Source organism: Octopus bimaculoides, chromosome 13, assembly GCF_046866305.1.
Source record: "Octopus bimaculoides isolate indiv1 chromosome 13, ASM4686630v1, whole genome shotgun sequence".
NCBI classification, from domain to species: Eukaryota; Metazoa; Mollusca; class Cephalopoda; order Octopoda; family Octopodidae; genus Octopus; species Octopus bimaculoides.
In genome coordinates, this window is record NC_142940.1 from 61,917,959 (window position 1) to 61,990,047 (window position 72,089).

General features: G+C 38.1%; 1 protein-coding gene across 5 annotated transcripts; it reads right to left on the bottom strand.

The window, feature by feature from the left end:
* Positions 1–20,506: 20,506 nt before the first annotated feature.
* On the bottom strand, positions 20,507–36,984 carry LOC106884298 (small ubiquitin-related modifier 3). Of its 5 annotated transcripts, none has more exons than XM_089361917.1 (5): positions 36,944–36,984; positions 33,298–33,339; positions 29,828–29,959; positions 24,718–24,789; positions 20,507–23,818 (listed from the first exon to the last, which is right to left on the bottom strand). In XM_089361917.1, the coding sequence occupies exons 3-5, from the start codon at positions 29,942–29,944 to the stop codon at positions 23,750–23,752; spliced, it is 258 nt and encodes an 85-aa protein (XP_089218043.1). In that variant the 5' UTR covers positions 29,945–29,959; positions 33,298–33,339; positions 36,944–36,984; the 3' UTR covers positions 20,507–23,749. The 5 variants fall into 5 exon arrangements, with proteins under 5 accessions (XP_089218043.1, XP_089218041.1, XP_014791090.1 ...); XM_089361915.1 differs by having other exon boundaries at positions 33,234–33,339; XM_014935604.3 differs by having other exon boundaries at positions 36,839–36,964.
* Positions 36,985–72,089: the final 35,105 nt, after the last annotated feature.

Consider the following 72,089-nt stretch of genomic DNA (forward strand, 5'->3'; position numbering starts at 1 on the left):
CCTCCGGCCGACCAACACCTTGTGACTGGATTTGGTGGACGGAAACTGAAAGAAGCCCGTCATATATGTGTCGGGGAGGTGTCATTGTGTCTGTGTTTGTCCCCCACCACAGCTTGATAACCGGTGTTGGAGTGTTGGCGTCCTCATAACTTAGCGGACCGATAGAATAAGTACCAAGGTTTTAAAAAAAGACTACTACTGGGGTCGATTCGTCCGACGAAAATTCTTCAAGGCGGTGCCCCAGCATGGCCGTAGTTTAATGACGAAACAAGTAAGAGAAGGATCTTTCGCTTATAGCCATGTTATTCTAGCATCATATTGTTGTTGTTTTTGTTATTGTTTAACCCTAGGAAAGCCTTAGCCGAGCAGACCTTTGATCGAATGTGTTCCAATCATGCCTATCCTTACCTCTCTTCTTACATTCCTCCGTTTTGGGTGACTTCGTCTTTTATTTCTGGCCAGTTATTGAGGCATCATTACATTTTCCCTTTTTTATTTAACCCCAAGTCGTCTGCCACTGAACAGATCAATGATCAAAAGCCTTCTAACGATGACCATCCTACCTCTATCTAACATTACATCATCCAATGCCATCATGGCTCAGGTATCGTCTGTTTTTAACGTCGAAAAAGGAATGATTTAAGAGAAATATGGCAGTTATTTTGAAATGATCGAGAAAATACGTTGAATTTTCTTGTTTTATCACCTTGGAAAAGCAGGCTGATGATCAAAGACTTTCCAACCGCGATTATCCCGCCTCCTTTTTCTAGCTTTCATTATCAAATGCACCATTCTATTTTTAAAACGATTTAATAAAATATGGATGAGATTTAACTTGCATATCTAGCAAATCGAGTGACCACGTACCATTTTGGTTTCCGTTAATAGTGTTCAGGTAACACGGGAAGGAGTAACTACAGAATGACATCGTACAAGGAGAAAACTCTTACGAAGTCGTTAATATAAGGAATGTCGGCCATTATTTAGATTTTAAAAAAACCTTACTCTCTCAACCCTTTTAACGCGGAAATCAGATATAGCCACTTGAAATTTCATTACTCTTAACTGCAAATAGCAGTTTTATATACCGTTCTGTTTTGTTGAGGAATGTCAAGTTTATTGGGGCAACGTGACTTGCAGAAAATACCAATTCTTTTTTTTTTTATTCGGTAGATATTTAATATCAATTCTGGAATAATCATGGAATTTAATTTTGTAGTGAAAAGGTTAACAAAAGAAATTACGGAAAAGATTCATTGAATAATTTAGATATAGAAACACTAAGCCTGAAAAAACATACGGAGTGGTCGCGACAAGAACGCCTTTGATCATAGGTCTGTTCGATCAAGGCTGACTGGAGGCTGAATAACAACAACAACAGTAACAGCAACAACAATGACTGCTATTGTAGTTTAGACTAAAATTGTATTGCAACGAATATGAATTTTTCTGTTTTGTTCAGCTGACTTTACCTTCAACATATATAATCCCTTAGAATGTGTTTTAAATCCTTTGAAGTTTTATTTGGTCTGAGAACACATGAAGCTTTTGAAAGATTAAGCAGTTTTCAAGAAGGCAGGAAAATCTCTGCGTTTCTTTTCGCGGAAACACAAAGCGAAAGAAATCGAATCATATGACAGGGTATTACAATTGATGCAAATGCGCACAAACAAATGCACACAAACGCACACACATGCACGCAAACCTGTACATTATATATATATATTTGTAATGTTCTTGTCTTTCTCACAGCTTGCAGCCATTATACTCTACAACAACAAACCACATTGCAATATAATATAATATGATATAATATAATATAATATAATATAATATAATATAATATAATATAATGCATTACACGACGTCTCACACACACTGTAACAATACACCAGACTACACTGAATAAAGCCACACTCGACAACAGTAAATGAAACTACTCCACTCTATACGCACAGCTCTTGAGTGAAGCACAGGGAATCAAGTGCAGCAGTAATAAAGCTTCGTTATAATGTGAGTGAAATATTTTCTACTATAACCTCGGGCCAACAAAATCCTAGAGGGGTGAATCTGCTAGACATAAACTGAAAGAAACCCGTCATATATATATGTGTGTGTGTGTGTCTAATGACTGAAATAGGTAAATATTCTTCTTTTTTTTTACCTTCGCTTTCTCGCTCCAATTCTGTCTCCATTTCTGTTACATTAATATTTAAAGTAGTCTCTGCGTTTTCATATTTATTCCAGACTTCAGTCGACTTTCTGCATTGCTTTTTCGCGCTTTTCCCTCCCCCACTCTCTCTCTCTCTTTCACACACACACACGCACGCACTTATATTCCCCACCACCACCTCTATCCGACACCATAACACGCTTTCTCTCTTCATTTATTCCTCAATTCTTGTTACATATCACCAGTTTATCTGATGAACTCAGCCAGTTATGTTCTGATAGAAATTAGCTCAATCATTTGTCTTCTCAAAAATGTTCGCTTGTCGAGTCACCATTACTGTCAGCGATAATTGTCTTTTCTTGAATCGACGAGAAGATCACACGAATTCAGGGCAATTAGTGCCCAAACCCACCCTACTGATCCCCCCGCCTCCTTTTCTCACTTCATTTCCTTTGCCTCTCTTTTTCTCCTTGCTCTTTCTCTCACACAGTTCTTCTCTCTCTCTCTTCCTTTGTCTTTCTCATGCACCAATGTCCTACGATTTCTTTCTTCACAAAATAGTTCCCATTTGTCTTCTTGTCGCCCATCATCAAACGCACCATCAGCTACCAACAAAAATTTGAGATTTTTTCTGGAGTTTTTTTATATAGTTTTATATTTATTTTCTTTTTTTCTTCGGCAGCGAGGGCGTTATTTCAAAACCAACAACTAAAACATACACCATTAACCATCACCACCACCATCACCACAATAAACGCAAGAAGTGATAAGACAATTCTTTACAAATGGAAGCACGTTTTCAAATACATCTTTCTATTAGTGTTTATGAAAGCGAAAGAGAATAGAGAAGAGGGGGGGCGGGCTGGACGTATTACTTGTTGCAACAGTAATTGTCTGTTCTCTCAATAATGAAATGAAATGACAACAACGATCGCGTTCATTGTTGAAGTGTCATTACGTACCGAAGATAAGATCTACCCGAATACTTTACAACGACGAGATTTATAAGTGTATATCGGTGGGGGTTGTTGGCATCTTTATCTATTCTCTTTTCTATGGAGTGGAATAATTAGCGATTTGTCAACAGAGTCAGCATGGAAATATAAAACTGTTCATGTTACAAAAAGATATTGATTTCAAATTTTGTTATAGGGCCAGCAATTTCGGTGCGGAAGGGATGTAAAATGATTACATCGATCCCAGTGCTCAAAATGGTACTTATTTTATCGATCCCGACAAGATGAGAGGCAAAGTCGAACTTTTGAACTCAGAACGTGAGGACGGAATTTGAACTCAGAACGAAAAGGACGAAATGCCGCTAAGCATTTAATCCGGCATGCTAACCATTCTGCCAGCTCGCCAAAAAGGATGTATTCCATCTCAATCACAGATTTTTTAATTAATTTTTTAACTAAACAGTTTGAAATTTCGAATACTGGTAGAATTTCTCACATAGAACACGGTTTACTCTGAACGTTTTTGACCAAATTTCAGATTTTAGAAGATTTTTCATGTTAAAGTTGTCGTATTTGGGTAATTTCAACAAATCAATGACGTGTATTCGGTTGAAGAAAGCTACTGCTGTTTGCGATGGCGGTGGCGGTGGTGGGGGTAGCGGTGGTGGGGGGTGGGTGTGGTGGGGGTGGGGGTGGATTGTCGTCGTCGTCGTCGTGTTTTTTGTTTTGTTTTCGCCTATAAAAGACTGCAACAAATTTCCTCTCTATGATCGCCACTACCACCCTCTTCAATATGACTGGCACAGGTGTCTCAGCTGTTGCTGTTGATGATGGTTGGTGGCGTTTACATATTATTTCCCCTTTCTTCCCATTCGTTTTCTCTCTCTCTCTCTCTCACACACACACACTCTCTCTCTCTCTCTCCCTCTCTCTCCTTCATTCTCGTGTATAAACACAAACGCCGCCATGTTAAATTAAATATTTTTTTAAAAGAAAAGAGTGTTTTTGAAAATTGGAAAACGAAAACGACGCCCCAAAAATGGAAACTAGAAAGATTCCATACGGGGGCGGGGGGCGTCGTTTATGGAAAAATAAATGCCTTGAATGGCAACAAATATACCAAATCCCACTGAGTGATAAAAGTTCGTGACACCCACTACAGCAAATAATAATAATAATAATAATAATAATAATAATAATAATAATAATAATAATAATAATAATAATAATAATTTCATTTATCTAGCCATGGAGAGCAATTACATACCGTTTTATTCATGCATACAAAATACGAAACGTTAAAACTAGAGGGGGCTTACCAAAAGGTTTTGAAAAGAAATAATTTGGATAAAGAAAGGTAGGAGGTGAGAAAATTTGTTTTAAACAGAGTGAAAATAATTATAATTATATGGAATAATTACAAAGATTAGAGAAACTGACGATTATTAAAATAATATATAAAAGAGGGAAAAACACGTCACCTTACTCCACACTCTTTCCCTGTTGAATTCGTTGGACGCTGGCCCTTATAACTCGCCGTGCCCACTCCTTTGTTCCATCGATGGAATATGATGTTGCTTTGTCTTCAATTTGTTTTGTTTTTCTTTTTATATTTAAGTCATTGGTTCTAACACTTCCTTTTCGCGTGTCTTCTATTGTACAAGTTCTAAATTAGAAGATCCGTCGGTATGTTTAATTAATGTTCGGTGGGGTGGGGGTGCTTGTTTATTAACTTCAGTGCAACCACTACTCTAGCAAGCTACTCTTTCTACCATTTTCTGAGACGAACACATTACAGTACGTAGACTATTACAAATGGTTATTTATCAAAATATGTGAACTTTTTCAGAAATGTCTAAAGCCACACTTGTCATCAATTCAAGTATTTCGGAACTAATTGATGATAAAAAGAATCAAACAAAATCTTTCTTACATCGTAATCTTGGATTGAGGAAAATCTTCTACTCCGAGCTCTGTGAAGACATGACCAACCACAGCGAACCACCATCACCACCTTATGGCACTTGCGGCGACAACAAGATCATTCCACCTTCCAACACTGAAAGCGTCCTTGACAGTTTGTTCCATTGGTAACCCTTCTGCTTTTAAGATCTTTTGTTATTGTTCCCCGCCACGTTTCCTTTGGTCAGCCAAGTCTTCTTTTACCTTGTGGAACCCATTGCAAAGCGATCCTGACAATTGGGTTCGCTTTATAGCGACAAACTCGACCCAGGAGGGGGGAGAACGACGATGATGATGATGATTTCTTTTATTTGCCTCAGGGGTGTCGAATGAAGGACACATTACAAAGACAGGTAAGATGGATTAAGGGCGAGGGTAGGTTATACAAAAATTGAGTGAAAAAAAAATCCTGCTGGACCAAAATTTCCGTTTCACAAAGAATTCGGTTGGTTAACAGAAGCAGGAGGCGCTCCGAGATGCCCACCCCACAGAGAAAAGGTGGGATGATTAGGGGCTGGATTACCTTTGATCAAAGGTAAACCGTAGCGTTGATCGGGATCCCGGGGAAGCACAATGGATCTGACACTTGCATATGTCATAGCAATCCAAACCACATTGGTTTCAAATGTTGGCACAAGGCCAGCAATTTCGAGGAAGGGATGAGTCGACTACATCGATCCCAGTGTTCAACAGGTGTTTATTTTATCGATCCCCAAAGGATGAAAGGTAAAGTCGACCTCGGCGGAATTTGACCTCAGAACGTGAAAACGAAATACCGTTAAGCATTTTGTCCGGCGTGCTAACAATTCTGCCAATCCAAACCATATTGACTGCAGGAATTTGACGTTGGACTTCAAACAACCAGGCTTCGTCCCTCTCCAAGACACCTCAGAAAGCTGCCCATACACCATACATACGTCTTCAATTCTGACCAGTTTCCTAATAATTTTCTTCTCGCCAGAGTAAACCAAGGCTTAGCTCAACATTCTAAGTCTTCATAATATATTTTTTATGTTTAATTTCCTTCCTTTTGCTGCCTCTTTTTATTCCTAATATTTTTCGATCCTATTTTATAATCTCATAATGATTAAAGTTACTCACATAAACGTTTTTAACATGGTAAAAATAATATATTTCATACGCATTTTATATAAAACCGTTGTCTTTTTTTTTATGCTTCTTCTGATAGCATACTATTAATATTTATCTCGACTTTCCTGGCTTCGTCTGCAAAACTGCAAAGAAGTGTAAGAATATTATGATGAATATTAACGTGCTCACGTGCTTATTTTCCGTTCCATTCCCCGAATGCTTTGCAATAGCTGTCAATCAAATAAACTCATCCATTGACCTTGTCCATTAGATTTGAAATTTCAGAATATATGTTTCATAATAACCCGATAAACGGTCTCTTTAAATACTCCTTCCCGTATGTCTAACTTCCAATATATATATATATATATATATATATATATATATATATATATATATATATATATATATATATATATATATATATATATATATATATATATATATATAAACATATATACATATATAACATATATATATACATATACATGTATATATATATGTGTTTGTATAGGTGTATATATATACATACATAGATACACACACACATACACATATACATACATGTATCTATATATACATATATGTATGTATATATATATATATATATATATATATATATATATATATATATATATATATATATATATATATATATATATATATATATATGTATGTATGTATATATATGTGTGCATATATGCGTATATATATATATCGTTCTGTATACTTAACGTGGATATACAGTAGAAAACCCAAAAACTGCAGTATTCACGTCGAGGAAGCATCTTGTATAGATGTATAGTGCTAAAAAGCACGGAACTGTATCAGTAGCAGACGAAAAGCCTCTAGCATCGGCAGTGGAATTGGTAAATTTAGATTTCTGTGTCTTTGCATGTCAAATGTAGCAAGTATCCATTATCAACTACATACTGATGACGCACAAAAATGCAGAAATCTAAAGTTAGCATTTCCACTATCGCTGCTGGACGCCTTCCGTCCGCTACTGATACACTTCCGAGCTTTATTTAGCACTATACGTCTACAGTGAAGGCTTTCTTAAGGCAAACACTTCAGTTTCAAGGCTTTCTACAGTATGCTCGCGTTGAGGAAGATATACAGAATGCTATTCTGAACTAATACTGTTTCCGTCGCTAGTAATGGCTGTAACACACACACACACACACACACACACATACACATATATAGACATAGATTTCATATATCATTCAATTACGGTAGCAGTTGAATAATATTCTTAACGTAGCTTTTTTGTCGCAGTCGGCGTCTTCCATACATACACACACACATATATATATATATATATATATATATATATATATATATATATATATATATATATAAATGTATATATTCACACATTTGTTTCCGTATAATTGTTTTATAAATGCTTTCATGTCATTAACCATCGCCTGTCTGTCTTGTATGCTATTGTACTTCTATTAGCTCGACTCGTATATAGCCTATAGCAGACTTTTGTATACACACACACACACACACATATATATATATATATATATATATATATATATAAACATGCATGCCTACATACATACATACACACGTGCACACACTCACATGATTGGTGAAAGTAAAGGTAACACCTATTTTTTGTAAATACTGTTATTGTTAATACGTAGCTGGTCCTGTTTTCGCGGTAAGAAGTCCTTCAATTCGTTGATCAATCGATTCTTCTAACCTTTGAACTGTATCTAGGGGAATCTTAGGCTATTCTTCCGTCAACATACTCTCCAACTCCTTGAATGACGATGGCGGTGGAGACCCGCTGCTGATTCGTCGTTGCAGCAAAGATGACTCATTCTTATTGAAACCTGGCAACAAAATGTTTGATGTTTGCATTATCTTTAGAAAATCAGTTTTTAACCATTTTAGCTGTGTATTGACGCAGCATCATTCTTGGGAAGTACTTCACCTTTGGGGAATATTGTTTATATAACAGGATGCACTTGGTCTGGCAAGATTGACAAATATTCATTGGAAGTGATTCTCTCATGCAGTGTAACTACAGAGAAAAGTGCCAAGACACTGCTGACCAAATCATCGCATCTCCACCGCCATGCTTCACCGTCGGAATCAAATACTCAGAATCAAAGATTTCTTACGATGTTCCCAATACATAAACCAAACCGGAAAATGGAAATTCTGTGAATAGGAATTCTCTAAAATACATAACCTTTATATGAAATATTGATTTCAAATTTTGGAACAAGGCCAGCAATTTCTGTGGAGCGGGCTAAGTCAATTACATCGACCTCAGTGCTTAACAACAAATCCGGTAACTACACAGAATTGGGGCTACTAATTTGCATATTATTTAGCACCTTATTTAATACGAGGGACCGGTCAACGAGGATCTTAGTCCACACGGTATCGAGGTATGGTATTATAAGAGTATGTAACCTACGCTGTAAACTTATAAACAGGGCAAATTTAAGCATTTCTGTGTTGATTGGAAACAATAATGAACAACTTTGATCAATTTTCGAACGTTATTCGATTCTCATCGGAGAGTTGCTACATCACTTGATCAATACTAGAGAAATAAACAGCCAATTCGTTTATATATACAGTAAATCCAGTCGCTGCAGGACACAGGGGCAACCAATTTGTATGCTATAAATGTTTAAGATCTCAACGGATATCTCAGTCGATACAGCAACCTGCCAACGGAGATCTGAGTCCACACAACATCAAAATACGATATTATAATATATGTAACCAAGGCGGCTGTGGAGGCGCAATGGCCCAGTGGTTACGGAAGTGGACTCGCGGTCGTAGGATCGCAGTTTCGATTCCCAGACCGGGCGTTGTGAGTGTTTATTGAGCGAAAACACCTAAAGTTCCAGGAGGCTCTGGCAGGTGATGGTGGCGGACCCTGTTGTACTCTTTCATCACAACTTTCTCTCACTCTTACTTCCTGTTTCTGTTGTGCCTGTAATTCAAAGGGGCCAGCCTTGTCACACTGTGTCATGCTGAATATCCCCGAGAACTACGTTAAGGGTACACGTGTCTGTGGAGTGCTCAGCCACTTGCACGTTAATTTCACGAGCAGGTTTTTCCGTTGATCGGATCAGCTGGGACCCTCGTCGTCGTAACCGACGGAGTGCCAACCAACCAAGGCGGCGAGCCAGCAGAATCGTTAGCGCGCCGGACAAAATGCTTAGCGGTATTTAACCCGTCGCTACATTCTGAGTTCAAATTCCGCCAAGGTCAATTTTACCTTTCATCCTTTCGGGATCGACAAATTAAGCACCAGTCAAGTACAGGGGTCGATGTAATCGACTATCCCCCTCTCCACAAATTCCAGGCCTTTGGCTAATAGTAGAAAGGATTATAATATATATAACCAGACCCATAAAACTTTTGGCACTATTCCTCGCAGAAAATCGAGCAACTTAGCAGTTTTAGGCTCTGAGACTTTTGCTAATATTTTCTTGAAAACGTAACCTCTTCGAAAATGCGACAGGGGATTCCTTATCGTAATTTAAAACTGACTTGGTCTAAATTATTGATAACAGCAATTAATCATATTAAACGTAGTAAATGAGAAACAAAAATGCATAAGTTTTATCAATTATCGAATGTTCATTTTAGGTTAATCAAGCCTTGAACTTCGCTATGAATGTGTGTGTGGGGGGGGGGGGAGGGAGGGAGTTAATGTGTATGTGGATGAATGTATGAGTGTGTATGTGGATGAATGTATGAGTGTGTGTGTGTATGAGCGTATGTAAGTGTGTGTATGTGTGCGTGTATGCGAGGTAGATAAAATAGTGAGGCATATCAACAATGATAGACAGACAGACCGACAGGTAGAGAATGATAGGTAGGTAGATAGAGAGAGAGAGAGAGAGAGAGAAAGAGAGAAAGAGAAGAAAAGAAGGAAAATGAAAAAATGTCTTCTATGCATGCTTATGGGAGGATGTGAAACAGAGGGAAGGTGGGGACATACATTTATGTGTGTGTGTGTATGCATGTATGCGAGTGTATATATATATATATATATATATATATATATATATATATATATATGTATATATACACACACACACACACACCTTTGAACACCTGTATGCAATGTGGTGCGCGTTTGCACATCGGCAGATGAGAGTGCAGTATAAATGAGTAATAGCCTGACCGTGTTTCGTCTTGTGACTGCATTTTGTGTGTGTGTGTGTGTGTGTGCGGCGTGTGTTCGCGCGCGCGCGCACGTGCAGGACTTGTGTGTGTGTGTGTGCGTGAGCGTGTGCCTGTGTGTGTGTGTGTGCGTGTGTGTGTGTGTGTGCGTTAGTATTTATTGAAAGGGTAGAAGTGAACAAGGTGATGACTCCGGTGAAGATGACGACGACGACGAAGAAGAAGAAGAAGAAGAAGAACAACAACAACAACAACAACAACAACAGCGACGACAACGACGGCGTCAACACTACCAACAGAGTAATATACTACTACTACTACTACTACTACTACCACTACTACAGCATCAGCATCATCAGCAGAAACAAGAGGAAGAAGAAGAAATCTATGTTATAAACTGTAATATTTAATGTATAATATTTAACATGGGGGGAGGGGGTAAATGGGTTTGTTTATTTGTTTATTGTTTCTTTTAAAATCTTTCGGCGTTTTATGTGAAACAACGTCGAATAAATATGGAGGGAGGGGGGGCAGGAGGAGGAGGAGGAGGAGGAAGGGGGGAGGTGTGTAGTAAATTAATTTTACGACACACGGAGATACAACACAGAGACGGAACTAATACGCAAGTGACTGCAAAAACACGCACACACTGATATACATGCACAGACACACACACACACACTCACACACTCACACACATACATACATGAGCAGTCACAGTGCATCACACACACAAACGTGCGCACGCGTGAACATACACACACACACACACACACACCGTTAAGATCAATCAGGATGCATACAAAACATACGTACAAACTCCTATTCGCGCACATTATATGTATATATGTGCGTATATATATATATATATATACACATATATATATATACATAATTATGAAAATATATATATTCATAATGATATATATATATGTATATATATATATATATATATATATATATATATATATATACATATATATATATATATACATGCATACATATATACATATATATATATATATATATATATATATATATATATATATATACATGCATACATATATACATATATATATATATATATATATACATGCATACATATATATATATATATATATATATATATATATATATATACATGCATACATATATATATATATATATATATATATAATATAATATACCTGTATATACCTGTATACACCTGTACTAGTGTGTATCCATATGTATTTATATATGTGCGTGTACAGGGGCACGTATGTAAATATGCATAAGCATGTATGTGTGTGTGTGTGTGGGCGTGTGCAAGTATACATGTAGGTATAATGCATGCATATATCTATGTATTCGTTTATATATCTGTGTAAGTATATATGTTTGTATGTATGCATGTATGTATGAATGTATGTATGTGTGTGTTTGTATATGCGTATGTGTGTGTGTGCTTGTGTGTGTATATAAATATATATACGTATGTGTATATATATAGATACATAGATATATAGATGTATGTCTATCTATCTATCTATCTATATATATATATATATATATATATATATATATATATATATATTATATATATATATATATTATATATATATATATATATATATATATATATATATATATATATATATATCAGCAAAAATACAACTCACAACCTTTTATCACAAATTGCTTTGTTCTTGTTGATGTTCTTGTTGTTACTCTTGGTTCATAGTGGTGTTGTTGTTGTTGTTGTTGTTGCTGTTGTTTTCGATATTATTTACCAAGTTGATTCATTCGTAAAGTAACATGAGATTGATGTAAAGAAATGTATATACACTAAATGGAAGATCGCTGTTGGAGAAACTGTTGCTGTTATTATTTCTATTATCATTATTATTATTATTATTATTATTATTAATATTATTATTATTATTATTATTATTATTATTATTATTGTTATTGTTATTATCTTTCGGGGAGAAAAAGGGAAGATTTGGTGTCATAGTGGAAAGAAATTCCTGAGAGTAAATTGTATGATGAGAGGGTGGGAGGGAGGGAGAGAGAGAGAGAGAGAGAGAGAGAGAGAGAGAGTGAGAGGGAGTGAGTGAGTGAGTGAGTGAGTGAGTGAGTGCGTGAAGTGAGTGAGTGAGTGAGTGAGTGATGAGTGAGTGAGTGAGTGATGAGTGAGCGAGCGGGCGGGCGAGTGAGCGATTGAGTGAATGATGAGTGAGTGAGTGATGAGTGAGTGAGTCCGTCAGAAATTATTTGTGTAATTGCTGAAATCGCTTGACAGATTTATGGCATTCAGAGTTACCTCCCTTACAATGTCGTAACTACGTTAAATACAATTGCGTAATTTATGTGTTTGCATGTGGGTATGTGTGCGTATGCGTGTGTGTGTATGTGTATGCGTGTATATGCGCATTTGTCACGAGTGTTCGTTTTATTAGATATGTTTTCACAGGTATATATGCGTTATATGTGTGTGTGCGTGTGTGTGTGTGTATACATATATATGTGTGTGTATTTATGTATAATACATACATATGTGTGTGTGTGTGTGTGTGTGTGTGTGTGTGTATATGTTTACACTTGCATGCGGCTGTATATGTATATGTCAGAACTTCTGTGTACATGTGTTTATGCGTGCGCGCGTTTGTGTATGCGTGTGTGTGTGTGTGTGTGGTTGTGTGTAAGGAGAAGGCGTGTGGCCTAGTGATTAAAGTATTGCACTCATGATTACTAGATCGTGGGTTCGATTCCCTGACTGAGCGGCGCATTATGTTCTTGAGCAAAACATTACATTATACGTTGCTCCAGTTTCCTTTTCCATGAGGTGCGCAAAGTTGGCTCACTTAACCAGCGAGGTGGCGTCATTCATAGGCTAAAACGATGCAATCCGTATAACAACACAGTCACGGATGATTTAATACGTCGAGGGATTGATCTGTGCAGTTTTTGAACTGTTATTAGAGTTTTGGGAGAATTTTGAGTCATTCTTTGAACAAACCCTGCTTCAGCTCCTTCAGTGCCGGCGGTGGAGGGAAGCAGTTCGTTACTTGTTTCTCCAAAATACACCACAAATGCTCGATTATTTTGAGATCCAGTGATTGTGGAGGCCAATCCAAGTAATCTACTTCGTTTTTGTGCTCTTCGTTTTAATTCTGAATAACATCTGCCATGTAAATTGGCGCATCATCGTCCTGGATGATTGCACTACCATCAGGTAACAATGGTCAACAAGAATTCCTGATATGGCTGCCCAAATGATCAAAGAGCCACGTCCATACCTCACGCAGAGAAGATGACATTATTCCGTTGAACCATTGACCATTTCTGATAGTCTTAGATACCATTACTTTCAGATTATCAATGATGGTGAGGGAAAGGTTTAGCAGTTGCAGCTCTCTCCCATGCAATCCATGGAATAAACGACGAACTGTTTTGGTTCACGAACGGTTGGCAAGATGGCGGTTTGCCTCTGCTGTCACCTTTGTTGCCGTAGTTCGATGATTTTAAGACGTTTCTGCGGTTCCTCTCAAAGAGATGAATTATGCATGGCACAGCTAGTTTTACCTTGCTTTTGGAATACCACCATAATTTTAGAGACTTGCACTTCTTGAAACATTAAACAATTCTGGAGTTTTAGAGACTGAATCTCCAGTCATTCTCGCTTCAACAATTTGTCTTCTTTAGAAGTCAGACAGGTCACGCATTTTCACTTTTAAAAAATATGAATATCTGCTTTAAAAAAGACAGAAAAATAGAGGGTTATCTCATGAAGTACAAGCTCTAACATAAAGCATATGAACACACACACGTCCATACACACAAACAAACATACATACATACATACATACATATATATATATATAGTCTGTAGAAATCACATATATATACATACATTTATACGTACGCATGTATGTATGTATGTATGCATGCATGCATGTGTATATGTATGTATACGTGTAAGCATATACGAGGATCCTGTCGAAAATAATGCGAGTGGGCATAACTTTTATAAATTGACAGATGGTTCGAGTAAATGTTGTTGTTGCGTAGCCTCGAGTCTATCCAAACCTCTATATAAGACCCAATGTCTTTTCGTTTTCATGACAATACAGTGTGATTTGAGGATATGATTTGCCTGCTATTTCTAGCAGCAAGAGCGACCACTTGGTGGATCTTTAATTTGGTTACTGTATGAGTTGTGTCCCTTGAAACGATGAACGGACTTGAAGCTTTGCTACAGAAGAGAATCGGTTTTTTTTTTTTGGTGTCGATTATCACATTCCAAACAAAGGCTCGGTGCTATTTACAGTGTAAGCATGGCCGCTCCACCAGCAATGTGTATCAAAGAAGAACAAAGATCAGTGATCCGATTTCTCTGGTCGGAAGGTGTTAGGGTTAAGGTGCTGAAATCCATCGGAGGCTTTTAGCACAATACGTGGACAGTGCACTATCGCGTAGAAATATGCACGAGTGGATCGAGAAGTTTAAAAGTGGTCGGACAAACGTGACGCACGAAGAGGGAGCAGGGCGCCCGTCAACCTCCAACCACTGACGAGAAGATTCAGCAAACTCGAGAGATGGTAATGGTGAACCGGTGAGTTATCATCGATGAGGTAGCTCTCTATAGATTAGTCATGGCTTCCATAAGAGCTTACTGCAGAGCACAAACGTGGGTCCTTCATTATGAGGTAGAATCCAAAAGACAGAGTACGGAGTGCTAACATCCCGGCTCGCCAGCGACGAAGAAATTCAAGACTCAGTCTTCCGCGTGAAAGGTGATGCGAACCCTTTTTAGGGACTCGGAAGGGTCTATACTGAAAGACTACCTGGAAAAGGGGTGTACGATCAACAGTGCAAGATACAGTGCTTTGCTGGCCAACAAACTGAAACCAGCAATTCGGACCAAATGCTGAAACCTACTGTCGAAGAAAGTTTTGTTGTTGTATGACAATGCACGCCCACACACGGCCGCCCAGAGCGTTACAACCATTAACCAATTAGCTGTTCGGGAGTGACGGCGGTCCTGATGGTGGGCGAGCCCTCGAGGACTTTCTTGCCGGTCTGCCATGTCTCTCGGGGTCAGATGCGGAGTCTTGCGAAGGGCCAATCACGCCTGGGGAGGTGATGGAGGCTTTGGCCGACTGTAAAGCGGGTAGGTCGCCTGGATTTGATGGTCTTCCGTATGAGCAGTATAAATGTATGCCAGACTTATTCGGGCATCTACTAGCTGACGTTTACGCGAACTGGCAACAGAATGGGTTTATCCCCAGAAAGGACCCGGACAAGGGGGACGTTATAGAGAATTTCAGGCCCATCACTCTGTTAAACGCAAAAGTGAAGATTTTGGCCGAAATTGTGTGTGTAATTAGCTTTTGGAAAACGGTGTCTGATTTTATGCCCCGTACGTTAGGTGTGCGATGAATAGAGTTGCCATATTACACAACAGACTTTAAAATGAAGGAGTGAAGGTTGTGATGTGATGGACAATGATTAACCGTTCGCATTCAAGCCTGGTCACCACCAAGAAGGCCGCCGTCCAGTAATCCAGTAGCTGAAAGAGAATGAAAGAGCAAATGAGTAGACAGACAGACAGACAGACAGATAGACAGACAGACGGACGGACGGATGCATTCATACATATACGCATACATAGATAACAACATAACATAACATAATATCACATAACATAAAAAGAAAATATTTACATTCAAACACAAAATTCTCCTTAAGTTGCAGCCATTTAACCTGTCGTGTCAAAAGACCATCTAGAGACTTCCCCGTTAGCTCGCCAATGACATGCTTCCCGCTTAAGGAGCAATTTTGTTAGCTTTGCGGATTAGAGAATAGTAAGTTGTGAGTGATATTCTAAATTGTAATGGGACACTTTAAACGGGAAAATGCACTTCTCTTCGTATTAGCAGGGAGAAGTTATCTCCCTTCGACAATTTTCGGTTTTTCTCTTGAAATCTGTTTTATTCTTCGTAAAGTTGATATTTATTCTGGATGGTTGTTTCTAAAAAACCGAAGAGGCTTCAAAGTGATCATTTAAGGGAGATTTTGGCTGACAAACCCAGTGGCTGGCCACCACGAAGAGGAGTCTTCATTGGAAAAAAAAAAGTCATTTTGAAACCTGAATGTAACCCTTGTAGCATCATTTCTGTGAGAAAGAGAATGAGAACGTCTTCAAAACAAGAAGACAAACAGGTTTTCAATAAAGACAAATAATAATTTCTAGCATTGGCACGAGGTCAGATATTTTGGCGAGAGGGATACAATCGAACAAATCTACCCCAGTAGTTGACTGGTACTTTATTTTATCGTCCCTGGGAGGAATGAAAAGTAAAGTTTGAACTTTGATCATTAAAAGTTCAGAATAAATATCACGAAGCAGTTTTGCCCAACATCCTGACAATATTTTACCAATTCCCTGTCAGTATTGAACAGGTAAAATAAAGAAAACCTCAACATGTCTTGATAGACATAGCGTCTCCCTTTTAAAGCAGAAACTATCACTTCTAGTTTGGACATTGAAGCATTTCAGAAAATGTTATGTCTGTACGTGTTAATACTTTATGGAGCATGCCTTAATAGATTATAGGATATGTCATGTAGAAATTATTGTTTCGTATCTATCCATTCAACCATCTTCTCTGCCTGCTATTCCTTAGAGGGTTTGAGGCGTGGGGTAAAGTCCTCAGGCATCTCGTCCTTAAGGTCCTATCAGAAGCAGTGGTCACTAAACTTTCTGGCTGGATTCTCAAGCGTGATTAATTGAGGCTATGAATATTATCCAACCATCTTGTTCTTGATCAACTCTTGGTTCTGCTGTCGGTCGGCGTAGCTTGAAGAATCTGTCTTGCGATACTTTCCTGTATGACAATAAAACCTGGCTATGAACCGCAGCAGATATGGATCTCGGCTCTCTCGTCCTATCCTCGGCATTTATCACCATTTATCATTGGTGATCTACATGCCAAAACAATGCTTTGAACAAATAACGATATTGATGCCATTGCTATTTGGCTGCAGCATGTCTCGCTGGACTTGATAGGATGGACAGCGTTTTCACAATGGAAAGCAATTTGTTCCTGCATCAACAAATTGTACTCCTCACTTGTCTGACAGAAAAAGTCTATCTAGCTACCATTTATCTGTCTTTCTATCCTCTATCTAGCTAGCTAGCTATAATCTATCGATCGAACTATCTGTCTATCATTTATCTATCTATCTTTCTATTTATCGTTTATCTATATATTTATCATTTAGGCGCTGGAGTGGCTGTGTGGTAAGTAGCTTGCTTACCAACCACATGGTTCCGGGTTCATTCCCATTGCATGGCACCTTGGGCAAGTGTCTTCTTCTGTAGCCTCGGGCCGACCAAAGCCTTGTGAGTGGATTTGGTAGACGGAAAGTGAAAGAAGCCCGTTGTATATATATATATGCACATATATATATGTGTGTGTACTTGTTTGTGTGTGTGTGTTTGTCTCAGCACGAGTAAGACATGAAATGGGATTTGTCACAAAAGTGTATCAGCAGTTTTGCTTTGCCACATGCTAAGGGGCCTTTCAGACAGTCCATTCTTCTTGGTTAATTTCCAATCCTCATCAACCAATGAGTGATAGTTTGGCATGCAGCTGTCTTTGAGAATTTTCTCTTACTCATTTTCGCCATCTCTTTGTTGCATAGTAAATGTTATTTTGGATTTTGCTAATTTTCTAAAAGCTAATATTTGTAACAGATCCCCAGTCAGAATTACAACCTATTACCTGCATGTGTAACATTAACTTGCAAAGATTGAGGCCATGCAAGCCAGGTAAAAAAAAAAAAAATTAAAAAAAGTTAACCAATCCATGTGTAATGTTTTATCTGGTCTTTTATTTTAATTTTTTTATTATTGTTTTTTTTTTGTCATTGCACGGCAACCATACTGCAAGATCATCGTGAAGGGTTTAGTTGAACAAATCAACCCCGCACTTATTTTATCAGCCATTTTTGCCTACTGAATTACACAAAGACAAACAAACCAATGCCAGTCATGAAGCAATGATGGCGGACAAATATATATGATGAGCTTCTTTCAGTTTCTGTCTACAAAATCTACTCACAAAGCCTTGGTCAGCCTAGGGCTACAGAAGAAGACACTTTGCCATGGTGCCATGCAGTGGGACTGAACCTGAAACCACATTGTTCTTACTTACACAGCCAAGCCTAGATGGGAGGTGTGGTACAGAGAAAGATAGGAGGCCAAGCATGAAGTTAAGGTTTCATAGCATGAAACCTAAGTGTGGCAGATTCAGGTGTGGAAATATCATTCCCATCAGATACAAAATATACTGAACCCGTTGCAAGGGAAAATAATCCAATTTACTGCAGCAAAAATAGTTTTCAGCAACACTGACCAATGGATAAAACATTCGTTCCTTTGAAAGTTCTTGAGTTTTTTGTTACCAATTCTAAAGATTATCAACTTTAATTTTGCTTATACAGCACACACCTTTATATATGCTGTAGCTACTTGTACACTTAAGGACCGCAATTACACCTTACAGTTTTGATAGCCTAAAAACTAAACCCATTCCTGGCTATATTTGAAGCCCCGATTCCAAGTAAATCCGCTTTACAGTATCCATTCCATTTATCCATTTCAAAAGTAAAACAACTTTATTAAAACGATGACATTGTTAATAAGTTTGATTTCAGTATAAATTACAATGCACTGCATAAGAGCCTACAGTTCATTAGAAGACAATGTAAAATCTATTTCACACACTACTCTTCCACAGCTTTCTTGTGATATTAAACAAGTCTTACAGCAGATCTTAAATCAGCCAGCACACCTCTCTCTCCGCTTCCCTGACAGTTTTCTATCCTGTTGGTAACTTCTGTCTTGGCCTGCCTCAAACTTTTCGGGAAAGTAATCGCCATAACTGCACAGCAGCAATGGACCTTCAATCTTTAGCATTCACATTATTCTGCCAAATATAATACTTTTTTCATTCAAATCGTTTTAAAATCATTAATGCATTATTTTGTAGCTTCAAAATTTATACGTGATTGTATATCTTATAATGGCATTGAAGGATAGATAGGTGTGATGGGCAGCATCTGGCAGATTAGAACATAAAACAGGAAGCATATTTGGGTGTGATATACCCAGTTTAAATGCTAGAGAGCTAATATTCAAAGCAAGCCTAATTGACTCAGTGCTGTCTCATGTATCACGAAAATGGGGATCTTTTAGCTCTGATATAATGGAACCATACAAGATAAGAACATGTTTTTGATCCTTGCTTCACATTTTTCCATTCTCAAGCCAGAGTTTTTGCTGCATACTTAGCCTGTATCAGGTGTGGCTACATCAGCTGACTTCAGCTTACATAACAGATTAATAATTACTTTCCATGAAAATAAATCAATTAATTTACAGATAATAGAACGAATTAGATGAGCACTCCAGAATAGAACTAGGGTTCTATAATGTAAGGTGTAACCAGTAATTCATAATTTCAATAGGTAAATAGATCAGCCTATAAATGGAAAGACAAGACCTCCAAAGGTGAAGCTGCCTATAGGACAAAAGTTAACTGCAGGAGTGGCTGTGTGGTAAGTAGCTTGCTTACCAACCACATGGTTCCGGGTTCAGTCCCACTGCATGGCACCTTGGGCAAGTGTCTTCTACTATAGCCTCAAGCCGACCAAAGCCTTCTGAGTGGATTTGGTAGACGGAAACTGAAAGAAGCCCGTCGTGTATATGTATATATATATATATATATATGTGTGTTTGTTTGTTTGTCTGTTTGTCCCCCCAACATCGCTCAACAATTAATGGTGGTGTGTTTACATCCCCGTAACTTAGCGGTTCGGCAAAATAGACCAATAGAATAAGTACTAGGCTTACAAAGAATAAGTCCTGGGGTCGATTTGCTTGACTAAAAGGCGGTGCTCCAGCATGGCCGCAGTTAAATGACCGAAACAAGTAAAAGAGTATGATTAGAATCAATGCCCCGAAATCAAAATGCATTTGGCCAGTGTAATCCAAATTCTGAAGTTTAAAATCAAAATAAGAAAAAAAAGGTTTGGTTCCACTGATTTTCACAAAAATAAAGCAATCAGTATTTCAAACATTTAAAATAATCAAGAATTTGAAAAGTTTAGCAAAATATTTTTATTATTTTTTTTTTTTATTGGTAATTATTAAGCTGGTGTTTGGAATACAACTTAATAAAAAAAAAGGTTCTTACATAAAAGCTTTTATCTACTAAAATCTTGGTGATGTTTTGAATTCTTGACCAATATCTTATATTACATGAAAGATAGCAATTTAAAATGAGCAATCTGGGGGGTTGGATAGTAAAACATGAGAGGGGGGGCTGGGGGCTGGTATCAAAAAGGTTAAGAAAAGCAAAATACATGTCACGGACAGAATTGCAGGGTGGTATGATGAATAGAGTTGTGGCTTCATTTTAAAAAGATCCCTGCTAAGCAATGAAAAGTTGAATCAGCCAATTTACAGATAAGGTACTGGAAGCAGTAGGAACTCGGTGAGATCCACCTTCGATATAAATTAATCAAATACCCGCATTAGCTAAGATGATAAACAGGAAACGCATTGGAGTCGTTTTTCTATCACCTTAAAACCATTTATGAAGTAATTAAGGCCTTCCATTGGGCTCCCAGTAAGTTACCGTATATTACTTTACCCTACATGTTTTCTGGACATCCGTTGCTAAAAATCAAAAGTGGATCAAATATCTGCTTTTATAATTTATTCTAAATTCCCTAAGTGAAGCAAAGCCTCTTAATATCATAAATCCCTTCAACACAACCAGTCAGTAAAATTACGTCCCTGAATCTCAAAACAGATTATTTTTAGAATTACATGGTTTCCATTTTAAGGGGAACGTGGCTTTCTTTTGTTTCAATTAGGCATATGGTATTACATCTTGCTATGTTGAGCAAGCGCAGCGTCAAATGTTATTGGCTCCAACCAAGATGTTACCACTGGATTTACAAGAATTAAATGCAACAAACATTTAATTAAACCAGCACATTAAAGAAATGGCTACTAAAATTTCTGAGTGTCTGGACCCGCTCTCACATTTACTGCCAAATATGTAAGAAAAAGACAAAATATACAACTAACCTCTTCATTTGAACTAACTCAAATGCAAGCCAACGATGGAAGCTCCACATATCACTTGGCTTGCTAGAAATAGTCACACCATCTTAAAGGGCATTGAACAATTGTAATCTGATATGAAAAAAAGACAAGATGATCATGGCTGGAATGCCTTTCGTTCATGTCAGCTGCGTCAGGGTTAACAGATCTAAAACAACTTGGAAATGAATTAAGAGTAGCACAAAGACAAGTGTCATCAGAAGAATATTTCGGAGCTGATATTGAGAACAGCCCAAAGTCTACTTGAAGGGCAAAAACTAAGAACACAAGAGTTGGGCAGCTGATCCAGAGCTTCAAACTGAAGGATATATTTTGGCAGGTTTACTTTGAGGTCGGTGTAAAGTAGGGACAGTGAAGAGTAATCCACTGAACAAGGACACTTATAAAACTGACGAAGAGAGAGAGGAAGGAGATGGGAAGAGAAAGGGGGAGAGGAGAAGCAGGGAGAGAAGGGGAGCCAGGGAGCCAGGAGAGGGGGAGTGGGGAGAGAGAGATGGAGAGAGCACATGCATTAAGTGGCAGAAGTAGACTAAAAGAGAGCAAAGTTTGCAATAATTGCAAAAGTAGCAGAAAATGCAACTCTGAAAACAGGATGTTTTCAATGTTAGTTTCAAACTTTGGCACAAGGCCAGCAATTATTTTAGAGTGGGGGCAAGGAGTCGATTACATCGGCCCCAGTATTCAACTAGTACTTATTTTATCAACCCCAAAAGGGATGAAAGGCAAAATCAACCTTATGTTCTTAATATTGTTAGCAATGATTTTACAGATAAACAGTTATTGCCCCTCTAACACACTGACATAAAAAACCATCATGGCACCAAGGTAGCTTCAATTTCAATTCAACTCCCCCCCACACACACACACACACACGCACACGCAAATACCAGTAAACTACTAAGGTCAATTACAACTATCCATCCCCACTCTTTATAGAAGTCACTTTACACGCCAAACAAACCAGAATGACATTACCAGCAGTGGTTCGGTACTAAATTCTCAATAAATCAAATCAGTAAACATGAATCACTCTACACATCTATGCTAATGTCTGAAAAGGTGATGCAACACCTGTGTTGCTTTGCAATCACATCAACCACCCCAAGATTGAACCCACTGTACTGCACCTTAGTTGGGCATTGCCTGCAGCCTCAGATCAACCAAGATAGTCCAGCTGAAAGTTGATAAACGGAAACCTGGTAGCTGTGGTAGACACAGGTTTGGACTGACAATAAATTGGAGGGAGGGGGGGGGGCACCGACCAGAAAACGTCCGATTGAGGTTTTGATCTGCCCCAGATACTTTGCTGCCCATCTAGGTGGCCTTGTTACATTAACACCACCAGAAGACAGAAAGCAGAGTTGATAGTGCCCCAACAGGGTCACATTCTTAAAATCAAAAAGACAAAGTGCAACATACACACAGAGTAAACGAACAGGTTCTGTCACGTATCTACCTGGTCATCTTAGAGACGACAGAGAGCCAGCAACTTACATACCACCCAGATCTCTGAACCTTTTGATACCAAATAGAAAATCAATGATGAATGACAAATGTGCCAATTGATGACAAAACTAAATGTAGAGTAGTATATAAACAAGACAATATCTAAAATGTTAAAGACCTGAAGACAAAAGCAAGGGAACATTAATCAGATTTTATTTTGTGGAAAAATGATTAGAAAGTACATATATGAGAGTAGCTTAAAATGATTCTAAAATGACTAAATGAAAGTGGTGCTGTGGTGGTTTGGTTGGTTTTCTTTTTTGTTTTTCATTCTTTCCCATTTCAGTCCTTAATGTATGTTGTGTATGCATGTGTATGTGTGTGGGGGGGGGGGGTGTTTGTGGGTGTGCATGCGACTGTGTGTTCAATTTTTAAATTTTTTTTTTGTCTTTTTTTACTTTTACACCAAGTGGTGCCGTATATTAACCGGCAGTTCATGGATGCTAATCACTGTGTCGCCAGCAGACAAAGACAGACAAAAAAACAAAGTGACAAGAGAACGAGGTAGGGAGAGAGAGAGAGAGAGAGAGAGAAAGAGAGAGACAAAACAATGACTAGCAACAACAATAGCGGCTTCCCATTAGAAAAAAAAAAGAAAAAAAAAAGGAACACAGATGGGCTGCCGGCACAGTGGAGGAGGTGGAGGAGGAGCCAAGAGAGAACTCAACAAGTACAGAATGATGAAACATGACCACTAGTTCAGCAATCTGTCCCACCACCGGTCTGTTGCTGGAACACATCTATTGTGTCATTATCTTCCATTTCCAACTGAAAACAAGACAAAAAAATACATTTATTTTTCTTTCTATACAGACATGTGCAGAGAGAGAGAAGAAAAGAAAATTAAAAACTGTCACAGGTCTTTTTTTTTTTTTGTTTTTTACATTGTTTGCATGTAATAATTCCATAAAATTATCTTCATGTTACATTAACAGGTAATTTGCCTCCAGCCACGACCAACAACTCAGAACATTGTAAACTAGTCAACCTGACAGTCACTCTGTGGAATAAATATTAAATACACCAATAACTAGCGGAAAAGGAAAATTATAAACAGGCTTGAGAATCTCAACTAAGGCACTTCATAACAAAAATGTTTGCATGTCTGTCTATCTTACAGACATACAACACCAGAATTTTTTTTTTCTTTTAAATCTGCAGTAAACAACCATAACTTTTGAGAAAATTCCTACAAATTTGAAGAAAGCCACTGTTTGATCATCTTCTGTAAAAGCACACTACCATAAGTTTACATTACTTATGAGGCTGACTCAGACTTGAAGAAATATCATCCAGACTTGTGGCTTAGCAAGCTATAAAATTACGAGTCCTGTGCAGGTGGCACGTAAAAAACACCATTTGAGCGTGGCTGTTGCCAGTAGCGCTGGACTGGCCCTCATGCCAGTTGCATGTAAAAGTACCCCCTACACTCTCGGAGTGGTTGGCGTTAGGAAGGGCATCCAGTTGTAGAAACTCTGCCAGATCAGATTGGATTCTGGTGTAGCCATCTGGTTCGCCAGTCCCCAGTCAAATCGTCCAACCCATGCTAGCATGGAAAGCGGACGTTAAATGATGATGATGATGATCAATACAGAAACATATAGTTTTACAAAGATGACTAAATCAAACGATAAGTCGTCTTCAAAGCAATTTACTAATTCATTTACCTGTGAAGGTGTGTCTTTCTCTCCAATTGCCTGCCCATCAAACATGAACCGCACCGAGCCTGGCCGAACACCCTGGAAACGGTAGAAAAAATATCAATAAAACATTCCAAGCAACCCACTTCTTCCCAGCTAATATGCTTAATACACCAAAGCCAAAGAAACAGACACTCAACACCCTCTCAACACTTAGGCATCAAATTTGCAGACTCTCAGCCATTTCTACCGTCTTCGAAGTAAAGGTTGTAGCTACCCGAGTGATTATAATCATTGTAGATGACTATCTCCAGATCAGCCCTAATCAAGGGACACGTACACAGTGAGGACATGAAATAATGTGATGGTAACTGAAGAAGCAAACATTTCATTGACAAACAGGCCTGCAATCTGCAGAACGGTACTTCTTATACTGACAACGCAGATTAATTAATCCATAGCATTATTAGAACTAATCACAATCAGCAGTGGTACTTCTTATACTGACAACGCAGATTAATTAATCCATAGCATTATTAGAACTAATCACAATCAGCAGTGGTACTTCTTATACTGACAACGCAGATTAATTAATCCATAGCATTATTAGAACTAATCACAATCAGCAGTGGTACTTCTTATACTGACAACGCAGATTAATTAATCCATAGCATTATTAGAACTAATCACAATCAGCAGTGGTACTTCTTATACTGACAACGCAGATTAATTAATCCATAGCATTATTAGAACTAATCACAATCAGCAGTGGTACTTATACTGACAACGCAGATTAATTAATCCATAGCATTATTAGAACTAATCACAATCAGCAGTGGTACTTCTTATACTGACAACGCAGATTAATTAATCCATAGCATTATTAGAACTAATCACAATCAGCAGATCAACATGTATGAATCATGAGAAAATAAAATTTATAGATTAATTTGAAAAGATTAAAAGAGTACTATGTGTTAACATATCTATACATCAGGTGGACCAAGCAATAAACTGCAGGAAAGGGTTGGGGTTACAAACAAACTATTTTTAAGAATAGAAAGAAATTACTGATATTCTATTATTCAACATGAACTAAGCTCTGCAATCAAATTCCAAACTAAACCGTATCTTTTAGAGATGCTGGTGATAAATACTGCCAATTACAATTATTATTGTAAGTTGGATTGTCTCAAGTGGGCAAGTTATCAGGTTTTATTAATTACTGAAATGACAGCTATTACAAGTGAAGACTAGGGACTGGGAGTTATGAACTTATGTTTAACCTTTTAGCATCCAGATCATTCTGTCAAATGTAATGCTTATTTATCCACATTGTCTTGTAGCTTTGAGATTTCAATGATGACATCTGAACATACAACAGGAAGAATATTTTGGCCAGACACGGTTGCTTTTTAAATGCTAAAGGGTTAAACTGGTTTTTTTCAGCATTTTCTTGAAGTAATGTCCACTTGTTCTTAAAATTACTAATTTCAGTTCAATTAGAAAGATAATTATAGCAAAACATCCAGATTCTCAAATAATACCATAAGGACATAACTGTATAAGTAGCCACAACTGTTGCTGTGTCCTTAAACCACATCGTATCACAAGTATTGGTCGAGAGTATAAAAAAAAAAATTTTTTTTATTCTGTACAAGAAATAAAGTTTAGCATCATTTCAGAAAGGACTCTCAAAAGCCTTCCTGTTTAACCAAGTGTGTTTCATTTTATTCTTTTTTTTTTTTTCAAAACAACATGGCAATTAATACCTTAAGTTTAGAATCAAGAGTCGGTAATATTATTAATGAAATTAAGGTGACAAACTGGTAGAATCATTAATGCAGACAAAATGCTTAGCGACATTTCATACATCTTCAAATCCCACCAAGGTCAACTTTGCTTTTTCATGCTTTCATGGTTGATACAAGAAGTACAATTCATGTACTGGGGCCAAAGTACATGACTTGTACTTTGACCCCAGTCCCCTGAACTTGCTGGTCTGGTGCCAAGATTTTGAAACCATTATTAATGAAAATAATGGTAGCAAGCTGGCAGAATCAAAGTGCAGCAGACAAAATGCTTGGCGACATTCCGTCCATCTTTACATTCTGTGTTCAAATCCCACCAAGGTTGACTTTGCCTTTCAAAGTCAAAACAAAGTACCGGTTGAACATGGAGGGGGGGGGGGGGTCAATGTAATCAAATTACCTCTCCCCACAAAAACTGCTGGCCCTCCACCAAAATTTTAAATCATTTATTAAATGAAAATAATTAGTGATATTTCAGTGCCATCTGTACACACCAGTTGTATGATGCTCGGATTTATCAAGTTTTAGCAGAAAGGGAAGATATGCAGTTGATAATAGCGTTGATGTTATTGAAGAAATTAGATTTTCATTAATTTTTAAGATTTATACACTAGTCTAACAGTATTTTATGAAAATGTCAATAGAGAAAGCACTATAGAAATTCTCAAAGTTAAGGATTCACCAAGTCTGATGTTCAACAGTCCAGTTTATTACAAAGATAAATGACTCGAAAACAAATATTCAACAAAGTTTGAGTTACCTAAATAGTAAAATAGGTAAGGCTAGATTTACAGGTGTAAATCTAGCATATATTTCCACACTTGTCTTAATCAATATCTAAAATATCATGAAACAAAAACCAAAATCTTTCTTTTATATGAAAATTAGTCTACAAGGTAGCTAATAGTTTTCTCCAGTTCAATTTTGTTTCAGCTGAAGTCCCCACACGTTAGATTTACACATATAAATCTAGCATATATTTCCATACTTGACTTAATTGATTCCCTAAAATTTTCAGATTTGATATTCTTATAGCAAAAAAAAAAAAAAGTATTTTGAAAATGAAATTATTCAAGAATTAAACAATTTCAAGCCATTAATTTACACATTAAAACAGTTACTATATAATTGATATTTTCTAAATAGTTGCACAAAATAATGAGGGAATATATCAGCTTGAATATGTTCAGGACGTCTTTGAGTCTGCAAAAGCTTTTTCACATCAGTTTAGTGTGGAGAGGGGAAAAAAAAAACTCTTGCTTTAGTTAAAAAGATGTCAACCTAAAGCAAGAATTTTTCTCTGGCAAACAGCAGTGAAAAAGTCTTTACACGTTTATGCCACAAACATACCTGAACCTAGCTAAAGACATAGTGCTTATTACAAACTTATTCAATAAACATTGATTTCTTTGACCTAAATCTCCACTTTTTCTGGCACTGATTAAAAAAAACAGGAGTGACAAAATCTCAAACCAACTCTTTTAGTTATGCTATAAACGTAAAAAAAAACATTTATTTTACTTCTAGAAATTGGAACTAATCTGCACACAAAACACTTTTTCTTGCTTAGTACTCCTTTATCCATGCTAGAGTTATTTTACTTCTTACAAGGATTATTGCATAAATAGTTAAAAAAAAAAAAAAAAGAAAACAGGCAGTTTAGAATCCCATGCCAACTCAACTAGAAAGTGAGAGACATTTTAACATTTCATTTTCGTTCAGCACTGGATGGCAAGTCATATTCAAAATCATGTGCACTTCACTTTGAGAACACATGTTTAACATTTCAAGATTTGAACTCACCATTAATCAAAGACCAAAAAAAAAAAAAAAATTCAAAACAATACTGCAGAATTTTAGACAATGTTACCACTCTGCCAGTAAAAGAGTGTAAAATATTACTGGTATAAAACAGTGACTCTCAACCAGAGTTCATAAGATTTAGTCTTTAAAAATTATTTGCAATAAATAAGTTATATTTCTACAATACAAAGTTTGAATTTTTTTATGCAAATCCTAATATGTTTTTAATTATAAAAATATAATGGGACTTTTTTAAACTTCAAATGGCTCTGGGGATCCATTAGAGTGAAATAGGAACCAAAGGGGTCCTGAGGCAAGAAAAAAAATGGCTAAGACCCACAGGTCGATGCTACTTTAGTACCCAATATTCTATGAGCTATGAAATTACCCAATCTGGGTTAGGGTCACACTGCACAGGAAGTGACCAGGAAGACCACACAGTTAGTGACCCTTAATAGGAAGATGGATGAACAAAGTTGATCTTAACAGAATGAAAAGCATGGCTAATTAATAGCAGCCTTCTTTTAGGGATTTCAGTCATTGAACAGCCATGTTGGGACACTGCTTTCAATGGGTTTAGTCATTTCAATTGATCCCAATACTTATTTTACCCCAGCTCAACACTGCATGGTCGGTCCCCTGTAGCCTCAAGTTGACCTGTACCATGAATAAAATTTGGTCGGAAACTATGCAGAAGTTGTGTGTCCATCCATTTACACCAATCTAAAAAGGAAAAAGAAACAATGCTTATGCTGTGCCCCTTTATGTCCGATAACTTTGCAGTTCAACAAAGTGATGAACAAAATAAGGGCTACATAGAAATAAGGTCTATGGCCAACACAACTAAATTCATGAAGCTGGTATTCCAGAACCTCTGCAGTCTAATGACAACCAGTTTGGGACTAGACACCATTATAATTTGATCCTGAAAGGAGTTAAATATTTTATTAATCGTGAAAGGGTTAATAAAATCCAAAATGTTCCACAAACAAGACTTAAAAGAAAAAAAAAAAATTATCCCGACATTTTCTGATACTCCAATGTCTGCAAATTATATGCAAACCCAGTGTGGGACATTAGCCATCAAATCAAAATGTTCTGGGTACTGACTAGCAATAAGGAAGGTGTCTGGGAAAAAGATCTACGAGTCAGTGCTATGGTTTATACAAGTAGCCAGTCAGTTGTGATAATACTGATTATTCCATCTTTGCTACTATCTCTAGTAAATTGAGAATCATGTGGAGCAGGTATGGGGAACCTTTCAAAAGGAGCAGGTTGGCAGGGGACATGGTTCATCACCAGGTAGTGAGCCACACTACTAAAAGAGCCAAGGTAAAAATCTTCATTAGGCATACCGTTCAGAAAGTTCCGTGGGTCGTGTTTGACGTGAACGGACAGGCAGGCTCCGTCAGAGATATCCATTTACATAACAAGATCTTCTTGTGAAGATCTATTTCAGCATGGCATTTAAAACAGCTTTAAATCAAGAGAGAAAATAAAAAGAGAAAACTAAAAATGCTTACAGCTCTTTCAACATAGGCGCTCATTAACTTCTTTAACGCTGTGTGCTTTCTGATTTTAAAATGAACTACACTACCATCCTGGCCAACCACTTTCAAATTGACATGTTCACTGTCCATTTTTACCTCATCAACCTGGAAAGACAAAGAGAAAAACAAAAAAAAAAAACTGAGACTAAACTTTAACCAATAAAAGTCAATTTCATTATTTACTTATTACTAAACTAACAAAAGATTTGCACCAATCTGCATTGCCAGCAATCAGATTGCCTACCGTTTTTTTGTTTAACACAAAGCCATTGGAATATGCCAAATGTGAAGACAGCTCAAAACATTCCAACTACTTAAGAGATGGGCTAAAACATGAAAAAACTCTTTTAATTCATCACCATCTAGAAATAAAAAAAAAATTGTAATATCAAAACTAAACAGTTTGGATGGAGAGAATGCAATGCACTGTCACAAAACCAGGAAATATTGAAGATTCTGGACAATTTTAGGACAAATAAAAACAGAGAGAAAAAAGCGTCAAGAGAATCTCTCTTTATGGCCAAAATATTTAGAGATCAGATTCAAAGAGGTTAAAGGTTTTATAATAGAAATGTATAAACTAGTTTAACTAGCATGCAAGTTATTGTATGGGGTGACAGCACTAAGCAGTGACGTGTATAAATATAAACTGTTACCAGTTCAAATGTGCTGAAGGCATATTCGAACCTGTAAAGAAAGCCATTCATTGTACTCTGTCTTGGAGAAAATTTCCTGCTGTTGACAAACAGGAGCATATACACTGAGTCAGCATCTGCCTTTCTCATCTCTGTAGCTGAAGAGGAGGTGACCACTTTGAAATGCAAGCATCCCAGCCAGGTGAGAGAACACTGTGAGCTGACTTGGTATATGGTTACACCTATTTTGTCAGCAGGGAGAAATTTCCATCATGTCAAAACACAGTGAATGGCTTTTCTTGTAGGTTCGAATATGCCTTAAGCATATTTTGAACTGGTAACAGGTTTGTAAAAGTTATTGTAGGCTGTCCCAGTCTTGGAGATGGTCTCTAAAATATTCCATAGTAACCTTTTTATTATTAGACATGCCATGTTCTATTCTGCTGGAACCGAAACAGATTTATATTACTTTATTACACTGGGGGAGGGGAGGTGAGGGCAAAAATGTTTAATGTATGAAAACCTTCAATGAACTGCAATCTTAATGATCCAAAGAAAACTGAATCAAGTGAAAATAAAAACTAATACAATAAAACAATGCAAATACTACAACAGAAACAACAATGTAGTAGAATGGTACCAGCCATATTATTCCTAAACAGTCATTTGGCAGAAGATGTATTCCAAAGAGCTAAGAACAGATTGAGAAAAAAGATCTCCCAGTGCTCAATTTTATATTTACAAATCTTCAAATACCACATCAACAAATTTGAAAATCCTCATCCTACAGAATAAAGCAAGCCTTTATTTGTGCACACTCCAACTACATAAAAAAAAACAATCGTCACATAGTAAACACTGTTTCACTAATTGGTTATCAAAGCAAAGTACCCTAATCCTTGCCTGAAGTAAAAATAATGCTCTCATAATCATTAGCCCTTAATATAGACAGAAGAGATAACCAAATACTAAAACATCTCCACCTCATGATAGAAACTTTGGTGATAGAGATCTATATATGCTTAACTACAAAAGAAATAAAACATTTCTAATATTCCTACACCAAACACTGGACTTGCCAAAGCAAAGTTGCTAACAATACCAGTTATGTTAAGGGATTCAAATATTCTAAGCAAATTATACACCAAAAGACGAAATGATCAAGACAGAAGTAACATTTCAAATGGGACAGTTTTGCAACTATTTCTCCGTTTCTTGGTATACATGCCCTCACTGGTGGCATTTCTACTTCAGCCCTACTTTATCACTCAAGTGGAACAAGCAGAGTTATGTACCTTGCATTTCAACTGGTACAATAGATTTTAGTGAAGTTTCAACTAATGACCTTATGTAGTTAAGTCAATCTAGAATTTGACCTAAAAGTCTACTTACAGGATTCTTTCATGTGTCTCAGCTAAAGTCCTGCAGTAGTACTGTTTGCTGTGTTGGATTGTGAGGAGTTTTAAACAATCAGTTAAGTAATGGACTGAAATGGGAAACTGCTGCAAAACTTGATAGAACATTTCTCTTTTCAAGTTGCACGAAATATGGAGCCAACATTTTAAATCATGAATGGCTTAATCGACATTTCTGATGTCTTTTAGCAGTATTTCTGTTGAAATAAGACATTAACAAATACTGATGGATTATATAATCCAAATCTTTTTATAATAAGTCTCCATTTCTATACGACAATCCAACAAAGCACCATTTCTGTAAGACTAAAACTGGTTGAAACTATTTGATAAACCACTTTTAGGGAACCTAATCAGAATGAATATAAACCATTGCCAACATTAAAAATCTACCAACTTAGTATTTACTCAATCCACCTGGCCTGGGTTAACACCACACATCACCACCTGGCCTCCTTGGATGGAGTTCACTGTTGCATGGATTCGGGTCAAGTGTCCAGTTTGAGGAGACCATCCTCCCTCTCTCCTGATTAGGAAGATAAAAAATATCTAATACAGGTATTAGGAAAATTAGACTCAATAAGTCAAAGATTTTGATAAAGCGCAACCCTTTAACAGTGGACCAGAGTGAAAAAAACCCGAAACCGAGTGAAACAATGATTTATTAGCAAACCTAGAAGAAAATCTGAAATTAGCATCAAAGAAATCACAAAAAAAAAATTAATACACAATGGAACCAACCAAAACAGCATATTTGGACCAACACAGCAGACAACGGCAAACTATTTAAATCCTATAGTTTTAATGGTAAAAGGCAGGTTGAGGAGAGGAAGGGATTCCTAGCAACATTAAGGGATATGCTAACGGAAGGACAATACCAAAAATAAGTTTTCATTCATACAAAAAAAAAAAAACCAAGCCCTACAAATTAACCATCAAATGAGAAATATGACCACCACCAGCAAAGCACATGACAAAAATCCTACAAATTAGACCAATTGTCCAAATCAAAACCTATGACTGGGTAAGATGGAAATAAAATAGGAAAAAATCAATGTAGAATTGGCCATCTAACATATTTTACAAATGAAAGCTCAAGTATTATTTATCATGCAAACAATATATATGAGAAATTAGAAAATTTAATGAATGTAAAAATTATATTCATATTTGTACAGTTTCTAAAATATGCCTTAGCTAAATTCATGGTTTAAGCAGACTTTACAAAGCAAAAATAATTTTAAAATTTAAAAAAAAAACACTTTATTTAAAAAAAAAAATAACAAACATATACCAGAATGAAATATTCAAATCTGCTTTTGAACTTACAGCAATATATTACAGCATAAGGATTTTGGATGGACAGGGGAATTTCAGAAACGGAAATACTTGCTAATTCTTTAGGTAGGCCAAAGCGGGGTCACTGACAGCAACTCTAGATTCAACGAGAAAGTTACACAATATGGATTAGGGTAAAAATTCCAACTATATATTGGAAAAAAATTCAATCTTTTTAAATGTAAAAAAAAAGACAAAAAAAACATATAATATATAAACACACGTACAACTAACCTCTTGAAAGTCAAATTAAACCAAGACATATTCTATCACCATAAACAGGGAGAAATGATCGACGAAAAGAAATCTAGTCTAGTGACAATTATTTCCAGATTTATTTCACAATAATCAAATTTAGTCGATTTAATATCACAAAAAGACAAATTGAATGTTAATTTAGATTCATAGATGTTCAGGACACAAGATTACATGACAATACTACTAACTTTAATACCTATTAAATTTAGAATACTAACAAAACTAGAACTGGTTACTTTACGTAGGATAGAATAAACAGTGGTAATAGATACAAGAAACGGCGCCAACTGTTGTTACTATGGATCAATGGACTGGAAAAACCTCTGAAGATGGTTGAAACTGTTTCTGTTCTTCCTTTAAGACATCTCGATAAAAACAATTCTTACTGTTCTAGTCTACGTACATCTAAACTTACCGGACATAATACGAAAAACACTGAAAGCATGAATGACAACTCGTAAAAGACAAAAAAAAGATCGCATTCACGGTTGATCGAGGAATTGAGAGAAAAAGAAAAGAGGAATTCTTGAAGAAAAAAATTGAAATCACATACGTACAAGGAAGAAAGCAATGGGGAAAATGTCAAATCATAGCCTTTTTCAAATAACTAAAGGAAAGGGAGATATTTCTAATAAGATGTGAAAAGCAGTCGATTATCTTTCAGTCAGAGTAGAAAGCGTGAAAACAAAACTATTACCAGGCTAAAAGCTACAATAAAAATGTGTAAATATGATCAATATTTTTAATACCAGTAAAATATAAGTAAAAACGAAAAAAAAAAACAGCGTGTCCCAGTATGGCCACAGACGAACGACATGTTTTTACCCTGTCCACACATTCAATCAAATGTACTTTTATCAGTTGAATGAAGTTTTATGTAATAGATATTTTATATACACTCCAACATTATAAAAAGAAAAAAAAGGGGGCCGTGAAACAAGGCAAAAAAGGCTTTCGAGTAGAAAGGGACAGAAAGTGTTGGGACTACACGTGTTTGTACCAAGTAGTCGTAGAGAAAAAAATAAAGGGGTCGACTCCATAGTTGCTGCCGGTTCTTTTAAAACATTTCAGACTGGCTGTGGTGAGGGCGCTTTGACTGCCAAGTTGATTGTAGGAAAACCTTTCGGTACCAACAAATGTTTACCTTATTACACACGCACATTGATAAAACGGGGGGGGGGGGGGGTCAATGAAAAGACACACGGGAAAAACTGTAAAATAAAAATTAAAAAAAGCCAAGTGTTTGTAATGAAAAGAAATGAGTGACAGTATATAATAATGGTGGTGAAAATATAAGGAAAAGGCGGGAGAAAGAGAGAGAGAAGGTGGAATGGATATTTTTGCATCCAGCAACATTGGAGTGTAAATTGAGAGCGACAAGACCAGAGTGAAAGAGAGAGAGTAGTGGGAGGAGAGTAAAAGTTGTGAGAGAGAGGAAATTGGAGAGAATGTAGAAAGATATAACGGCTGAGAGAGGAGAATAAAGATATAAAGCGAGGGGGGGAGAGAATGAGAGTGCAGGCAGGCAGGCATGGATTAGGGAAGGTAAGATATATGTGGACAAGGGTGTGTGAGTACAGTGGACAGTGAAGGGGAGGAAGGAAGGCAGAGACAAAGAAATGGAGGAGTAGGTAGAGAAAGAGACATGGAAGGAGAGAGGGAAAGAAAAGACAAAGTGAAGAGCGGGAGAGAGTAAGAGAAAGTAGGAAGCCGGTTGTGGAGATAAGTTGAAGCGATATTAGATGAGTGAAGGGAGGAGGAGTCGAGTAGAATGTGAGTAGGAGTTGAGTGAAGGATATTTTGGAAGAAAATGGGGGCAACGAGAGAGGAGGAGGAGGAAGAGATTGAGTGCGAGTGTAAGTAGAATAGGAAGTAAGGAAGAGAAAAAGTGAATGGCTGAGGTTGGATCTCAATGGAATCTGCAATGTTGAATTAAAACACAAAGGCCGCCAATACAGGAGGAAGAAACGACATTTCGGCGTTGTAGTGGTGATGGTGGTTTGTCGACAAATAAAAGAACTCCCAGAGCTACTACCGGTTCCTTTTATAAAAGGAAGAGTAGGAGCCATGCCACACTCCTTCGACTTCTTTTTCTTTTCCTCCTCGTTCTTGTTTAGTCACACCGATTCGAAATTCTTAAATAACATCATTAGTCATTGGAAATTTCACGAAGAGGATTATTTTTTTTAAATATATAAGCAGCATTTCCTCTTATTCGGGGAGAAAAAAAAATGTCTGGAAAACGATGTGTAATATATGTATGCCTATCGTTTATAATTAAAAATCAAGACAAAGGCAGACTGGATATGTGTGTATGAAAATATATAAAGTGAAGCAATTAGATGGTTCGTTTATAATTAAATTAAAGCAGTGCAGAAAGAGATTAGGTATCAAATATTTTGCTTTGTTTGAAACGGAGTCTGGGGTCGTTAGCGATTTATTTAAATCTAAAATGTGGAGAAATAAATAAGAGAATGTGTGTCAGAAAGAGAGAAAATAACCAAAGACTCCATTGGAAGAATTGGATGAAGCTCAACACTTTTCTGGTGTTTACAGCTTTTTTTTTTTTTTGTTTCTTATTTTGCTGTCATTTAAAAATATAAAATTGGAATTAATTTTTTTTATTCGTGTCGAAATGACCAAACACGATTTACAGGTGGAAATAATAAATATGTGTGTATTGTGTGTGTGTGTTAATAGTTGGGTACTATTAATACTAACAGAAATTATTCATCATTCACCAATGCGGTGTTGATAACTCGTTCTTTAGTTCGTTCTTATGTATGTGTATATATGTGTATGTGTATATATATATATATATATATCGTGTGTAGCTGTATATATATGCATGTGTGTGGCTGTATACATATATATAAAGCATAAAAGTGGCACAATCGGAATTATAACATAAATACAGCTTACAAATACATCTCTGCGAAAGGGTAATAATACATTTGTGCTTAGACATAAACGAGAGAAACAAATTAATGCGGTTCAAAATAAAAAATTTAAATGTTTCAATCAGCTTTTTTTTTTTTTTTCTTTTTCGGTTCAGAAGAGAAACCGGGGGACTTTATTCACACACGCTTATATAGAGAGAAAAAGATATTTAAACACACATAAACGTATGTATGTGATTCAAAGCCTGTATATACAAATGTGTGTGTGGTTCAAAGCGATTATATATACACACATATATATATATTAGTGTCTGTGTGTGTATACACAGACACACGCGGCTACACTTCTGTACAGACAAAGAGACATTATTGGTTTTTTGATAAACACGAGGGTATAATGATTAGGAGAGGGTTCAGACGAAGCCTCCATATATCTACCTTCTTGTCATCAGGCATGATGCACCACCAGCAATGGGTTTGGCGGATGAAACTTCTTTTTTCTCTTAGGACAGACGGCGTACAAAAATGGCGCACTCTACTTACTGTTATTCTCCTGCCCGACACTTCGATGTCAACTCGATGCTGATTGGTTCACTTGCTTGACCTTAAACTGCCCTTTTAAAATGTGGCTATTCGAATTTTTAAAAACAAGCACTTCATAAAATAGATATTATATATTTAATAGCCTAGCTGTATTCTTCCAACAGATTACAGTGATTCAAAATTTATTGAGTTCTCTAAATTCACTGCTGATTGCTGGGGGTCATATATCCAATCAGCGTGCGCCTTATGGCCTCCATTCAGTTGGAGACGGAAAATCGAAGAAAATTACAAAATCTTTCTTATTTAATTGTCTTTGAACGAAATCACTTAATTTTATAAAGTAATTATCATATAAGTAATGACTGTTTTTAAAATATACGTAATTAAAATTTTTTTTTTTAATTAGCCTGCTATTATTTTTACTGTTTAATTTTTAAAAAATACTTTATGAATAAATAAAACACTGCAAAAAAAATATATATATATTTATAGTAATAGTGGAGAGGAAGAAGGAAAATTTATAACAATAATTTATTTTATAAGTAAACACGTCCGGGCCGATCAAGGACTTGTGAGTGGATTTGGTAGACGGAAACTGAAAGAAGCATGTCGTGTGTACGTGTGTTCCCCATATTCACACCGCTTGACAACCGGTGTTGGTTTGTTTACGTCCCCGTAATCTAGCGGTTCGGCTACTTGGACCGATAGAATAAGCACCTGACTTTAAAACGCACAAATACTGGTATAAATTTGTTCGACTGAATACTAAGGCGGTGCCCCAGCATGGCCGAGGTTCGATGGCTGAAACAAATAAAACATTGACGACGTCTGAGCGAAAAAAAAAAGAGTTGATTCATCGTTTAGTTATTTTAATTATCCAGATTGTTAGATGTGAGAATTAAAATATTAAAATTCCACAACAATTTGCAGTTAATAACAACGGCAATAAAATTATTTATAGTTATTCAGTGGGGGTAACATCTTTTTATAATTAACTGGTTGAACTCAAAATTAAAACAAATAAGACCCACTTAAATACTAATTGAGACATCAATTAAAGGATGTGATTTTAAAAAGGGACAGGGGTGAATATAATCCTTAATTACGCAATAATATTTTACATAAGAATCCATTAAAAATATATCATGTCTATTGAAGGTTATCTCCCTTAGCTGGTAGTAGCCATATAAATATTAAAGTATATAAGGGTAGGGACAGTATAATAGATTGATTCTCATTTTAGCACAAGGCCAGCAGGGTTGAGGGGAGGGGTAAGCCGATTATATTGACTCCAGTGCTCAACCGGTACTTATTTTATCGATCCTGAAAGAATAAAAAGGCAAAGTCAACTTCGGCGGCATTTGAATGCAAGAATATGAGGAGCCTGAAGAAATGTCGCTAAACATTTTTGTCCGACGCGGTAACGATTGTGGCAGCTTGCTGCTTTAGGAAGAGTATAATGATTGATTCTGACTTCTCTGTAGTCTATGCCTTATGAAAAAGGATGGAGCTTAAGTTTATTAAACCTCTAACAATAGCAGATAAATCTCCCTCAAACCACACCTAACTGTAATAAATAAGAAGAATATACTGGACAATCAAGGCTTAGAAATTTTATGCCTGGAATAAAAAGGTGGGTGGGACAGACACGGTTACGTGGAATGTCTTTCATCAGACTGTTCGATCAGGGCTACAGAGCAACGTAAGCAACACCCCCTACAATACAGAGTAATGTAAGGATTCAAACCCCAGAGAACTGATTTGGCGACTTCGTGTTGAGCTAACGAAGGGAAACGTCACTGTACCTGCTAGAAATGGCAGCCAAACACCCTAAATCACATCCTACCACCTTTAATCAAGGGAAAAAAGAAAAAAAAACATACATTGTACAGAGTAGCTCTGTTGTACTATAAAAAGGGATCGCTCATTGTTGGAATTGCTTTTAATCATATATTAACTGCTGCTGCCATCAGGGCTGATCTGGGACTAAACAACAACCGATTCGCAGTTAAATTTATTTTCCGTCACTTTACGGCGAATCAGGGAGTGTCTTTAACTTCCTACGATTTCATATTTTCCCCCATTCTCTAAAGAGCCTATCAATTATTGATATAAGGCATGTTGATCATTCAAGCAAACATCTGAGATAATATATCTATTCTAAGTGTGTATATGCAAAAGAAAATTGATCGTTAAATGTGTAATCCTATAAAAAGCCTCCTCGTTTTATTGCGCGCCGCGGATGAATGAATGAAAAGCCATAACCGACTTTTTCATACTTCAATGAGAATAGACTTTAAAATGTATTATCACAACTTAAATTATATTAATGAGGAAATAAATAAAAATATATCAATTTTGTTGTTTTCTGTAATCAATGGATTATCTTAGTTGTCGCAGTTACTAACTTCTAAATTAAAAACTATTCTAAATATTTTAATGAGTTCGTTTCAGATTTCTTTATGCTTATTACACTATTTACCCAATTTCATCATCAAAACTCAAGAAAAAAATGCATGAACATCACAACGGTCTGTTTCTCATTATCGACATTTTTATTATTATTATTATTATTTTGTTGCACTTCTCAAAACAATTAACTCGAACATTGAAATGGTGGATGATTTTTTTTTTTTTTTGCGTAAAATGAATTTTTTGGGGCTGAACTTTGCGACCGAAGTGCTTTACGATTTCGATGTGATTCTAATCAGTATGGGATCACTTGACATAGTAAATTTCAAAATTAATAATTTCTAGTTATGCTGATGAGTCATGAGAAAAACGAAATTAAAGATCAGTAAAAGGCCGAATTATGTGTCTGTGTGTTCATATTAATTATTATTATTATTATTATTATTATTATTATTATTATTATTATTATTACTACTACTACTACTACTACTACTACTACTATTACTATTATTATTATTATTATTATTATTATTATTATTATTATTATTATTATTATTACTACTACTACTACTACTACTACTACTACAGCATCAGGACATTGCGGTAGCTGTTGGCTTCCTCTAGGATTGCAGCTACTTTGTTACCCAGTGGCAGGACAGCACACTCCACTTTCAAACTCCCTCTCAATTTAACAGCATCCGACATGCCTTCATGCAACATCACCAAAAGCTCAGATCAGGAGCAGGTACTTCAAAGGTGTCATCTAATTGTCTGGGATGAGTGCACCATGGCTCACAAGAGAGCTTTGGAAGTATTAGATAGAGCCCTGGAAGACATCCAAGACTGTCAAGCTCCAATGGGAGGTGTTACACTTCTGTTGTCAGGTGATTTCAGGCAAACTCTTCCTGTCATTCCGAAAGGCACTAGAGCAGATGAGGTCCAAGCATACCATGTGGCATCATGTTACCATCCTCAGTCTTAACACTAACACGAGAGCTCAGCTACACGGTGACCAAATGTCCAAAAAGCTTGCACAGGACATTTTGACAATTGGTGATGGCAAGGTGCCTCTCGACGCTGCAGGAAATAATAATAATAATAATAATAATAATGATAATAATAATAATGATAATAATCCTTTCAACTATAGGCACAAAGCCTGAAATTTGGGGGAGTGGGATAGTCGATTACATCAACCCCAGTACGCAACTGGTACTTCACTTATCAACCCCGAAACGATGAAAGGCAAAGTCGACCTCAGTGGAATTTGAACTCAGAACGTACTGCTGAGCATTTCGCCCGGTGTGCTAACGTTTCTGTCAGCTTGCCACTGCTAATGACGCAGATAAAAGGATGTATGAAGGTGTTGTTAATGACAGGCGGCTAAATGAGGAGGACACAAGAGGAGAGAGAGGCCCTAGCCCAAGTTGATCCAACAAAAGGTCTAGCTATTCAAGTTGACAGCTGTACGATCACAAATGCAATTAAAGATATGAAGGCAGGGAAGTGAGACATTCTTTCGGGAATTGTGACCGAAACGATTCAAATATCTGGCTAAGTAGGTCACATGCATGCAGAGTGAGTCAGGCAGTACAGGAAAGTACCATATCCAGTGACTGGCATAGCAGTGTCATTGTCAAATGCAAAAAGAGCGAAGGAGTTGCACAAGAGAGAGGAAATTAGAGAGACATCAAATTGTTGGGCCATGTGACAAAGATTATAGGAAAAGTCACAGCACAACTAAATAGGAAGAAAATTAGCCAAGATGAGATGCAGTTCAGCATTACACCTAAAAGAAGTACTACCGATGCCATCTTTTTAGTGAAACAAATGCAGAAGTATTTAATTAAAAGTAAGTCCCTATTACTGGTTTCAAATTTTAGCACAAGGCCCGCAATTTAGAGAGATGGGGTATGTCATTTTCATTGATGCCAGTGTTCAACTGGTACTTATTTTATCAACCCCAAAAGGATGAAAGGTAAAATCAACCACAGCTGAATTTGAACTCAGAACATAAAAATGGATGAAATGCCACTAAGCATTTTGCCTGGCATGCTAACAGTTCTACCAGCTCACCCCCTTAATAAGTGACTATAATAAGTCCTTATAATTTGTATTTGTCAACCTAGTAAAGAGGGTAGGTAGAAAACCATCAGGACAAAAGTCATGCAAGCACAGCAAAGGATCAATGACTATCTCGGGAGAGTGCATAAGGACATAGGAATACTCATGATGCCGAACATGTAGGACCACATTCTGACTGATGGAAACTTGTTTCTTGCCAAAATATATTTCCGGAACAAAGATAGATGGATGTATAAAACTGAAGGCTCATTCAACGTTGAGCAACTGAGAGAAAATGCTGTTCATTCTCAAGACCTGTTGAGGCAAGTGAAATCGAAATCAAACTAAATTCGATGACTGGCACCCATGCCAACGTCTCCTTCATTGGACACTGAACTCGGCTTGCGAAAACCTGTTGGGGCAAGTCAAAGCAAAATCGTGATAGCACTTGTGCCAGTGGAGTGCTAAAAGCACCACCTGAGCATGATTGTTGCCAGAGCAGCTGCCTGGCTTCCGTGCCAGTGGCACGTAAATAGCACCATTTGCGCGTGATCGTTACCAGCATTGCCTTCACGGTACTTGTGCCAGTGGCACGTGAAAAGACATTTGAGCGAAGTCGTTGCCAGTGCCACTGGACTGGCTCCTGTGCAGGTGGCACGTAAAATACACCATTTTAGGCTTGGCCGTTGCCAGTACCGCCTGACTGGCTTTCATGCCGGTGGCACGTAAAAGCACCCACTACACTCTTGGAGTGGTTGGCGTTAGGAAGGGCATCCAGCCATAGAAACTCTGCCAAATCAGATTGGAGCCTGGTGCAGCCATCTGGCTCACCAGTTGTCAGTCAAATCGTCCAACCCATGCTAGCATGGACATCAGACATTAAATGATGATATACTAGCAAATGCACCCATCCTTTGGATGGTGTAATTTATTATAATGGTGCACTCCTTTGGACAGTTTAAGATGAATTAGCCCGCAGTTAGAAGTCGTTTCAAGTTGATAAACATAAAGTGTATAATTACCAATTTCATTAGCAGTTTATGATATGGTATTAAACAAACTAGGTAATGAATAAAGTTTTTTGAACACAAAATTGGCAGTTAGTAATAAATGAAAGTCCATGAAATGAGATTGATATTTCAGTTGGCATTAGGGATCCTACATCTTACCTGAAGCATTTTGTAGTATGTAGTTATTTTACTTGTAATGCCTGACACAACCATATTGAAGCTTTTTTCAATGAAGGTCATGTATGATAAACAAAAGCAAACATTTATAGCAAACAGACAAATAGAATAATGGCATGAACAAAGATAAATGTCAGAGCCTGCTTATGAGCGAACAGCATGCGTAAAATATGAAGGGCCATTGAAGGTAAAGTACCGTTAACAGGAATCAGGGAAATGAAGCGAAATTTCAATGAAATGTTTGTAGGAAGTCTGGCATAGATGTGAAGATTGCAGTAGAGGAGTAACTACTGTAGGGCTGCTTTATAGACAACATTTTTGGTTTTACCTTCAGGAGCATAGATGAATAATTTGTTTGGATGGCCAACTCTTGAACAACTGATGTAGAAAGTATGACATTCGAAGGTTCAATCCGACAACTTTCAGCAATTGATCTTATGCTTTGTTAACTGTCATGGTGAAGCTGAGTTTGAGAGGGAACTGAAGTCTCCGCATACGGTAGGGGCAGTCTGTTGGGGTCAGCAGAATTTTCAGATTAAAAACGGTATTGTTTTTGCCATGTCCCATGATAATTTGAGCTTCAATGAATGACATGGTCCATCATTTGATTGACCCCATGGTGAGTTCCATTGCATAGTGTGGGTGCATTTGGATTGCATAGGAGGATGGCAGGGCAACCGACTTTTAAGTGAAGTTGATGGGGAGGGAATCCTGGAGGATGGTGGGAGTTGAGAAATTCTGTTAGAAAGTGTGTCACCTGATTGAGGTCGGTAATGGTGTCAACTGATCTGTAACAACATTCTTGAGAAGGTATCTGACTGAGTAAGTCATAGTTAAGAGTGGTGACCGCTGAATTTGTAGGTGCAAAAACAGCCTTGTGCTAATGTGCAAATATCAGAAGTTTGCAGTGAATGGGCATTGTAAAAACTGTACAACTGTCACAACTTTGTAAGAGTAAAAGCAGAGAATATATATAATGTGGATTAATTCCTGAAGGCATTTAAAAAATATTTAAAAGTCGATTTAAACTGCATGTCTACCTCAAGGAAGTGCTAATGTGCAAATATCAGCAGCTTGCAGTGAATGGGCATTGTAAAAACTGTGGTAGAAGACAAAGTGTATGAAGCATACCTACGTCATCAAGAAGCAATGATTGTTGGTATTTGTTATTTATCCATAAGAAGGTGTTTACATCCCCTAGGGGCGGCATTACTCATTATGTGAAAAATATGAAGAGTTTATGACCATCTCTGAAATATAAGTGATATATGTTCCCAGCATGAACAAAACTGGATTAAAAATATTGATTTTAAGGGGATCAAGAAAAAGGCCTGTACAAACACACACATCTTCCTTTTTATTATATTTAAGATATATATATATATATATTTATACATGTGTGTGTGTGTAAATGTATATCTCCCTGCGGTGTATATGTATATACATGGCTATAAGTGTATATGATTGAGTGTGGTTGTGTCATATTTCACTACATTCTCACTTCTGTGTATGTGATTCTATGCAGCTAAGTTTAAGTGTTGATCTTACATTTCATTGTGTGAGAAAGCATTTTGAGGTGTGGTTAGAGAATATGACTCAAATTTTATGCATGCTCTTGTGACCTATAAACCTTATTTCAAGCTTACTATTTCCCAATACTGTTTCTTGTCTTATTCTTTATATTTCCCACTGCTTCTTCCCCTTTTAATTCATTTCTTTTCTGTTCTATCACAATTATGTGGGTGCGAGAGTATCTTTTAACTTTTATCCTTTGTCTTTCATGTGTGTTTCAGTCACTAGACTGCGGCCATGCTGGAGCACCATCTTGAAGAATTTTAGTCAAATGAATCAATTCCAACGCTCATTTTTATTTTATTCGATCAGTGCCTTCTGCCAAACCACTAAGTTGTGAGGACGTAAACACACCAACACTGGTTGTCAAGCAGTGGCAGGGGACAAACACATCCACACATACATATATATATATATTCTTCTATTCTTTTACTCTTTTACTTGTTTCAGTCATTTGACAGTGGCCATACTAGAGCACCACCTTTAGTCAAGTAAATTGACCCCAGGACTTATTCTTTGTAAGCCTAGTATTTATTCTATCAGTCTCTTTTGCCAAACCACTAGGTTACAGGGACGTAAACACACCAGCATTGGTTGTCAAGCAATGTTGGTAGGACAAACACAGACACACAAACACACATACATTTATTCAATAGAATCGCCATTAGCTTCAATCATGGCCTCTAGACAACTTTGGAATCTCCTGCAATTCTTCTGAATGGTCTCCTTCTTTAAGTTGGTGAATGCTGCCATAATACTTGCCTTCAGTTCATCTTTGGTGTTACAAGGAGTTTTGTTGATCTCTCACTCAACTATGCCCCACACATAATAATCAAGGGGGTTGCAGTCTGGAGAGTTAGGTGGCCAGATGTTAGGGGTGATGTGGTCACAGAATTTGTCTGACAGCCATGACTGGGTTCTCCTGCTTGTATGGCATGGTGCAGAGTCCTGTTACCAGACATAGGATCTTCCAGCAGTCACCCTCTTGAGCTAGGGTAGCACTACCTCCTCCAGACACTTGATGTAGGCTTCTGTGTTGAGTCTGAGACCGTGTGGGAAGATGAATAGAGGCATAACGTCACCATCACTAGTGATCACTCCAAACACCATGAGGTTTACTGGATGTTTGATTTTTATCCCTCTTGGCAGATGTTTTAGGGATTCAGATTGACATCTAGCACTCTGAAATATTCATATTGGAGCTTCTGGCACAAATGCTAAACAGTACAGCATGTCATTTCCAAATTTCTGTCAGAGTGAATTGTATCATGGTGCTGTTTTTCTCACAGATTGTGCCCAACTATACTGTGCAGTCAACAAAATCAAAAACAAACAATGTGCATGCACAAAATTAAAATTATAAAATGGCAACAATTTACCCATCACACCCTGTACACACATACACACACACTCACATATACGTATATAAAATGAGAAAAATTGCCTATCCACTGAAGACAGTGGGTAGGCAAAGGAGAAACAATGGCATCCCAGGCTGAAAATGGTCTTCACCCACATAAGGTGTGGTTATCTGTTTGATGAGATATGAAGGGTTTAGTCCACTTTGAACTTATAAAACCAAACCAAACAATAACAGAGGAGACCAACTGTGAGCAACTTGAGTGGCTTAAGTCAGGGCTAGAATAAAAACGACTATCTTTGGTTTCAAGACGAAAGGTGTTCTTCCATCAGGATGATTAATGCTCGGCCACATACAGCAAGAATTACATTCCAAAGACTGGAGCAGTTTGAATGGGAAATGATGCTCCACCCACCATATTCGCCGGTCATTGCTCCATCTGATTATCATTTATTCCACAGTGTTCAAAATAATTTGGACAGAAAAAATAGGAATTCTGTAGACAAGGTGGGAACATTACTGGAGGAGTATTTTTCATCATAGACAAGTGAATTTTGGAAGAGGGGCCTTGCAAATCTACCAGATAAGATGGAAGAGCAATGTAGAAAATGAAGGAGAGTATATCTTAGATTAGAAAAGAACTTTGCTTATTTTAATTGTGAAAAATAAAAAATAAAAAGTATAAAAAAACCCACATTATTTATGGACTGCCCCAATATATATATATATATATATATATGTATATATATATATATATATATATATATGTATATATATTTATATATACACACACACACATATATATATATATATACATATACACACACACACACACACATATATATATATATATATATACATATATATATACATATATATATATACATACATACATACATTATATATATATACATATATATATATATATATATATATATATATATATATATATATATATATATGTACATACATATAACGAAAATGGAGAGTTTCATCACAGATAAAATCAATTTATTAATATAATAGGTTTTTATTGCCCACATAGGATAAAATATACGTTTAATAAATTCAAATAAATAAAATTAAATAGACATTGTAGGAATAGGTATAATAGATATAATTAAATAGACATTATGTGAATAAATAAATGTCTAGAACCAATAATGTTGTATTAATCAAATAGCGGAATACACATTGAGACCCTTACTATTAGCTGATGTATCAAAATAAATAATTTAACAATTGTATTAAATAAATGAGGGATAGAGAACTTGTTAGATTCATAAGAGAAAAGAAATATATATATTCTTAATTGCTAAATCCACAAGTTTTAATTTAATTCTCTCTTTCTTTATTTTCTCTTATTCCTTTCTATTGAAGAGCATATATGTATGTGTTTGTGTGTGTGCGTATGTATGTGTACGTGTATATGTATATATACAAATATATATGAATGTGTGTGTATATGTGTATACGCAAGTACCTGTAGGCGTGCATGCATGTGACTGTAAATGCACGTGCGCCTGTGTGTACATATGTGCATGTGCTGCATATGTACATGTATACGCATGCATATGTGTGTATGAATACATTTACGGATTCGAGTGAGCATGCATGTATATATATGTATGTTTATGTATAGGTGTATGTATATGTCTGTATATATATGTGTGTGTGTGTATATGCATGTATACATATTCGCACATGTATATGTATGTGAGTGCATGCATACGTATGTCATTATGCCTTCTTTCCTCCTCTCTGATTCCTACCTACCACTAACCTATCACAGACGTCTATTTATAGTAATTTCACATCTTTGTATTCTTCCCTCCACTTCAAATTTTACTACCAAAACTACTATTCACTTCAGTATCACCCCACCCATACCTTTTCTATGGTAGAGTTTTGCAACAGGCTATACTCCACTAAATGGCCCCAAGGTTTAGGTGAATGACAGATTAATTATACGAAGAGGACGGGTTTCCATAACTTCTACGGACAAGATTTTGGTTGATCCGAACCCATAGAAGAAGATATTTGCCCAAGGTGCTGCGCTGTGAGTTCGAACCTGAAACTATGTAGTCGAAAGTGGCAGGAAACACAAATAATTAACCACAGATTTTCCCTTCGCAGGGCATTAATTATGTAACCAAATACTGCAAAGCATTTTGCCAGAAACCATGTGGTGTCCATTACGTAACTGCTATCCTCGTACTAATATTGCCAATGCTGGTTTCTTCCTTATAAAATTAATTTTTCAAATTAATAATTTCAATGTCATCTCATATTTCTACCTTTTCAAGGGAGGTAACTATAAATTTATTCAAGGGACACAACTCTATAATTGTTTTATATTTTAAATCGAAGCAGTTACAACTTTGTTTCACCGGACACTTCTTTCCCTTATGTAACTATTATTACGCTTAAAATATAATTCCATAGCAGAGCCGTTAAATAAATGAAACTGAGAAAGTATTAAACAAATATCTCACTGAAGAACTTTTGGTCGCTGTGCTACCGTCAATTTTATTTGGGGATTCTTGTGGGGTGCCACTGATTTACATTGTGTCTATTTTAAAGGTTTTTACATTCTGTAACTACACGGGTTTGTATAGAATTTCTGTAATCAATCGATCTGCTAGAAATAGCAGCCAAACCTGTCTCAATCACATACTAGTTTTTAAAAATAATGAAAGACATTAAAACAGTAGTTTAAGATTTTACCCTGTTAATATAACCAGGATGTCAAGAAGTGGTGTCATATTCCAGTATTAAGGAACTAAAGTACTCGACAATTAATTTAATAGGACCCATATTGTATACTAGTGCCATGAGTTTTTTTTTTTTTTTTTTCTTATAGGAAGAAGCAAACGGAAAATTTGAATGTCTTGCTTCCCTGGGCATAGATACATTAAAGCTCCAATGTCTGGCAACTAACTTGGTAAACAGCTACAAGATTATTTGCCATCTTTCCAACAACAACCTTAGGCACCTTTTTGAATCCCATACACCTAACACCCACGGAAATGCTTACAAAATCAAAAAACAACACAACACCCATCACTTTCAGAAACATTTTTTCCATATGCAGAATTGCTGAAGCATGGAAGAAACTACCCGCATCAGTGGTTAGCTGCCAAGACACTACATCCTTCAAAACTTCCATGCTTCCTGAAATTTGCCAACAGTGCACCTGATGTCCCCACTCACATTTTTTTTTAAATGACTCCTTCGCTGTTCACTTTCTGCGCATTATTCTATGCACTGTTTGTGCACTTTTGACAACTTTTCCTGATGAGTTGCAGTGCACCTGAGCACTGTATACAATAAGTTCATCATCATTATTCTTATTATTATCATTATTGCCTTTGAACAGCTTCTAACGCTGGAGATGTGCTACGGTGTCAGCTGTTCACTACCAATGAACTAAGGTAACACCTCTTATTTTTCGAGCATTTTCCGGAGTGCATGCACACACACACACACACACACACACACACACAGGGCTTCTTTCAGTTTCCGTCTACCAAATCCACTCACAAGGCTTTGATCAGTCCAAGGCTCAAGGTGCCACACAGTGGGACTGAACCCAGAACCATGTGCTTGGGAAGCAAACTTCTTACCACACAGCAATATCTGTGCCTATGATATATATATATATATATATATATATATATATATGTATTATATTATATAGATAGATAGATAGATAGATAGATAGACAGGCACACATACACACACAAAAAACAGGGGGGGATGGTCATGGTTAGAACACCTTTGATTATAGATCTGCTCAGTCAAAGCTGATTTGGGCCAAGATAACAATTCCTGCATTTAGTGAGTGTGAAAATGTCTGAGAGCACAGCCCTTCTTAATTAAGCAAATATATCAAAAAAGAAAAACAAATGAGATAAGGGTCAGGTAAAACTGAAGTGTTTTCTAACTTATGGTTGCCTCCTCCTCCTCCTCCTCCATCTCTCCCCCACCTGCTTAGTTTGTTACTCGTTAATCTGAGGTAGGTGGGTACTGGTGCTAACCCCCTCCTCCACCCCCACCGGTATCTTTTCTTCCATGGCTTTGCTAGACAGGGAGATGGGAATGACTGCGACAGAGTGGGAATAATGAAATTAATGTTCGTTTGTAATTGTTATACGTTTGTGGTTGAGGCCGGATGTTCTGGAGAAGAAAAAAAGGCATTCAGTATGGAGAGTGGAGGAGTGAAAGAAATGGTGGAGGTGTTGGAGAAAAAAAGAGTATGAGGAGGTGGATGCAGAGGAGATTTAGTGGAAGAGGTAAGAGGTAATGTGGTAACAGAGTCAGCAGGTTCAGATAAGCAAAGACCATGTTAGAAGCAGTAGCAGAGGGAGAGAAAGAACAAAACTCTATTCATACGTGGCAGACTTTATGCTCCTGTCTTGGTTGATATGTACTACAGCTGGTACTTACCTGAGAGCATTGCTGGTTCCTCCGTAGGAGCCACAGAAATAATTAAATTACTGAGAAAACAAAAATCAAAGCCTGATGGAGGTGATGAATGTAAAATTTCAGAACCAAAAATTAGTTCTGTATTTAAGAGATGAGGAATTATGTACATTATTTACATTATTTACATTTGACAGATATTTGTCCTCATCTTGTTTGTTGTTAAACACAACGTTTGTAAGCCCTAAAATTCACTCCATAATTGTCCACGGGCATATGGTTAAGAGTGTGGGCTACTAATTCCAAAATTCTGATTTCATTTCCAGGCAGTGACCTGAACAATAATAATAATAGCATCGAAAAATACCTTAGGAATGAGAACTCAGGTTCGAAATTTCCCCAAGACACCTGATGGAGGCTGTAGGGTATATCAGCCGAAACATTGTGTTAACAACAAACAAGATGAGGACAAATATCTGTCTAATGTAAATAATGTACATAAATCAGTTAAAACCAATGTTAGATTATATTTAGGATGGGAGGGGGATTGAAAAAGGTAATCAAAGATATTTCTGTTGGATGGGAATCCCTATTCTTGAATGAACCTGTGTAATTCCAGACTTGAATATCTTTGAAGAAACTCCATTTTACGGAATACATCATCATCATTAACATCATTAACATTTTAATAACCACTTTTCCCTGCTTTCATGAGTTGGACAGAATTTACTGAGGTGGATTTTCTATGATTAGATGCCCTTCCTGTCACCAACACTCACCTGTTTCCAATATATTTGCCCCATGGCCAGACATGTTTTAGTGGAAAATTGAAAATGAATGACACTGCTTGTATGACAGTGACACTCATTTACAGCTATCATGTGATGTCATGACAAAAAGACATAAACATAAACAACATAAACACACATACATGCACATAAACACACGTATATGCACATATGAATATATAGAGACACAGACAGACACCCACATACACACGTTATGTAAATTCCAGCCAAGATCTCATTATTGAGACATTGGATTTCCTATCAGTGGGGTTTCCTGACAACACTGGAATCCAGAGGAAAGCTGTTTTCCACATCAGAGCATATTTTTTCTTTGTCATGGCATGTTGTATCCTTGAGCAAGACATTTTATTCCCCATTGCTCCAGTCCACCCAGCTGACAAAAATGATTTCTACCTGTAATTCAAAAGGGGCCAATGAGTGTCAGTGTCACACTGTATCTCCCTGAGAACTACATTAACCCTTCAGCACTCAAATTACTCTGTCAAAGATTTATTTATTCACTTCATTTTGAATTAAGCATGCATTATCTTGAAGTTTAGAGATTTCGATGATGCAATTGTTTATTTTTAAGAATGACATTGTAGGTTTGGTGCGAGAGGCTGGATCTGGCCAATTTGAACATAAAGCAAGTAGAAAATCTTGGCTGGATATGGCCGGTTTAAATGCTAAAGGGTTAAGGGTATGTGTGTCTGTGGAGGGCTCAATTTCATGAGTAGGTTGATTGATTGATCGGATCAACTGGAACACCCTCATCATCGTAACTGACAAAATGCCAGCTCTTTGTGTGTGTGTGTGTGTGTGTGTGTATGTGTGTGTGTGGCTGATTGTTGAAAAAGTTCATTTTTTTAATTTCGAGTGTATATTTCCAGAGTTAAACAACACCAGCAAAAACCAAATATTGTAAACGAAGAACAACAATAACAGAAAGAAAAAACAGAAAGACTAGAAAACATAAATACAAACGTACACACATATACACATCACACTCATACACACACACACACACACACACATACACACACACACTCATACATACATACATACATGCAATCATGTGCGTATGTGTGTGTATATATGCGTGTATATGTGTTTGTGTGTCTTTGTGTGTGTGTGTGTTTATGTGTGTGTATTTTTAACTATCTTCTCCATCCTTCCTGTCCTGCTTCTTTTTTCTTTCTTGTTGCTGTTGTCGTTGTTGTTGTTGTAGATGTTATTCAACAGTATAGTTGTTCTTCTTATTGCTGTTGTTCTTACAATTGTTGTTGTTGTTGTTTAACCCTGGAAACATATACTCAAAACAATAAATAAATAAAGGTTTTTTTTTTTTAACAATTTCCTCACAAATTAATGATGTTACACTCACTGGTTCAACACAAAACCTTGTTTGTTTGTTCAGTTATTTTTGGTTAAGTAATGGAGATTTTGGTGAGCAGAAGCAAGAGAGAAATGGAATGGTAAATCTGCAACTCAGTTTCAATTACCAGTAATATCTCTTTCATTCCATTTACATAAGCAGTCATTGTTGTTGTGGTTGTTGTTGCGATTGTTTTTTAGCCACATATCAGTTTCTATGCAAAAAGACTATGAGGAAAGAGGTGATGGTCATGGTAAGAATGTTGTTGTTGTTGCTGCTGTTGCTGTTGTGTTGTTTAGCTCCAAAACAGCCTTACAGTCAAAGACGTTCCACTTGTGACCATCATGTCTCGCAGGAACAAATTATCCAGTGTGTCCATTTTTGAAATGGTAGAGTATGTTTTGAGGGTAATTTAGCAGCTATTTTTTGCGGAACATGTTTAACCTTTTCATATCTAAACCGACCAAAACTGACCCAAATGTTCTAGCTCTTTTATGTTCAAACAACCTGAGCTGGTCTCTCACACCTTCTCTGCAATGTCATTCTAAAAATTAGCAATCACATCATCGAAATCTCGGAGCTATGGGATTAATTCAAAGCAATTTGAATAAACAAACATTAAATTTGAACACAAAAGAGTCAAACAAAGTCATTACACAAACCATTAGTCCTCATCAAGAACATTTTTTTGTTTTATATTTCTTTCTATATTTATATATAGCTTAATGGGAAAATTTGTATAAACATAAACTGCTCATTATGAAAACAGCAGCACCAAAGACGAAATGGCTCCACATCCTGAAGATGAGGCTGAGACAGTCGGGAAATGTTGATGAATTTGGAAATTTTATTGTTCCAGACAAACTTTAAGGTAAAAATTCAGGCTGTTGTAAATATTCAAATGGCATGCCTTGCATGCAATAATCTTGATGATTGTAGCAGTGTTCCTACTGCTAATGAAGGTGTTGGTAGAGATGGTAATGGTGTTGGTGGTGTTGTTGTTGTTGGTGGTGGTGTTTTAGGAATTTGGTGCATACCTTAGAAAAGATCTGAGTCAGCTGAATTAGCAACGGTGACTAATTGATCTTCTAATGAGTGACACATATGCACATATACATACATACATACATTTACACGCACACACCTAATACACAAACTACATATCGCTTTCTCTTTCTCTCTCACTCATATTCATATATATATATATATATATATATATATATATATATATATATATATATATATATATATATTACTTTACTGATATAAACATTTCAGATACATTACTCAATTCTTTTCACGAACGGCAAATTAAATGTAGACATAAACTACTTTACTGATATGAACATTTCAGATACTTTACTCAATTCTTTTCACGAACGGCAAATTATAAATGTAAACATAAACTACTTCACTGATATAAGCATTCAGATACATTACTCAATTCGTTTCACGAACGGCAAATTAAATGTAGACATAAACTACTTTACTGATATTAACATTTTAGATACTTTACTCAATTCTTTTCCCGAACGGCAAATTAAATGTAGACATAAACAACTTTACTAATATAATCATTCAGATACCCCTGGACTGGCTTTTGTTCGGGTGACACATAAAATACACCAGTTTGAGCGTGGCCGTTGCCAGTACCGCCTGACTGGCCTTCGTAGGATTTTCGAGCGAGATCGTTGCCAGTGCCCCTGGACTGGCTCTTGTGCGGGTGGCACATAAAATGCACCATTTTGAGCGTGGCCATTGCCAGTACCGCTTGAGTGGCCTTCGTAGGATTTTCGAGTGAGATCGTTGCCAGTGCCCCTGGACTGGCTCTTGTGCACGTGACACATAAAATACACCATTTTGAACGTGGCCGTTGCCAGTACCGCCTGACTGACCTTCGTATGATTTTCGAGCGAGATAGTTGCCAGTGCCCCTGGACTGACTCTTGTGCGGGTCGCACATAAAATACACCATTTTGAGCGTGGCTGTTGCCAGTACCGCCTGACTGGCCTTCGTATGATTTTCGAGCGAGATCGTTGCCAGTGCCCATGGACTGGCTCTTCAGTGCCTCTGGACTGGCTCTTGTGCGGGTTGCACATAAAGTGCACCATTTTGAGCGTGGCCGTTGCCAGTACCGCCTGACTGGCCTTCGTAGGATTTTCGAGCGAGATCGTTGCCAGTGCCCCTGGACTGGCTCTTGTGTGGGTGACACATAAAATACACCAGTTTGAGCGTGGCCGTTGCCAATACCGCCTGACTGGCCTTCGTGCGGGTGACTCGTAAAAGCACCCACTACACTCTCTGAGTGGTTGGCGTTAGGAAGGGCATCCAGCTGTAGAAACTCTGCCAAATCAGATTGGAGCCTGGTGTTGCCATCCGGTTTCACCAGTTCTCAGTCAAATCGTCCAACCCATGCTAGCATGGACAGCGGACGTTAAACGATGATGGTGATGATGATGATGATGATATATATATATATATATATATATATATATATATATATATATATATATATATATATATATATATATATATATATACATACGTGCGTATACATACAACATACATTCCCACATGCAGGCAGGCACAGGTAAATACATACATAAATACACATATTTACACACACACACACACAGTTCTGGCTACATTAAGCTTAACTTAATGCTTCATCACTGGAAAACTACAATTTTTACCTAGCTTCATGCTTTAGAGTTAGACTCTGTGTGTGTGTGTGTGTGTGTGTGTGTGTGTGTGTGTGTGTGTGTGTGTAAGTGTGCATGCGTACGTATGTAGATATATGTATGTATATGTGTGTATGCGTAAAGTACACCAGTGAACTCAAATGAGAAAGTCTAATGTTGTGAATGTATGCATTTGCTTTGTTTTTATTTGTGCAGATACATTAGGCATTTATGTATCCTCCTCCTCTTCATCATCATCATCATCATCATCATCATCACTATTTAACGTCCATTTACATGGCACCAGTACAGAGACTTATTCACACACACACATTTATACATATACCATATAAAAACATATATATATATTTATGTATATCATCATCATGACTATTTAGTGTTCATGTTCCGTGCTCAACAGGTCTTCTCAAGCACAAGCAAACATTGCTGTTTAACATCTGTGTTATATACTGGCATAAGTTGGACAGTTTATAGTTTCTGATGGATTGAAAGACTGCACCATGCTACCGTGTCTGTTTTAGCATGGTTTCTACGGCTGGGTACCCTTCCTAATGCTAACCACTTTACAGCATTGGCACTAGTGGGGTTACCATGCAGCTTGCAAAACTATAAAGCTCAGAGGGAGGGGATGGGATGGCATATTTATGGGAAAAGATGAGGGGTTAAAGTGTAAAAGAAGGGGAGGAGGGGGAAGCAGGTTCTTGTAAAAGGGCTACATGGTTAATCATCTTTAAGAATGATAATGATCAGTTGGAGATGCAAGTCCAGGTGGCTCCTCAAGGTATGAGGTGATGAGGATGAGAAGTAGGGATGTGATCCACAGAGGACCAGCTTCATTTTGATGTATGATACATGTTGCTGTGTTGGTAATTATATCTGTCCTAAACAAAATGGCATTACTTTTTGACTACCCTCGTATATATATATATATATATACATACATACATGTATGTATATATGTGTGTTTGTATGTATGTATGTATGTGTGTGAGTGTGTGTGTATTTCTGTGTCCCTTTGTCTTCACATTGTTTGATAAGCAGTGACCTGTGATTAGGTTTCTAATTTTAGCTAGGGCATTATTGGAATGTTTATGGGTATAAATAGTTTCCCCATTGTTTTTTTTTTTTTTTGTAGAGATAGTATTGACCTGTCTTGAGGTATCGGGTAACATCCAAAAAGCTGACCTTGGTTAAGTTGGTGTAAATAGTTATTCTCAGACCAAATTCTTTGAAGATATTTCTAAGATTCTTCATGCACCTACCCATGGGGTGGCCTTTCATATTTCTCGAGGTTCTTGGGTCTTCGTTCTTGGACAGGATTGAATTATGTGGGTATTTTTTATCTTGTATCTTTTACATCTTTCAGCTATCAGACTGCGACCATGCTGGAGCAACACCTAGAATCTTTTAGTTGAATGAATCAACGTCATGACTATTTTTTAAAGCTTAGTACTACTTATTCTATCAGTCTATTTTGCCAGACCACTAAGTTACAGGGACATAAACGCACCAACATCAGTTGTCAAGTGGTGGTGGGGGACAAACACAGACACAGAAACACATGCACACACACACACACACATATATACTCATGTATATGATGGGCTTCTTTCAGTTTCCGTCTACCAAATTCCACCCACAAGGCTTTGTTTGGTTCAAGGCTTATAGTAGAAGAAACTTGTCCAAGTTGCCATGCAGTTGGGCTGAACCTAGAACCATGTGGTTTGGAAGCATCTAATATCTGTGCTGATATCAATGTTAATAGCATTTGATATCAATGACCATATCAATCTGATAGGGTGCATCTGATATGAATGTTGCTAGTTGAAGTCTAAGGCTTTCCGAAAGAGGAATTTCAATATGGAAGGATAAAAACCCACCATACCAAACTGTGTGGATCTGCCAGTTGATGATAGCAGTGCTTGAGCCCTGTTGTATCAAACCTTTCCCCTTCTGATATCAGAATTAATCACACCATGAATGTGTTTACTGACATTGTCTGCCGCCTTTTTAAAGGGGTTGAATTGCCTGCTTTTAGGGATAAGTCTTTCACTCCATTCTTTATAAGTTTGTTTGTTGAAATTTAGGTATTTTTGTGTTTAGATGATGGTGTAAGCCTACCACATGTGGCACCTTGGGAAAGTGTCTTCTACTACAACCCAAGGACTTTTGAGTGGATGTAGAACATGGAAATGTTGTGTGTGTGTGTGTGTGTAGTTTTGAGATTTCTTCATTAGCTTTAAGGAAAACATTTTCACCTGTAAGGTGAAAAAATAAATGAAATGAAGAAAAGCAAAACTAAAAGAGGGAAAAAGAAAACAACAAAGTAGAGAGAGTGAAGTAAGAGAAGAGAGTGTGAAGAAAGAAAGAAAGATTCTGAAAGAGAAAGAGAGAGGGAAGAGAAAGAGGAGAGAGAGAGAGAGAGAGAGAGAGAGAGAGAGAGAGCAAAAGGAAAATAAAAAAGAAAAGGTACCAAATGTGGAGAAGTTTGATGAGAGAAGGAAAGACAGAGGGGGAGGGGGTGAAAATGATGGGGGAAAATCATAGAAAGAGAAAGAAAGAAGTATGACTGAAAAGAGAAAAAGGTTGAGAGAGAGAGAGAGAGAGAGAGAGAGAAAGAGAAGAAGAAGAAGTGTGAAAGTATTTGGTAGAAAGCAGAAGATGGAGGAGAAAGTGGGGAAGGGAAGCAGTAAGAGAGAAGGGGAGAAGGGAAGAAGAAAGAAGGAAAGAGAAAAGCTAAGCTAGAAATAGCAAAGAAGGAAAGAGAAAGGTGTGGGTGGGGGTGGATTTATGTAAGGGTTAGGGTTCTTTATCAGTAAGACCAGTCTTTTTTCTTTTTCTAATCGTAGAAATGCAACCAATACACACCATTTCTACATTATATATATATATATATATATATATATATATATATATATATATATATATATATATATATATATATATATATATATGTATGTATGTATGTATGTATGTATGTATGTATTTGTGTGTATGTATGTATGTATTTGTGTGTATATGAATGTATGCGTGTATGTGTGTATATGTGTTTGTATGTATATACCTGGCAACTTCTGGCTCTGGAATTGGTGATACAAGCTTAGGAATGTCAAAATGATAAGGAGGATAGAAGAAAAAAAGAGTCAAAGAACAACAAGAGCAACAAAGAAAGAAAAAAAAGAAAGAAAGAATGAAAGAAGAAGAAGAAAAAGAAGAAGAAGAAGAAGAAGAAGAAGAAGAAGAAGAAGAAGAAGAAGAAGTTTATTCTAAACCTTATAGACCGCCCTAAAATGTGGAATCTCTGCATACCCTTTAATTTGGAAATTGGCCGCCATCATTGTCCATAACTTGTCTTGCTGTTTGGTTGCTATGTAGAGTATGGAAGATATATTGTAAGAGGGGTCTGGATATAGCAGCAATAGTAGGGATCACTAGATCAGTATATAAGTGGTTCTGGGTTTTATGTGTAGGAGGTGGTGGTGATGGTAGTAGTGGTTATGTTGTTGTTGTTGCCAAATTGTCTCCCATTAATTTTCCTACCACTTTAGCATAGTGCCCTGGCTGTATTTTATCATAGCACAAACACTAGAGAGGTTTCTTGTCTCCAGCAACACTAAAACATCCTCTCTCTGCTCAACATAGTCCATGTTTGTTCAAGGCAAATTTAATGAAATTATGAGAGAGAGAGAGAGAGAGAGGGGTATGAAAGAAAAAGAGTCAAAATGAGAGCATGAGAGAAGAAAGAGAGAGAGAGAGAGAGATAGAAGAAACAGAATGGTAGGAATGAGAGGCATTAGAAAGAGAAGAGCAACTGAAGCAAAACTGTGATTGCATGATGGAGGTAGGGAGAGGGATAGAAAAGACACAGGGTAATCAAATAGGGAGGGTGATAAAAGAGAGTAAAGGTGACAAGAGAGGAGAGAGAGTGATGGTAAGAGAGACTGAAGCAATACCTCTCTTAACCCTTTCAATACCAATCTGGCTGAAACCGTTTCTGGCTGAGACCGCTTCTGGCTGAAACCGCTTCTGGCTGAAACCGCTTCTGGCTGAAACCGCTTCTGGCTCTTTGGCACAAATGTCTTTTTTTCATAAGTTCTGAATTAAAATCTTCCACCAAACCTTAGTCACAATTTGTGTTCCTAACACCAGCTTAATGATAACTAAGTTATTTAACTAAATTCTTTGTTATATTTAAAATTAATTGAAAGAAACACAGAGCAGCTCAATAGAAATATGATAACAAAAGGGTTAAAACTTTTTCCAACCTTGTGTGTGTAGGTATGTATGTGTGTGTGTATATATAAATATATACACACATTGATCCCAGTACGCAACTGGTACTTAATTTATCGACCCAGAAAGGATGAAAGGCAAAGTCGATCTTGGCGGAATTTGAACCCAGAACATCAAAGATGGAAGAAATAACCATAAAGCATTTTGTCCAATGTGCTAACGATTCTGCTAATTTGCCACCCTAACGCCAATAACGATGTTGCTGCTGGCGATGATGATATACATTTTTAATAAGGGTGTATTAAAGTGACATACACACTACGCGAATACAAATTTCTACATACATACACACTTACATACATATATATACACACACACACACACCAAATAATTCCATTTCCATAAAACGCTAAGGGTTTGTCTTGGTTTAAACAAAAGAGTCTTGCAACTTTGTTAGTGAAAAACTTGAATTCTGCAAAGAAAAAAAAACGAAAATTCAATAAACTCGGAAGAAAACACAAACACACGATCACATACACCTACATACATACATACATGCATACCTATACACACACACACACATATACGCAAACTTCAGGAAAGGTATTATGTGCATATTCTAACGAAGTATGTATATGAATTGAATAGTGGGCGAGTATGCGAATGTTTATATAAAAAGTTTGGGTGTATGTAATGGAGGAAGAGTAAATGAGGATAATAAAAGGAGTGTGTGCGTGCGCACGTGTGTTTATACATGTTTGTATGTGTGTACCTCTCTATATTTATATATATATATATATATATATATATATATATATATATATATATACACACACACACGCATGTGCGTGTGTGTCTATATGTATGTATGTATGGTATATGTATGAATGTATCGAGAGAATGATATATGTCTAACTCTCTCTCTCTCTCCACACATTCGCATATGTATGTATGTACTAATGAGTGCCTGTTGCTGGCCCCAAAACAAACTGCTTCTTTCCTACACTTGAAGAAAGAGAGTCGGAGGAGGGGGTGGGGGAGAAAGGTAAAGCAAAAATTAATATGAGAAAACTGCAACACGAACAAGCAAGGAAAGACTAACAAGCAAAATACACCAACTGCGAACTTGGCAGCCCGCGTTACACGTGAGGAACTAGTGTTTTTTGGAGTTTGAGTTAAACTTTGTTGACGAGTGAAGGAGGGTGGTCGTAGTTGGAGGTTGAGGGAGAGAGAGAGAGAGAGAGAGAAAGAGAAATTAAAGGTAGAGTAATGGTGTAGGGTATGTTGCGATGCCTGAGGGCAATGAGGAGGAACGAAACATCAATAATAAGGAGAAAGGTAGAAAAGAAATAAATTGTAGAATAGGTATGTAACAAGTGAGATGAAACAAGCAGATAATTTGTGGATGTATTGAAATGAATTGACGGAAGATAGTCTATATTTCTTACAGATTTTATTCAATTGTTACGTAATTACATAACTACAATAATTTGTAGAAAATTTGAAGAAGGTAAAGCGTTCGAGTCTCACGCGAAATAAGTTTATTAGCGTGCGTGCGTGCGTGTGAAAACAGCAAAATTACTGTGTAGTTTGGAGCCGTTTTAGTTGTATTTTAGGCTTCTGGACAGATCAGTGCACTGGGCCCTATAGTATCTATTTATTGAGGGCAAGCTACTGCATACATAAATCAAAATTGGGCCCCTATACTTGTGAGGCATGCGGGCAACTGCCCAATGTACCCATGCCTTAAGACGGCACTGTTGTAGCTAGCAGATGGAAACTGAGAAAAGGTGACAGAAGAAATTGTCTGGAGATGACAGAAGAAATGGGGGTGTTGAGGGTGGCGGTTACTGGCATCGTGTATAAATATAAATATATATACACACACACACACACACACACACACACACACACACACACATATATATATATACCTGTGTAAAAGCCTAGCTACGTCATTGAAATTAGAGCTGAATTTGGTTTATCTATATTAATCTCTGTTAAACCTAAGATAACATCGGATTTCTGACAGGTGACAAATTGAACAAATGGATTTTAATGCAGAATTAGAGAACAATTGAACGTGAAGCCACAAGTTTCAATTCTTGGTCACGAATTCGTTATATATCTCCTACATAACGAAATAAGAAAAGTTATATTTGCCTAAGTAGCGAAACCTTAAATATATGCAGTGTATGCGGAAAAAAACTGCAAGATGCCCGTGTTTACAGAAAGTTAGGTAAGTGCTATATCTACCACAAGTAACCCCAAAAAGGCAAGATGAGGCAACAAATGAAATTGGCGTTCGATCAGAGAAGATGGAGATATACGCAATGCAAAAATTTGACAACCTCTTGAGTTTTGGTAATATATTCCGCTGTAGCATTCGAAGGGCGGTGAGCTGGCAGAATCGTTAGCACGCCGGACGAAATGCTTAGCGGTATTTCGTCCGCCGTTACGTTCTGACTTCAAATACCGCCGAGGTCGACTTTGCCTTTCTTCCTTTCGGGGTCGATAAATAAAGTACCAGTTACGCACTGGGGTCGATATAATCGACTTAATCCATTTGTCTGTCCTTGTTTGTCCCCTCTGTGTGTAGCTCCTTGTGGGCAGTAAAGAAGTAATATTCCGCTGTAGTATTCGACGGAGGAAAAGCTTCTGGTTATTAAGAGAATCGGTCGATGCAGGTTAGCAGATGCGTAAATTCTGGAAGGAGATACTGGTCTCAGGATGTCGATATGCACATGTTGGCAACGTACGTCAGGTATTGCGAAATGCCAAGTGACGGCTTATGGGGTGTATTTTAGCTTTTTGACATGCTATCTTCTTTGGTGATGACCAGTTGCTGCTGGATAGTCAAATATTTCCGAAGGTTAGCATTTGTTGGAATTCTTGCTTCACGGTCTACAGACGACCCGGGTGGGGGATCTACGCGGGTCTCATAGCGATTGGTGAGCTGTAGGTCTCAATGTGATAGATAATATTGTGTTTAATTGCTCTGTCTCTGAACACTGGACGAGCAATGTCTGGGTACTTACAGAGAGTAGCGTTGTACCGTGTAGTTGCTGACTGCAAGTGCCTGGGCTGTTATACCCTGCACAGTGAGGTTGGTACTAGCATTAATAAACCTGCAGCGTTTAACATTTACTAAAAGACCGAAATGATGAAGGAAATCAACTCCTAAAACAGAAGTCGACAAAAACTTGACAATGGCCTAAGTCCACAGTAAGAAACCTTTCACCAAAAGATGGAATCGGAAAATGGTTGACTGCCTTCAGAATTGGAGCGGCTTTTCTGGTAAATGGTGTTAAGGAAACTGGTATGACGCTAACTTCGGCACATGTGTCGGAAACAGGTGCCCGTAGAAGGGTCGTTAACGAAGGAAAAAAGGATTTTGTTTATGAGAGCCAGGAGCATTGTCTGGCCTCAATTCCTGTCTGTCTTTTTTCCAGAAAGAGGAGAGTCTTTAGCAACAGAACAGGTTTATATTCTTTGGTGTGGTCTAGATTTAGAGCGTCGAACAAAATACCTTTTGGTATTATATTGCGGCTTTTTACGTAATGCGTTCAAATCCTAGCGAGGTCAACCTTGCATTTCATCCTTTTGTGGGAAGATGGAGAGTCAATAAAATAATAATAATAAAAAAAAAACGAATCAATCACTTGTGTCAATGTTATCGATTAAACCCCTCTCCTTAAACCCCTTGGCTTTGTACGTAATTGTGTGTTAATCTGTTTAATCTGGGCGCCGTTTTGTTTTTGGTTGGGGGGGGGGATCCAAGAAGTTCAACTGCAGTTTCCATCAACGAAACAGGCAGTGAAAAACTTCAGTGTCGTCTTTCTTTAGTGCCCAAAGCATAATTTGCTATTAATAGTTAATCCAGTCCTGGTTCTAGCCGTGACCTTCCCATCATTTATTCAGCCAGAGTATATATATATCTAAGACTACCATTACTGAATGCCTCCTTTTTAAACGACCAACAGAGAATAATTTGCATCTACTTACTCGCAGGCCGAGTAACAATTTAGAGGCTCTTCGCTTATAATTTAGCAAGTACTTCTGGAAGGTCGAAGATAACCCCCCCTCTCTCTCTCTCTTTGTTTTGTCTGTTGTTAGCGGAGTGTAATGCACGATGCTCGTGACCAGAGGTGAAAAGAGGAATGGGAAGAGTAGAATGTGTAAGAAGGAAGTTGAAGAATGGGAGGGGTGGCGACTGAACTGAGCAAAAGGGACAGTAAGAAGACGACGAGTTGCGTTGTATGTGCGGAGATTGTATTGCTGTGGAAGTAAAGGTGAATGCATCGCCACCTCAATCACTTACCTCGAACTAAATGCACTTGATAGACCTATCGTCACTCGTTTTTTTTCTTCCTTTCAGAGACCCCTGCACTAAACACTATGTCCTATTAGTAAAGAGATAGATAGATAAATAGATAGATAGATAGACAGACAGATAGATAGATAGATAGATAGATAGATAGATAGATAGATAGATAGATAGATAGATAGATACATTTCTTTTATTAGCCACACAGGGCTTTACACAGAGGGAACAAATACAATGTAGAGCTTTTCTTTTTGGGAGGGAGAAGGAGAGAAAAAAAGGGGGAGGGTCGTAGGAAAGAAAAAAGTGGGGAGTTCGATCAAAAGGGATCGAGAAAAAAAAACATCAATAGGGATCGTGTATCAGTAGGGATCGTGTAGCGAGATAGGTAGATTGATGTACAGACAGACAGACAGATAGATAATAATAATAATAATAATAATAATAATAATAATAATAATAATAATAATAATAATAAAACCTGTGGTAAAGTATCGTTTTTGATACGTCACCTACTTCTATTTTTGCTTTTTACACTTTCGATCTTATCCACTAAACAATAAGTCGCTGCTACAGGTAAAAAAAAACGAGCCAACATAAGAGTCACTAGGTGAGGGCATGGTGGGAAAACCCCCCTTCGCTCGCAGGTGGAATTTCGTTTGTATTCAAATTCGAAACTGCCTGTTGATAAAGTTCTCTGAAAACCCATATGAAAGAAGAAGAAAAATATGATGTAGGAAGGAAATATGATGTAGCGAGGAAACTGAAAATCGGATGGTTTACAAACTTGTCTTTTTTTTCGGGTTAGATTCGAGGATGACTTGAAAGTTTCATAATCAGAAATGCAGTGAACCAGTGAGTAAATCATTCGTCCGTTAGATTTAGGAACAATTTGTTGTATAATATAAAAGAAGTACCAGGTAGAGAAAAAGAAGAAAACAAGTTCGAAGCGCGGGGGTGGGGGAAACAGTTGTAGCGTGAGTAGAAGATGCGTGAGAAAAGTATAAGGTTTACTACGTAATACCCAAAGTAGAAAGAGAGAGAGAGAGAAAGAGAAGGTAGGAAAGGAGAAAAAGAAAGAGAGAGGGTATAAGTAAGGAGAGAAGTTACAAAACTAATTAAAAGAAAAACTACGATGAGGGCGACGAGAAAGAAGGAAAAAAATACGAGGAGTTATAGGCGAGGTGGGGGTAGAGAAAATAAGAATAGAGAGAGTAATTGGGGAAGAGTGGAGTATAGTATGGTTTGTTTGAGAGTGAAGGTGAGTAAGGTAGTGTCTGAGTGTGAGTGTAAGTAAAGCGTTAAAATAAAAGGTTACCTTTTCAGTGAATTTAAGTGGTTGTAAGAATAGATGTGATGGGTGGAGGACAGACGAAATGGAAACGGTCTGAGAGTTTGGTAGAGGGAGTTGAGGTGGAATGGAGAAGAACCTTCGAAAAGGAATGAGTAAATGCAAAAACTAGAAGAGTTGAGGAAAAAAAAAAAAAGAAAAAAAAAGAGAAAGATATATAAATAAAGTAAAGGGTAGAGGGTTGAGGAAGGAAAAAATGAAAGTGAAGAGTACCAAGGAATATCCATCTATTTACAGTTCTGGTGATGCAAACAGGAAGAACAGAACTCAAAACATGTGTGTGTGTGTGTGTGTATATATATATATATATATATATATATAGAGAGAGAGAGAGAGAGAGATCAGAAGCAACAGAGTGACTCAAGGGGCGAGAGTTTCATGCGTTTGCACTAAAACTTATCTATCGATCTGTCTGGTGTGTGCGTGGCTATACGTGCCTGTATTTATGTATGCGTATTCATGCGTGCGCACAAAAAAGGATAATGTAATAATATATTTTGGTAGTAACTATTAGATTTATTGAAGTGGTGGTGGTAGCAGCAGCAGTAGCAGTAGTAGTAGTTGAAGGAGAAGAAGAAAAGAATAGTAGCTTTAATGTTCAACTATAACTACTACTATTACTACTGTTGCTGGTAATGGTGGTGGTGGTGGTAGGGGTGGTGGTGTTGACTGTTAAGGTAGAAGAGATAAATACATAGTTACATACAGACAGGTGACAGACAGAAGTGAGAGAGAGGGGGAGAGGGCGAGAGAGGGGAGACGATCTGCCTTTTCACTCCATCACTTTTAATACAGAAGCGCGAAAAGTATTGGAGGCGAAGTGTTGATGTTTTTGGATGAGGAAGGAAATAGGTAGATAGATGGGTGGGTATATAGACCGAAAGAAAGATAGATAGATAGATAGATAGATAGATAGATAGATAGATAGATAGATAGATAGATAGATACATTTCTTTTATTAGCCACACAGGGCTCAACGAAGATGGGACAAATACAATGTAGAGCTTTTCTTTTTGGGAGGGGGAAGGAAGGAAAAAAAAAAAAAAAAAAAAAAAAAAAAAAATTGGTGGTGTCGATCAAAAGGGATCGTAGGAAGGGAAAAAGGGGCAGTTCGATCAAAAGGGATCGAAAAAAAAAGAAAAGGAAAGGCCGATCAATAGGGATCGTGTATCACACAGTAATGTTCTCGTGTAAAAAGAGGGGAGGACAGTTTAGGTTTAGCCGTGGAAGGAAAAGCCTACGGAAAAGACCACGGTAACCTTGGTCAATATTCTCATTGAAGAAACTATAACAGTAAGTGACTCTCTTTTGCCTTTTTGTTTTATTTTTTTTTCTTGTTCATAGGGTTATGCTCAAGATGGCTCCGTCGTTCACACGTGCCATCCTTGCTACATTCACCCATCTTGTTTTGAAGCATTCACTAGACAAGACTTCCCTTTCTACTCTCAACTTCCTCTTCAGGTGATACTTGAAGAAGTTGATGAGAGATTGCCCAGAGAGGAAAGTCTTTGTCTCTAGACCTTTCAGACGCGTCCACCATACACATTCTTTCGCCATAGCCACAAGTACGATGAAAATAGCTCTTCCTTCCCGTTTAAAGGAAGGAGGCGCGACAATATTCACGATAGACTCGGCTGATAGACCGACTCGTCCCACACGCGATAGCAGTTGTTCGACGTAAGCCCACAGCTCGGAAATGGTGGGACACTGTACGAGTGCGTGCAGAACGGTTTCGTCGCTCTGCCGGCATCTCGGACAGGTCGGCCCCGTGTTTCTCGAGCCATGCCTGTAGAGCTTATCCCGAACGGGTAGTGCTTCTCGATAGCACTGCCAGGCCAGGGATCTCTGGAAGTTGTCCATAGGTCCCGGCCCGAAGGTCGTCTTAAACAGGCGGGTCAGGTATTCCTCGTCGACGCCCAGGTTCGCCCCGAGATCGTCGTCGTACCTTCCCTCCACTAATCCACTATAGAATGCGTTAGTTGTGATGCAGTCGCTCAAGGTTGACCCGGGTTGTTGGAGTTGCCGAAGAGCAGCGCGACACTCGCGGTGCCATTCGCCCTTCCTCGGCCTCTTCTTGATCCATGACTGCAGTTCGGTCATGGAGACGAGCTGCGGGAAAGCGCGCCGCACAAACGGCGACCACACCTGTTCACCGCTGTCTACGTAGAGCCGGAGATGTCGCAGTCTCAGCGCGTGTCTGCGCATCATCAACCACGGCATGCCCAGTCCTCCTTTTAACGGGTGTTGGCAGCAAACGGATCGCCTAACCATCGGAACGCTTCCTTTCCACAAGAAGCGGAAGAGGATGCGCTCCAGTTTGGTGATGGTAGGGTCGGGACAAGGAACGACGGTCAGGCGGTAGTAGATGACGGACGCGATGTACGTGTTCGCCACCTCCGCCCGACCTTTCAGGGAAAGCTTCCTCTCGGCCCATTGCCGGGCTAGAGTGGCCACCCTTCTCGTTATCTCGTCCCAGTTCTTCTCCGTTTGGAGGTCTGGACCAAACCAGACCCCGAGCATCTCAACCGGACCGTCAGTCCAACGTCCCACGACGGAGGCGCTACTTGACGGCATGGGGTTGCTTCTCCAGGTGCCGAGCCGCAAGCCCACTGACTTATCCCGGTTGATTTTCGCTCCCGTTACCGCTTCGTATTCTCTCAGTGTCTCGCCGACAAGCTCGATGTGCTTTTGGCTAGACACTATGACGGTGACGTCGTCCGCGTATGACGACACGCTCGTCCCGCATCCCAAATCTCGCGGGATGCCCCTCAGCGTCGCCAGCTTCCGCAGTAGTGGCTCGAGAGTCAACACGTACAGAAGCGACGAGAGGGGGCATCCCTGACGGACCGAACGTGCAATGTCGAAGGGTCTTGATAGATGCCCATTGACGCGAACTACCGAACGGATGCCTCTGTACAAGGCAGCAATCCAGCCGCGGAAAATGGGACCGAAGCCGGCTGCTATGAGGACAGCCTCCAAGTATTGATGGTCTACCCTATCGAAAGCTTTCGATTGATCTAAATTGATCAGGGCCCCACCCATGCCAGGTTCCTTAACTACCCTCTCTATGATGTAGCGCATCAGATGGAGGTTGTCATGGATGCTCCTGCCCGGCACCGCGCACGTTTGCGCCTTGCCGATCAGTTTCTCGATGACAAGCGCCAACCGCTTGGCTAACACCTTGGCCAAAATTTTCAAGTCTGCATTGAGCAGAGTGATGGGCCTAAAGTTATCTATGACGTCCCCCTTGTTTGGATCTTTCTTCAGCAGCGTTACGGCTCCTCGACTCACAAAACCGGGAATGCTCCCGTTTTGCTGCCATGTGCAGTACACGGCCGCCAAGACGTCTCCAAACAAGTCTGGCTTACAGTTGTAAAGCTCGTAGGGCAGACCATCCAAACCCGGAGATTTGTCCCTCGAGCATCCCGCCATCGCGTCCCTCACTTCCGCCGCCGTGATGGCACCTTCGCAGCACTCCGCCTCTCTTGCCGAGAGTCGTGGCAGGCTGTGCAGGTAGGCACTGAAGTCCACCCTGCGTTCTCGCTCGCCATTCGTCCCAAACAGTCGAGCAAAGTGCCGCTGAAAGGCCTCACACATTTTGCTTGGCTCGAGCAGTTCGCGCCCCTGTTCGTCCACCAGAGACCGAATGGTGGCTTTGTTGCCCTGTTGCGCCTCCGCCACCCGGGCCTCTCGTGCGGCTCCAACACCTTCGTTTCTTAGAGCACGCATCCTAGCCCTGACAACGCACCCTTCGTGTTTGGCGTTGAAGTGTTGGTCAAGGGCCAACCTCGCCGCCAAAACGTCGGATGCGATGCCACTTCTAATTGCCTCTTCTAGCTTCTTAACTAGTTCACCCTCTACTCTGTTTCTGTCTATGGCTAGTGCTTTGCTATACCTAACCGCTTCTGCTTTTATTGCTCTCTTGAGGGCAAACCACCATTTGTTATTGATGATGGCTCCTGTCAAAGCCCTCTTTACTAACGTGCTAATCCGGTCTCTGAAAACTGGTCTCGACGGGAAAGACGCGTTTAGTTTCCAGTAACCGGAGCCCTGCCTATGTGTCTTATCTAAGTCTAGCGTACACGTCACAAGTTTGTGATCCGTGTAGCTGACTATGTGAAATTGTGGACACCCTATGCTATCTCTATCTACTCTCCTACACAGTATTCTATCTAGATACGATCTCGACGACCCGATGCGGTTTGTCCATGTCCACATTGGCGCATTCGGGTAATCGAGTCGGTACCTGTCAGACAGTTGAAAGCGTCTGAGCAGGTCTTTGAGGCATTTGCATCCCCGTCTATTCCTATCTCTGCCCACATAGTCTAGATGCGTGTCCAAGGTAGCATTCCAATCCCCCACTAAAAGTAAAGGACGAGACGTTCCTAGGAATACTTCTAGACGTCGAAAGAAATCCGGCCTACCTGTTAAAGGTGGTGCGTATACTGATATGAGTCGAAAAGCACACCCATCGCTGCCATCGACATCCAGAACAACCAATCTACCCTCCGGGTCTATGAATACTGTCTTTACTTCGAGATCCAGACTCTTGCGAAAGAGTACCGCCGTGCCACTACCGCCCATTCTCGGCAGACAGGGAGAAAAATAAATGTTAAACTGTCTGCCAAACATGGACGATAGGGCCCGCGGATCATGGAGTCTGGTCTCGCTTATGGCTATGATTTCTAGTTTATGTGACTTTATGTCATTTAGGAGGTACCCTTGTTTCCAAGGGGACCCCAAGCCACGCACATTTACACAACCAATCTTGAGCATCATTTTGATTTGAGTGTTAAAGTTTTATAAAGAGAGTCACTTACCGTTTGAGAGTTTTTGTGTCTCCTCCTTCGGGTTTTCTTCGAGGAGATCACTATATAGTTTTTTCGCCAGGTATTTTTGGCATTTGCCAACTGCCTTTGGAAAAATAGATTTTAGTGTGTGGTGCAGGGTTGGTGTTATGTGTAGTATTTTGATGTGTTCTGGCGGTGTTGTGTATGGGTGGTTGCTGGTTTTTATGTCTTCGTTTGTTATGTTTGTTTTTGTGTTGATGTATTCCATCAACTCTGAGTTTTTTGTGTTGATGGCAGTGAGCATTGTGTGTGTACTTGCTTTTGGGGTTTTGTTGCTTGTGTTGTAGTTGTGTGTGCTTGTGTTGGTGTCTGGAGTGTTTTCGGGAGTTGTGTATCTCCCTGCTTTGTTTGTGTTTGCTTTTCTTTTCTTGCTCCTCTTCCTCCTTCCTTTCTGGGCTATTTGCCATTCCTCATTACTTTCATCTTCCGACGAAGGTTCTGAGGAATCGGAAGGGGGTAGGGGCAAATTGTGAGCGTCTGTGTGTGCTTGTGTGAGTGGTTGTGTTGCTGTTTTTGTTGGTGCTGATGGCTTGTTATTTGTGTGAGGTGTGTGTGATGTGGGGGAGGGGGAAACAGTCTTGGAATTTTCTTTCTTTTCCCCTGCTTCCTCACTTGTTGTTTTTGCAGATGCTGTTGTCTTCTCAGTTGCCAGTGTTGCTTGTGTTTCTCTTGTTTTGATTGTTGATGGTGGTGTTGGTAGTAGGGGTTTTTTTCCGGGTTTTGGTGGTTGCCCTTGTTGCTTTTTTTGGTTGGCGGCGGTTGGGCAACTGTCCTTGAGGTGTGCCTCGCTGCCGCATACATAACAACGTGGCCGCCTTCCTTCCACCACTACATATAACTTGTGGTCCTTTGCCAGTTGGATGTGTGTGGGGATCTTTTGGCACTCCTCTTCAGTGATGTGGAGGAGGACTTCGACTTTTTTTCCCCCTTCCCAGTTTTTCTCCTCTGCAGTAGCAATTTCTAATATATTTGCCTCCTCCATTTCGAGGCATATAGAACCTACTATCCACTGTGTTTCCACTTGTGAAGGGACATTCTTTACTGTCACCTTCGTCACTCTCTGTCCAAGATAACTCGGTATCATCACCAAGTCATCTGTGTGGAGAGAGAGTGTTGAAAATTCCTTCGCTAACTGTTCGCTCTTAAAGCGTACTAGGACCGTGGCAAATTTTCGTCCCCAAGTAACATGACTTTGAAAGGGCCATATCGGTTTGAGACAAATCTCAATTTTTTGGGTGGAGAAACTCTCCGGTCGCTTCGTTTTCTTGTTGATAAGTCTGTATGATATGTGCTTCTTGTTTGTATTTTCAATAATTGCTTTTGGTATGTGTATTTGTACAGTGTCACCTTCTTTCGTGAGAAGGGATTTTGTGTCATTGATTTGTTTTTGGGTGAATGTTAATATTGTTCTTTTTTCTTTCGTTGCATCGGCAAAATTTGTTTTTGTGATGCTGGCAGATATGTTGTTTGTGGCGTTTGTGGTGTTGTTTATCTTGTTCGTCTTGTAGTTGTTGATGGTGGTATTGACAGTGGTGTTGGTACTGCCAGGTTCAAAGGTGGTGGTAGTGGAGGCAGAGTTTGTCGAAGTAGTGGTGGTATTGGTGTTGAAGGTCGGTGTCCTGTTGTTGTTGCTGTTGTTATTGTCACTGGTAGTAGCAGTGGTGAGGACAGTGGTCGTGTTAGCAAGGACATTTGTGTCGTTGTCGTTGTTGTTGCTGTTGTTGTTGTTGTCTTTGTCGTTGTTGTTGTTGTTGTCACTAGTGACGGTGGCAGGCAAGACTGCTGTAGCAGCAGAGTTTGTACACGTGATGGTGGTAGTGGTGGTGGTTGAGGCAGCAGCAGTTGACTCAGAATCATTGCTCTTCTTCATCACTTGTCTGCGTTCATGCGGAACGGCATTAAGTGTTTTCGCCTCTGGCATTAGGAGCGGGAAGTCGGCCTCGTTGAAAACCTTAGCCATATTCGTTTTAAAGAATATGGCTAGGAACGAGGAAGATATGTTTGAATTTTTGGAAATAAGGCTCTAAATAGAGCTATTTCCGATTTGAAAAATATATGTTCACGAAGTATTTTGTGTTATACACAACTTATACAAAATTTTAAAACAAAATAGGTCTTTTAAGAGGTGAAAAATGCAACTTACATGGGAGCCGATGTGTCTACCGTCCGTCCATGATGATAGATAGATAGATATAGATAGATAGATAGATAGATAGATAGATAGATAGATAGATAGATGGATAGATAGATGGATGGATGGATAGATGAACGAGATCGATTGCTAAGTTAAATCTGAAAGAAGATGTTGTTCGATAGGATGAGGATTGACAAAGGTGAGAAGGAGGTAGAGGAGCGCTTGCGCTTTGCTAACAAACGAGGCGGATTAGGGAGAGACAGAAAGATTAAAGGGGGATTCTAAGACTTTGAAGTAAACGAGTGAATGATGTTGTTGAGAGAAAGAGAGAGAGAGAGAGAGAGAGAGAGAGCGTGTGCGTGTGTGTGT

Coding starts and splice junctions, on each gene's coding strand:
- LOC106884298 (XM_014935602.3), bottom strand. Junction 24,790..29,827: donor GCGCCTATGTTGAAAGAGCT/GTAAGCATTTTT, acceptor TACCGTTTCCAG/GGTGTTCGGCCAGGCTCGGT. Junction 23,819..24,717: donor AGAAAGACACACCTTCACAG/GTAAATGAATTA, acceptor TCTTGTTTTCAG/TTGGAAATGGAAGATAATGA.